This window comes from Ipomoea nil, unplaced genomic scaffold (assembly GCF_001879475.1).
Source record: "Ipomoea nil cultivar Tokyo-kokei standard unplaced genomic scaffold, Asagao_1.1 scaffold3321, whole genome shotgun sequence".
In the NCBI taxonomy this organism is placed as follows: Eukaryota; Viridiplantae; Streptophyta; class Magnoliopsida; order Solanales; family Convolvulaceae; genus Ipomoea; species Ipomoea nil.
In genome coordinates, this window is record NW_017619749.1 from 5248471 (window position 1) to 5320559 (window position 72089).

A 72089-nucleotide genomic window follows, 5' to 3' on the forward strand; every position below is an offset into this window, starting at 1 on the left:
CACTCAAGTTTAACTTAAAGTGGAAGTTGTCTATTAACTTTACCAAGTGCACACCGTTAGACAATAGTTACAAGTTTTCATGGTCACTAAAAAAATATTACTAATAATAGTTTTTATTACTAGTATATGGTACACAAATAACAATTTTAATTGTGTAATTTTCTTTATGAGTGAAAACAATAGCATCCGTAACTAACAAATTTCAAGTCACTTTTAGCACAAACGTTAGTCAAACAAAAAAATAATTCAAAAAAAAATCCACAATCTAATTGATTAACATAATAGTTGAAAATAAAATATTAAAGTAAGATTACAACTTTTATTTATTAATTAGTTATTAAAATATAATTTTCATTTTTTTAATTAATAACATAGGGTGTGTTTGATTCGCACATGGGAATCGGAATCGGAATCGGAATGAGAATCAAATACTTGGTAATGGTAATGGAATTTGGTGAAAGTATTTTGCATGTTTCGTAGTAGAGTAGAATTCGAATGATTACCAATATTTTGCATCCCTAAATCCACTCGAAGAACAAAATTTCATTAGAGATTAAGCAATTAAGTGAATATGATGTCCGAAGTCGCGTATTCAAAGAAGAAATACGAAGAATTATATATTAGGCAGATGAAATGACTACTTTACCATTTCATTTTAAATTCACTTTAATGTAATCTGACGAAAAGACCTCAATTGAAAAGAAATTGAAAGTCACAGAACGTAAAGTGTCCAAATTAAAAGTCGGGATCTAATTTTAAAAAATTAATATAGTCGAAGGACCATTGCTTGAATTAACTCACTAAATAATAACAATGACTTTGATTTTCATTTCGAATAACTAAACCCATGAACCAAACACACCCATACTTCACCCTAAATATCTGAAAATTGTAACGAATTGAACGTTGAAATATGGCACTGGCAACCAAAGGTGTAGTGCGGTCGTTATTTTTGACGGTATGTTTGTGATGGCGGTTGCTGAGATCAGAAGCAATAATGGCCATATTTTTAATTAAATTCACTTCGAATCATATTCAAATATTGTGTCTTTTACTCCGGAAAAAAAAAATTGATTCAAAATTTCTAACATGAAACATCATTTACAAGAGTCAAACATCCCACCTTAAATTTTGTGATATATGATAACTTTGGAATGAACTAATTTCAATTTTACACTTTAATTTTTTTTTTTTCAATTTTAGTTCTCAACTTCAAAATTGATTAAATATGGTTCTTAACTTTAAATTTTTGGTTACTCTTTTTTTTTTTCTTAAAAAAAAAAAAAAAAAAAAAAAGACACAAAGGAAGATAATAGTAAAAGAAATTATATGAATATAGATTAAGTCATACGCCGACAATATCAATAAGAATAAATTAATCATGTACTAATTCTGATACTAAATTAAGTCATCAAAAGATTAAGTTTTTAAAGAATTTGTGTCAAACTTTAGTTAATTTTGAAGCTAATAAAAAAATAATTTTTCCTTATCATCAAACAAATAGGATAGAAATTGAGTGGTTTAGAATAATGAAGTACAGTACATTATAAAGATACTTTTAAAAAGTCTTTTTTCTTGTTTTTTTTTTTTTCTTTTTTACATTAAATGTGATTTTTCAGCCTAACTGCTAATAATCTCAACTATCTTCGCACCCAAAAAAAAAAAAAACTCAACCGCCCACAACCTCATTTAATATATTGGACAGGGTGACCAATAATGCCTTATGGTTATGGAGGTAGGTGCATTTCTTATTTTCAAATGCACGTGAAAAAGTTCACTTATTTTTAATAATTTTTTATTCTAAAATCCACTTATTTATTGGCTTTTTTTTTGGTTAAAATTTAGTTTTATTTTGAATGTTTTGGCATGTGTTGGTTAATTGACAGTGTTATATGCTACAAGTACTAATATGCTAAATATATATCTATTCTTAATATATAATTTTCATTTATTTGTATTCAAGTATGTATGTAAAATGTCAATATTGAATATATATGTCGATAAACATTTATTCAAATGTGAAAAATATTATAAATTTATAATGTATTTTTTATTTTTTAAAGGAAAAGATGCATTTTATTAGGGAAAACATTATGGGCCATTGTGATTTGCTGCGAAGAAGTGAATTGGAGACGGCAAATTATATAATGGACTACGCCCTAAAATTTATTAGAGTAAATGTCCAAAATGGTCCCTCGACTATAGCTACATTCACAAATTGATCATCGACTTTCAATTTCAACCAATTAAGTCCTTAACTTTGCAATTTTGACACGATTTGGTCCTCCATCTATTTGACCGTTTGTTGACCGCGATCTTTGAGGATATATATGTAGTTTCACGTGCAAAGCTCAAGAGAACGCTCTTGGAGGTGACATTGTTGTTTCGGAGGGGGAAGTGCTTCTCCGCTTGCTGCTTGGGGATCACGAGCCGGTTCAGCTTAGAGAACGCTCTTGGAGGTGACAGCGCCGTTTCGGAGGGGGGAAGTGCTTCTCCGCTTGCTGCCTGGGGATCCCGAGCCGGTTCAGCTTTCCTACATCGCTTGGAGTCACGACTTTCTCGAAGAGCCACACCAAGGACTTCGGCGATTTATCTATCAAAAGCTATATTATCTCCGGCATGGGGTGCAGCGCCGACAGTGGATTCAAATGTAACAGTGCGGTCTAGAAATGCAACCAGAACCTTAAAAAACCGACGATGGACCATGAAATTACATATATATCCTAAAAAAGTGAAGTCAACAAACGGTCAAATAGACAAAGGACCAAATTGTGTTAAAATTGCAAAGTTAAGGACTTAATTGGTTGAAATTAAAAGTCGATGACCAATTTGTGAATTTAGCTATAGTCGAGGGACCATTTTGGGTATTTACTCAATTTATTAATATTGTAATTAGGGTTGTTAAAAATTGAGATGTATCCCTTATGAGTACATATTCATCATATCAATATTGTAGATTAATTAAAATGACATAAATGTTAATTATTACTTAAACATATAATTTTTTTTTTATTTTTATAAATAATAAGTTAAAAAAATATTGTTAAAATTATCACATTGAGATTTTAAATGACATTCATATCACTATATATATATATATATATATATATATATATATATATATATATATATATATATAATATTGTTTCAACAATTGCGTAATGAAGTTATAGTTGTGACTTAATGAATTTGTAGTCAGGATTTATAATAATATTTAATGAACAATTACTTAAAAATTAGGTGCATTAGAATTATGAAAATGAACCAACAGTATTTTGAAAATTAACTATTTGTTGTGTTCGCTAAATGAACCTATTTGATGTCCATTATACTAATGATGTACTTACATTAGTATTGTTAAAATAAACCTACAATATTTTAAAAATAAATATATATGTTAATTTAAAACATTGAAATCAATTGATATTTTTTTCATGATTTTTATACATTAATTTTAGTTATGGAAAAAGAAAAATAAAATAATAAATTAAAATTAAAAAAAAAAATTGAACTTGGGTTCACTGCAATGTGAACCAAGAACAAATGTTCATTTTTTAATATACTAAAAGTTCATTATTTGGTAATATACTAAATAATGAATTTTAAATATATAAATAGTGTATCTTAAAAAAATGCATTGAATGTGTTAAAATTTAAAAATAAAACTTTAATATATTAAAATATACCATATGTCAATGGTTTACCGTACAAGGTAGACCATAGTATAATGATTGTGGCAGAACAACTAGGCTAAATGTGTTGACATGGGCAAATTATTGTGTGGACCATGATCAATATAATGTTGTGTAAATTATATCAAAAAGTACATTATTTGTGTACTGAATGTACATTATTTGTGTACTGAATGTACATTATACAAAATAGTGTACTTTCAGTACTTAAATAATATATTTTTCTTGAATACAATGTACATTTTTAATATATTAAAAGTACATTATTTATGTACTGAATGTACATTATCTAATAGCATGGTCCACATAGCTATAATAAATCATGATCCACACAATAATGATTGGTTGACTTGGAGCCCGCATGGCAGCTCAGTTGGTCATAGGAGTAAAGTTTGGGAAGAATGATCGGGGATCGAGTCTCACCAACGACAGTGTGGGAACAACCTCTCAAAGTAAGGGGGGCTCATTGTGTGCAGTAAGCAAAGGTCTAGCCTATGTGGTCCCTTGGAGTTGAGGATTCAACCTTTTGGGAAGAATAATTGGTTGACTTGGAGAGTATTATCATCATGAGAATTATTGTGTGGACCATGGTCCACATAATACTGTGTGGAACAAAATAAAGTTACATTTTTTATGTACTAAAAATATATTATTCATGTAGTGAATATATATTATACAAAATAATGTACTTTTAGTACTCAAATAATCTACTTTTCCGGTATATAATTTTAATATACTTACATATTATTTATGTATTAAATGTATATTATTTGATAGTCTGATCCACACAGCTTTGTGGATGATCTATAGAATAATGATTGGGGCCATCTTAACTTGGGCTGCTTATGGGGAAATTTTAAATTAGATGGGCTACTTTGGGCTAATGTGAACTGCCCATCTAAAGGAAAAAATAAAATAAATTGGAAATGGTCTGGTTACTGCGAGTATTTAATTTAAGTTTACAGGAATTTTAATTCATACTTAGTGAGTTAGTGACTTAGTGAGATGTAAATCTGCATGGATTATGATCTATCTGTGAATCATGATTCAAAATAATATTCAAATTATATATCTATAATTAATGTATTATACATATTTAGTTAATAAATTATATGCATACTAAAATTAACATATTATGTACATTTAATTTATGTATAGATAGATAATCTGTTAATTGAATACATCAATTGGTATACGGTGGAACATGATATGCCATTATTTTTTAAATAAAAAGAAACGAAAACGATGACCGTTACTAATCATGTATTTATGATGTGCTCAGAATAAAATGAAACTGAATAATATGTCTCACATATTGAGTGCATATTGTCAAATGAAACTATAGTTGAATTAGAATGATACTATTGTTGATTTGCTTAAATCCATGGCAAAATATTATGTGGACTTGGGTCCAAAATTACACAATTTATATACTGAATGTTCACAATTTTTATATACTAAATGTTCACAATTTACATACTCGATATTCACAATTTACATATTGATGTCCATAATTTTATATACTAAATGTTTACAATTTGAATTATGAACATTTAGTATGTAAATTGCGTATTTTGACCCGGATCCACCTTGCAAGGTGGACTCGGGTCAATGGCATAACTGTCCTTGGATAGATGAGTCGTTATGCTGTGCACCGTGTGCACCATGCATGGTGCACACGGATGCAAAAACAACGTCGTTTTGACGTCGACTTAAAAAAAATTCAGAATTGCATAACTACACATCGATAATTTCATAACTATACATCCAGAATTGCATAACTATAAATCCAAAATTGCATAACTACACATCCATATAACTTCATAATTATAAATCCAGAATTGCATAACTTCATAACTATACATTCAGAATTGCATAACTACACATCCATAATTTCATAATTATAAATTCAGAATTGCATAACTATACATCCATAATTTCATAACTATAAATTCAAAAATTATGCACAACATAATGTTGTTGACGAGAATCGAATCTGTTTTTTTTTTTTTTTTTTTTTTTTGTAAGTTGGACGCTCGTTTTAATTGGTTCATTGCAATAATATTTAAGGCCCATTTCTAAATGCAAAAGACCATATGTAGTAGGCAAAATTAATAGCTGTTATATGTTAGATAGTTTGTTTGGAAATATGTAAAACATTTTTTGAAAAATAATTTAGTGTTTAGTTGAATATTAAAAAATTATTTTTTGTTGTTTGGTTGAAAGTTAAGATTTTTTTTTTTTTTTGTTTGAATGAAAATCAACATATTATTTGTTATATAATAATAACAACAACAATAATAATAAGTGGTGGTGGTTGTTGTGGTTGTGTAGTGGTAATATAATAATTTGAAAACTAGTTTGAAAAGATGTGAGAAATAAGAAAAATAAAGAATGTGGAAAGTGTATTTCGATTAAAATTTAAATATATATGAAACCATTTTTCATCAATTTTTTTTTTTCATTGACCATAATGAATATTTTCATTTAAATTTTTTTTCTTGAATACCTAGACAAGAAAAAAATCTGAAAAATGTCTTAATATTTCCAAATTTCAAAGGAACCCTTAATATTATTTTTAAATTTTTTTATGGAAAATACTTAATTAGATAAGCGAAGGAAAAAAAAAATGAGAGTCTAGATATGCAAATGAATTAAGAAAAAAAAGAGTAACTACCTTTTACCTCTCCGCAGTCTCCGAACTCGCAAGTCACCACACACCACATAAGATGTGAAGTTATATACTTACTCTATCCCATCGCCATATACTATGCTCCAAAATAATGTTATTTCAAAGTAATATAATTAATGGTCATTTGCATTCTTCATGGCACACTACAATCATGCATAATGCACGTATAGTGTAATGTTAATGTATACTAAATTTTGTTTCTTTTATGAACATACAGATCGATCAGAAGAAATAATATGAACTTACTACAAAGTTAATTAAAAAATATATATGTTATAAAACCATTGTTTAGTGCTTATGTTCATTAAGATTTAAATTTATTATCATATATAGAACAAATAATATAAACATAATATATTATAAATGTTGTTAAATATGATACATAAGTAGTGTAATACTGTAATGTTTAAGTATATTAAGTTTTATTTTTATGAATATACATGTAATTTAGTGTTTATGTAAATTAACATTTAAGTTTATGAAAATGCAGAATAAATATTATGAACATAATACAATATAATATTATTAAACATTATGCACTGGTGTATGTCGTTAGTGACTTAATGTAAAATGATACAATTTTGGAGTAGGGTTCATAATACAAAGTGAATATAATCCTTGTTCACGATATAATTTACGACTCTATTCACGGTAGATGACGTACTAGATGTAAATTCCAATTCATGACCTTCAAAACAAAATTACATTAAAAAAAAAAATCATAAAAACCTTTTTTTTTTTATAATTAAAAATCTAAAATTTTTAGAAATGAGAATTATGTTCCACCAACTTTATCAGATCACTCTTATTTTGAGGTGATTCAGATCGTTTTAATAGGTTATTATATGTTAGATATCTTTAAATAAGATTATATGTTTTTTTTTTGCGTCCCGGGCTCCGCCCTAGCTTCCTTTTGTTCCAAAACAAGATTTGATGAATTTTAATGTAAATGGAATGCTCGAAAAAAGTATTGTATTAGCTAGATTATCATTTTTAAATTACTTTGGTGGTACTAATTCATATGAAAAAGTCTGAACTCCTCGAGCTCGTCTTCTTTGTATTTGACAATAACCTAATAACCAAGCTTGCAGCTATGTTGACATGGTTTCTTGGATCATGTATTCATGTTCACCTAAGTCAGTTTATATTGAATTGCTGACTGCCAAAGTTGCACTGTGAATTCTATTACAAAAATTATGTAACTTCTGTTAACATATTCTATACCTAAGTTAATTGTTTTACACATAATATATAATATATATGATTGTTACATGTACAAAAACTATCACGACAGGTACATAATGTATCAACTACAGATACAAAATCTGACTTAATAATCCCTGACACATAGTATGATAAGTACATGTACAAAAACTATCAACTGCAGATACAAAATGTGTCATAGATGAGAATTTGAAGATTACTTTTGGACCAAAGTCTACAATATAAAGCAAAATAGACCCTAGTCCATGATATAATTTGTCCAAATTTGGATAACCAATCTCTATTGTTGAGCTTCATAAGTTTACGTTTTAAAAACAAATCGTTATAATAAAATGCTAAATAAGTTGAATTATATTGTGGTTAACTATATATCGACATCCCGCTAAAAATTACACAAAAATATTTCATCAATTAGTTCACATTTAATTCACTTATTTAATTTGTAGACCTTATCCAATCAAATTACCCATACCCATCAACTCAGAAAACACTTTATGAAATTCATTTCCAAAATAACATGTGAATTTAAGCCAAATTTTTTTGAGACATTTTATAAAACCAGATTATAAATAGAAGTTCAATTGATCATCATGCATGCACTCTACCATACTCACAAGTGGAAAAAAAAACAAATTGTCTTATGGATCTTTATTCATGAAACGAGTGAAGTTTTTGCATAAGTATTATACTTTCTCTGATAATATTATAATTTTTTTCATAAGTAACTTTTAAACCCCTAATATTACATTGTAATTTAAAACTTAATATTACATTTTTATCAAAAGTATCACTTTTTACCTAAATATTACACAAATAATAATTAATCAATTTATCTCTAATTAATATAATATTTTTTATGTGTAACTTTTCAACTCCTTAATATTACATTTTCTTTTATTAAGTAACAAATAATTTATTCATAATTAATATTATATTTTTGAAAAATATATATATATTTTTTTATCTTGACCAGTCCTAGTTCATGGTCTTACGTTAGACTCACCTGCAGGTGAAGTACTCACATGTGGCACCGTCCCAAATTTGGTCGGTGTTGATACAGCAAACACACGCGTATTATGGGCAATTGATAAGATAATGTTTTTTGGGTGAAATCATCAGTATTTATAATTTAATTTATTGGTCCAGGTGTGGGGGTAATTACAAAGAAAGTCGGGTCCCCTTTCAAGATTCTCTTCCACTTTCTATTTGGAAACTGCTTTTCTCGGCTGTCAAATTCCCCTATCTCCACCCCCCTTTGTTAAACCTTTCCCTTTCCACCTTGGGAATGGTCTTTGTTTAACCGGTTTGTACCTTTGATCCTCAACTCCAAACTCTGGGTTGTAGTGTTGTACTATAGATTTCTCGTAAGTGAGTAAGTCTTCTTCTGCTTGCCATTAACTTCACTTGTTTCCGTTTCTTTTCTTAAATACAAGTTCAATTGGTTTTAAAGTTGTGTTTTTGATAGCATTTTGTTTTAATATGTGGGTATAAGAAATATGGTTGCCTAATTTGCTTTGGAAATTGAGTTTAAGGTGTAATTCTTGGAAATTGCGGTCTGGAAGTTTTAATGTTTGCATTTGCGTGATCGAATTCTCTTAAAAGTTGTCTTTTTGGTTTATGGAAATTGACTTGAATGGTGGGTGGGATTTGGGAGGGAGCTGGTTTTGGATGTAATTCTTCAAAATTGCAACCTTTTTTTTTTGCTTACGTTTCTTCAATTATTCAAAATCCTCTTGAACTTATAATCTTTGTTTATTCACACATTTTTAATTATAATATCCTGAGTTCCCAACTTCAAGTCCAGGATGATTTATCAATCAAGTATTGAAATTTATGTAACATGATGGTTATGGATATCTGGACCCAAATATGTGGGGTTAATTGCATTTGAAAATTGAAATTAGTCTCTATTGTTTCTTATACACCACTAATATAGCATAATTTGCTCTGAAATTGCCATACATGTAATAAAGCATCTCCCGTTTTCAGGATAGTAGAATTGTGTATCATAAGTTAATGGGATAATCTTTTATTTAAGAGATTTCGCTTCTCTTTTTATTGGTAAAATGGCTGAGGCATTATGAATGCTGAACCTGATATATATGTGTTTGATACTGAGAGAAATTATGTTTGCATTCCAAGTTTTATAAGAGATTTATCAAGTGATTCTTGGAAAAGCTTATTTCCCTCTGAATACTATCAGGTGGGTGTTAACACCATAAAGAAACACTAATTCTGAGAGTATATTTCCTGCATTGCGTTGTGGTTTGTGGCTGATATCAGCAAGCGTTGGTGGTCCATGCTGATGACATCATGCAGCTCTATCATCATCCGTATTCGTTGGACAGCCTGAAGGTTAGACTTGCATTGGAAGAGAAAGGGATCGACTACACATCACATCATGTCAATCCCATCACTGGGAAGAACTTGGACACCTTTTTCTTCCGCATCAATCCAAGTGCTAAACTACCTGTTTTCCAGAATGGTTCCCACATCATATATGATACTATCGAGATAATTCAGTATGTCTTCCCTTCTTCTCTTGCTTGTCTAAATAAATACAAGTTTCTGAAATAATACATTGGACTGACCCTTGAATTGGTTTATTTATGCACTTACACACAAGTTTCTACTTTCTAGGCTGCTGATAGATAGCTACAAGTGACATGAGTGAATTGGTTTTAATGAACTTGTAATGTATTTATACATTCACAGATATATAGAAAGGATTGCGGAGAAAGTGTCTTCTGGTGGCTTTGACTTAAATGTTAGCAACCAACAAGTTGTGGAATGGATGCATAAGATTCAAGAGTGGGACCCCAAGTATTTTACCCTCTACCACGTGCCTGTGAAGTATCGCCTCTATGTGTCTAAATTCTTAAGACGTGTAATAATTGCTCGAATGGCTGAATGTCCTGACCTCGCAAGTTCTTATCACCGTAAGCTAAGAGAGGCATATGAAACAGAAGAAAAATTGGGGAATGCACAAGTAGTGAGACAGAGCGAAGAACATCTTGTAAAGCTTCTGGACGAGGTAGAAGGTAAACTAAGCGAAGCATCTTATCTAACCGGGGAGGAGTTCAGTTTGGCAGATGTGATGCTCATCCCTATTCTAGCTCGGTTACAAGTGTTAAACTTGGAGCTTGAGTTCATCAATACAAGACCTAATCTATTTGATTACTGGGCTTTGGTGAAACAGAGGCCAAGTTATAAGAAGGTGATTGGAAGATACTTTGATGGGTGGAAAAGGCAGAAAACACTACTCAAGACATGGTGCTTTGTCCAAGCCAGAAGCATGCTGCGACGATACTGAGGAAAAGCTGTAGCACTAAGGTCTAAGGATGAGATAAAACGACTATAAGCTCATTCTCATCACTGCCCAAAAAGCTTCAGGAAAAAAAAAAGATAGACAAATAGATGGTAAGGTTTTGGTGTTGTGGTATTTCCCAGATCAGTTTGTATAATTGTTTATATGTATGATATTCTATGTAATTGTCATAATAAAGATGATTTGAACAAGCCAAATTCTTCTCATATGAACTAATTTTGAATCCCAATAAGTGTAAGAATGAGGAACGTTTACATCCTCGAGGTATTTACGAAGATAACCATTTATGAGAAGAATAGTGTACCCTCTTCAAATTGAATTGAGTGTATATTATATATATATATATATATATATATATATATATATATATATATATAAGCAGTTCTCTTGTGACAAAAAATTACCAGAGTACAAAGGAGCACTAGATAAAAATTCAGAGGCTCCTCAGAAATCCGGTAGAAAAATGAAGCTAACTTTGTTCAGCTATGTGTAGGTGCCCTACCATTTCTCATTAGGAGCCAAGGTGGCCCTAGTTTTGGACCATTCCAGTTTTGTAGGATTAATCTTATCACAGGGATACGGAGGCAATGGAGTTTGAGTATCATCTCTCCTGTCACGGGGATAAGTAGGCAATGGGGGAAAAGGACGGAAGGGTATGCCTGGAGCAATAGCCCAGCTCTCTGAGCTTCGATTTAGAGGTACCCCAAACTGCTGTACTATGTTGAACGGAATTCCATATGAGACTGGCAACCGTGAGATGAATCTCCGCTGGCATTGTCCAATAACTCGTTGCTTTCCAGTACAATGTTCTTGGGTATTATTAATGAGGGGTGAAAACCCAGGAGGGGCACCATCATCTCTGTCCTGCAGACCATTGTCATCAATTTCTGGCACTTCATCCCAACGACTTTTACGTTTCCGGGTCTTCTTTGTCCCATTAGCTATACCAAGACCAGAAGATCCATCAGACATTCTAACATCTTGAGTAATGCAACCTGTTTCTGAAGGCCTTTTACAGCAATCAACCAAATGATTCTGTAAACTCAAAGACCTATCACAGCGTGAACCCGTGTGAAACTCCACCCTTTCATCATCCCTCTCCATGCAGCTATTTTTTCTGGGTGGCTTAGGTACCCACCTATCTCTAAAGTTTCTTGCAATTTGATGAACCTGGGCAAAACAAAAAGAATCATCTACCACTAATCTTCCCTAAAGATTAGGACATAACAATTATAAATCTTTTCCTCAAAACAAGGGTAAATTGGGAAAGTATTTTGCAGTCTATTAAGAAAACAAAATGGTGCTGCCAAAACCGTGCCACCATTTTCCCAAGATGCATACCTGTTTGTCTATGTGCTCTGTCAATGCCAAAATCGAGTCTCTAAAGCTGCAGAATATAAAAAGCACAGTTGTGGTATTGTAGTTAGCATCTGAAATTAATACTATGAACAAATAAAGAGAGTTAACAGTATAGTAGTATACCCTGTGTTCGTGGAGAATTTGAAAGGATGGGTAGTGTTAGGAATGGAAGAAAAAGAGAGGAAGAACATGCAGAAGTTAACAGAGAATAAAAAGGAGAGAGATATAGCAACAGATAAAAGAGGATTCCATACAAGTATATGTCATAATATTTGACTAGAGTATTCACCATCAAAACTTTTAAGTGACCGTAAAATAACCAATTAATGCAGATTAGGAATACAAGCATTAGAATAGAAATGTGAAGACAATTAAAAACTGGAAACTGGAATTGTTCAAACCAACCTCTCCACTCCAGGTCGAGAAGGAACTCCATTAATGTGGTCAATTGTAAGGATCTCTCTCAATGCCAGATATTCCAGTACCTGAACATCAGAACAACCAAAGTTATGTTGCTTAAGTTTGGTCTATTGATGATGGACACAAGCAACCTGCTTTCTATATTTCTTTGGTGTTGTAGCTTAAAAAGTTTATCAAGGACTTGAAGATGATCAGTGAAATAGTTAAGCAGCAACTAATGTAAAATTATCAACCCTAAATGAGTTTTATCAGATCAACTTTACTTTGAAATTGGACCCTGCATTTGGATCAAAGCCAAGATATATCAAGAAAAATATATCAGAGAATTACTCTGAAAAGAAGGATAATGTTTTCATCTATTATAAGATCAAACATCAGCATTTTATTACCTTGCCATGATAGAAATTGAAAACAAATGGAAGGGAAATTGAAATTTACGCATACATGTATTAGTCTGCCAACCAAAGATGCCCTGTTGGGGTTTTAGTAAATAAGTGAAGTGAGAATATTTGAGTCTAAACCTAGATTTTGTCACCTAATAGCTAGTGATGACAAATTTTAATCCATTAGTTGGACTAGAGAACTGATTAGAGCGTACCATACAAAAACCTAATGCCTTCCGGCTATATTACCTTAAGTAGCTTTCGAAGAATTGGTGTTTTATTGAATTCCCTTCTATATCGCTTCATTATGTTGTGCAACATCTGCAAACCTAGCAAGAACCCAGCAAAAACAATGTTGCACTTATCAAACACCATATACATTATTTGACTGGAAAAATAAGGGTAAACGGATGCAATACAGCCCATCACTTCCTACCATTCTTATTGATAATATCAACCAAAACTGCCCTTGATTTTGTCTTCAAGAGTGCACCAAGGATCATAGAGAGCTCTCGGTTGCTGCAAAAGATACATAATCAAATGACAATGACATTATCCATTCATGTAAGGAAGTGACCTACAGACTCAAGCATGATTATTTTACCCAAAGAGCAAATTAACATTTTTTCTTACCTCTGAATTGCTTCACTATTGCCACTATCCCCTGACGCAGCAGTCAAAAGTAGGAGCTTTAAGTAGGACCTTGATGCATCCTGTTTCAAATAAGATGGTGACCCTCAGAATGGAAAGCAAAAATCGATATTCGTCAGAGTACAAAGATAAGTTGCAATTCTGCTCTGACAGTATACGAAACTACTTACTTTGCTTTTGCTTATGCCACCATTTTGGTCTAGCAACTCATTGAGTTTTTCTTCCACTGCATACCAAGTTACAAAGTATCAATGCACCTATGAGCATCCAAGCTTACCTCAACAATGAAATATACAACAAAGAAAAAAGACAAACATCTACCTGCTTCAAATCGATCATTTAAGGAGCCCTCTGCTAGCTTCTTGGATTTATCTTGGAGCATGTTTGACTTGTCCATCTCTGCCGGAGCTTTGATGTTCACAACGCTGCTGGTAGATTTCTTCAGCGAAGAACGGGGAGTTTTTACAACAGGAACCTTGCACCCCACTCTTCCAGATTTTGACTTCCTCAATGGCTTGCTAAGGGTTCCAGTAGGAGAAGTCACCTCCAGCTCCCCTGGAGAGCACAAGGAACGCTCTAGATCTTTTTCGGCCCCATCTACTCTCAATGCAGATATATTTAGTAAGTCTCCACTCCCTTCAGTAGCCTTCAAGCACTCAGCAGAACAAATTTCTACTCTGTTTTCCTTAGTACTTCTCATTTCTGAACCTCTAAATGAACTTGCTGCGGATTTAATGTTGTTTAACTCATCACACATGTCATCCTCTTCACATGTAACAACAGGCTCTGGATATTCATCATCTGAATCATCCTGAACAATTACCTCAGCATTCTGAGGATCACCACCTATGTAACCCCGACACTGAGCTGAACCACACACACATTTTTTTGCAGCAGCACCAAAAACACGTACGTAATTATAATCAAATGTCAACTCTTCACCCTGATAACAAAACCCCCAAAACATAAGCACTTCTATTTGTAAACTAAAAATAAATAAATAAATGGAATTAAAAAATCTAAGAAGGTTGGCTCTGCTTCACTAACATATAAAATTGAAAATCAATCAGCCATAAAACGAAGGCAATAGGACTTCATTACACAAATTTAATAACGAGGATCCAGAGAGTGTACCTTCTTGATGTCCCTTATTGCAAAAAGCCCAATGCACACTTCTCCATTCGCCATCCACTGTTTCAGCACATGAAAAAAAAAAAAAAAAAAAAAAAAAAAAAAAAAAAAAAAAAAAAAACTGAATGACAATAGCCACACTATCATTGCAAGCAAATATATAGGTGAATAAAATTTATGTACCACCCATATAAAGTTCAATTGATACATGTAAGCAACTATCTAACTGCAGAAAGCAGCAGACATTTTCTGGAGAACAAAAACATTTTGCTCCTCCCATTGATTTTTCTTTTCGTTTTTCACTTTCTTTCCCCCCTTTTTGGCTGAAATAGGGAGTTTATGCGACAAATTCCAAACAAAAAGGAACTGAATACACACTATATTCATTGTTAGTGAAACTGCTCAACCAAGATTAACCATCTGAAAATTTTCTAGAGTTCCGCATTATGGTATCTAAGAACATTCCTCTAAAAGGCGTGCTGCATGTAAATCCCTTGATAGAGAGCTTAATATAACATTAACTACAGACATGCAACATGTTAGGATCAACCATTCAACCTTATGGGATATTCTTTATATAAAATGTGGAGGTATAAGCAGGTTTTAGACAAATGATTAACTAATGCTTTCTATTCCTCCCCATTAGAGGATATCTTGCCTCTCTCTTCATGTCTCATTAACGAAACTCCTCTTCTTTGCACGAGTAACAGTAAACATAAAGAATAACTTTTGTCCTATATCAAAATAATAGATTTAACACAAAAAATAATAGAACTAGTTGATGAGGTTGAGAAAGTTTGAACAATGTATATTGTGCAACTAGAGCATTCACCTTTTCTGTACGGCAGTTAGGATTGCAGCTGTGGTTTATGAAGCGTCCCAAATTCCCCTTAGCACATGCATCAATTACCTGAAATATGAGGCACCAAAAATGTTAGGCAAAATTTCAAAATACAAGTAGAAAAACAATAGAATCTGTTATTAATATAAAGAATCTGGAGACTTGCTATTCTATGTGCACCTGGCTCTCTACATAAGTACCATTCACTTAAGTCACTTACAGGTTATATAATTGAATTTGGTAATTGAAGAAGAAAATTTAAAACACAATACCTCACTACCATTAAGTGTCATAAAGTAGAAATGTTTATGGCCCTTCAAAGCATACTCTTTTTGCCGCCCCTCATAAGCACGCATATCAAGCACCTGTAAACCCATGAAGTATAGCACATCAGTGAGATCAATTCAAAGCAAGCAGTTAAAGAGGTTAATGAATATATCTGATTAAAAGCCATCCACATTGATTTGCAAACAGCAAAATCTTCCTAGTAGTTCAACTGTTCTCCTTCCATATGAATTATGATATGAAAGATATTTCCTGGAGTAGACAAATTTTTTTATAGCTTCAATGTAGGCCAGATTTGGACTCAACTTTTTATTGGACAGAAAATTCAGACCAAATTAACTATACAATGCAACATATGCAGAATATTTGAGACTTTTTTCACTTTGGTTTCCTTTTATTTATTTAATAATTGTTTTTTTTGTAAGAAACATTTGGTTTTAAAAAGTTCATATAAAATACCCAATGAAGTTCAATAGTAGCTGTTTAGTTCTACACTTCTACCAAAACATTATCCAGAATTGTAAGGAAAGTAGAGTGACCTCTCCAACATATTCAATGATAAAGCACCCTTTTGACACATCTTCAAGCAATTGCAGGCCATATCCCTTCTTACCACATTTAAACCACTTCAGTTTAGCATAATTCCGTCTCTGAAACTGCAACCGGAAGAAACAAAGATATTATCACTACCGGGAAAGTGATAGAATCACCTAAGATAGTACTCAACTCATTTTCTTTGAAATTTCATGAACCTGTTGATTTGAACATTGCTCGCCACATGGGCATGTGCCCTGAACACATTCAATGTTAAGCATCCGGTTCAAGCATTCATTTCCACAACCTATTCTACCATCTGAAGGTTTGCAATGGCAAATCATGATCTAGGAAGAAAGAAAGACATGAAGTCAAGAATCATTGGAGAATAAGTAGACAAACATGTACTGCTACTTAAAGCAAAAGACCTTCAATTAGCTTCGGTATTTTTGTCAGGAAAAGACAAAAATAACAATGCCAGAAACTGGAATTTAAATGTCAGGCCAAATTTGAAGAACATAAATTCCATGTTATGGGGATCACTAGTAATTTTTACATTCCAAATGTAAATCTCAATGATCAGAATGCCACAATGTTTGCTTTTCAGATTTGGAGTGCTACTTTTGACAAATACATTACTAGAAGTCTAGAACACTGAAAACCAGAGAGAAGAGGAAAAAGTAGACTGAAAGAAATTGATATTTTTTTGGTCTGTAAACTATAAGAACTGTTACATTCACTGTTCTTCCTATTGTTATGGCTGTGTTACTCATAAATCATGATAATTGACAAGAACCTTTTTAGAAGGCTATGAGCACCTCCATCATTCATCTGATAACTACTTTGAGGAGAACTTTAAGCACACTTTATGATTTTGATTCTTTGTATAAATAATATTAACCAGACCCTGATCTCAGTCAAAATTCTTATTGTGGCTAATACAGCATTGTTTTAAATCTTTCAAGTCATTTTTTAATCTCACTAGTGGTCAGGTTTGCCATAGAAATAGCTTTTCAATAAATACATAGAAATGAAGACCCCTAACATAAGAACTTTAGTCAAACAATTTAACAATCTACTCTAATGCAATTGAAATGATGTTTCATCTGGATCCTCTGAGCTTTTTTATCCTAATAAAACACACCTATATTTGCATTTTACCAATTAAAGTGTGCCTCAGCTGTTCATCCTTGCTCCTCCATGCAAAATCTCTTTTTTTTCCCACATGGCCAGAATAGGGTAATTAGGTAATAAACACTCAAGAGGTATTAGACATTTTTTTTTCAGTTTCCAGATGAACTTTTTAATGGCTGAATTTAAAACAAGAAGCCACAGAGATCTGGGGCTATGCCTCAGAAAATTGCAGTAGAGCAATAATGAAAACAAAAAGGACATAGTAACTCTAATCTAGACAAGGAATTAAGTCAATTAACATAGAGTTGTGAAGAAGCAAACACCAAAAGCAACACAGAACAATGTACACTTGATTAACAATTAACCTCATCAATAGTCTGAGACTTGCGGCTGCGATGCAGAAACAAGTTTGACTTGATCAGTGTCCAAGTTGAGCTCTGAGCAACTGTAACCCATATAATATATGTAAGAAAGGTAAGTTCCCCAATAAGCTATGTTTTCCATTCAAAACTATAATAATCAAATACCTGCAGACTTCTTTCCTGAGTTGTCACAATTGTGACGTGCATCATAAGCATCTTCCTCCTCAGACACATCAGATATTTCGAGCTCTACATTAATCGCTGCATTTGATTTCTCTTGAGGAATTGAGCAATCACCAAAGTCTTTATCCATGTTATCCTTGCAACTCCTTTAACATTGATAAGATAGAAACAAAAAATAAGTGAATTGCATGCAGACCTCATGCAGTATGTACATATATATATCAGCAGAACCAAAAAAAAAAAAGGCCTCACATACCCACAATGAGCACAAAGTCAAGGTGACCTGTAATATCAATCAGTAAATTCAAAATGATTGATCCCCTCCACCCCCCACCCCCCTAGGGAAAAAGAAAAAAGAAAAAGGACTAACTCATCTCCAAATGTGCTGTACTTTTAAATTTCACCACTGAACCAATTCATTTTTCTCCACAACAATAGATATATCAGCATCACGCCAGTGTTGATTAAGTACATAATGTAGTTACTTAATTGCAATGCAACATGAAGAAGGATCACTTCTAGTTGTATGCCCTAGGTTAGGACACCAAAAAAGCACTCAAGCATTCAAGCTTGAAAAAATATTGCTCTAATGGGGGTTTTCAATATTTCATCCGTGTCAACATGGCTACAGGCATAGGAAAAGGGAAACTACAATATTCCCTCTATACTTGAGATCTCATCTAAAGTTTTTTAGGTCAATAACCAGAAACAAAAAAGAAAATTAGTAAAAATTGCCTCACACCAAAGACTACACTAAACATAAGGAATTTTTTTTTTTTTTTAAAGCCCAAATGCCCAATGACAACCATGGCCTGAGACTGCACACAGTCTCATAAACATTATGCTGATTATAGGTCCATAGCAGGTGCCACATTAATTTAATTAGCATTTTTAACCAATCTGAAAAATCATATTATACGATAAATAGACACATTTGCCTTAAATTTACAATCATATTTCTGGCTGCAGAGTGAATAAGCATTGTAAACATATGTGAGTTTATTTGTTTATGCATCGAAAAAATATATTTGATGAAGGGGAAAACCGGAGCCTTATTAGACTATTAGTTCAATGAAATTCACAGAAAAAATGGCATTAACATTCATGATAAGTAATACAACCATGCTGAGTACAAAGTTATAATATAGCGATGGCATGAGCCTCATCACATACCATCTGCAGTTTGTTTCTTCAATTTTATCAGCAAGAGAAACTGATATACGTCTCCACTTGTGACAATCATCACATTGAACCCAAGCATTCCTTGGCAGCACATAATTTGTCCCTGTGTCGCTTTGGTTTGAAACACATACACCCATATTTCCATTTCTAGAGCCATTTTCTTTAAGGTGAGGTGGTGTTTGGTTTTCTACAACATCAATTCGCAGAAAATTACATATTTATAAAACATCATAAATAAAATGTATAACATTAAAGTTATATAATGGGAAGGCAAGTTGAGCAAGTGGTTCAGAGGAGTGAATGAATTGATCTAAAACTTGTCATACCTGTATTTTGATCGTTTTTTACTTCACTTAGACCTAGAGCCAGAGTCTTCTCCTTCTCTTCATGCTTCCCAACTATCATTTCTTTGTTTCCCTTCCGTTTAGAAGCACATTCTCTCCTTGTTGATGAATTGCAGATTCCAGGCTGGCTCTTACCAACTCCCTGATATCTTCTACTTTTTGGAAGTTTGAGCTTGTCAGGAGAAGAAATTGGTTTCTCTGTCATTTGTGACTCCGGTGACTCAGTATAAAGGTGACAACAAACATCAACCTTCTCTCCAAGTTCAAATTCTGAAATTGCAAAGGAGATTCCAAAGTCATCCAATCTTGATGAAGGTAACAGTCCCTCAGAATCCAACTCAGTACTAAACACATTACCATATGTATTTCCAATAGTGGTTAAAGCAGAAGAATCACCAAAATAAGAGCTATTAGGAACGAATTCAGTATTCATAATTTTTAGTCCAGGAAACATACCCTTTACACTGATATCTGACATCTTGTCTAGCCTATCTTTTTTATTTGGCCGATCTTTTTTCTTTGGCCGATCTTTTTTCTTTCCTTTTTTGAGGCCCTTTTCTTGTGCATCCAAACTCGAAACATCTCTAGAAGAAAAACAATCTTGGTTGGTAATTAAATCTGGCAAGTATTCTACACCTTTTAGACTAATTGAAGCATCAGGAGTGATGTTGATCACTTCTGAGTCAGGTGAAGTTCCAGGATCTAAGCACCTGCTATCAACTGGTGTTCCCAATTTCTCAAGATCCATTTGGGTAGGTAACTCAGGATGACACTCCAAAGATTCTTTAGCCAGGTTTTCAACAAGAGAGCTTCCAGCTGGGCATGTGTTTGAAGCAGAACCATCAGAAAGCATCAGAGAATTGCCCAACCTTCCATTGAGCCCATCAAGCTCCATAGTTCTAGTAAACTCTTCACTGATGTCATCAGCAGATTTGGATGGTTCTTTCTCAGTTGAAGAATATATTTCATTTCCATTTTCAATAAGAGGAAGAACATCCATCAGGCAACGATTACCAAATTTAACTTTCAAGGAAATGTGATTCTTTCCCATTGGCTTCTGTGAATGTTGACCTGTCTGATTATTTTCCTGCTTTTCACTTTTTTGACCCCCAGTGGCTCTTCTTGATTATCTGGGCTCCTGTTGAATTATCTCAACCCTATCACTCTGTTCAGAACCATTTAAAGAATTCCCCAACTCTGTATCCCCAGCAGTATCAAAATCATCAACGAATGTTCCCTTCAAATTTCCTAGCAGCTATCTGTAAATTGCAGGAAGTATTTAGAAAATAGAAACCTTCAACGCAATGAGAACCAGAGAATTAACACGCTGCCCTAGAAAAACAATATTGAAACGTATATAGCAGCTACGCATGCAACTAACTGACTAAGTGAACAAGAAAGAGTCCAACTCCAAAGGCTAGATTTTTATTGAAATACAGAAAAATCCAAAAACCCAGTCAGAGAAGGTAAAAGTCCAAGTAAACACCATTTGCTTATTCTACGCACCATAAAAACCCTAAACTCACTGCTCGAAAACCAATGCCGATACATACACAGACACGGAAATTGAGATTACATAAATACATACAAGCGCGCAATCACAGGGATAAAACAGAATGAAAATATTGAGAGGCAGAGATCATACCGGGTGAAACTTGAAAGTGAGAGAAGGCAAACGAAAGCATCAGCGGGGAATTATCTTAATTTTCATGAATTTGGGAATTTTCGAAATTTGGTGGGGATATGGAGATGTATTAATGGACTATTGGACTATGGAGGGAGAAGGAATCGCTTGGCGGTGTCAACGAACGGTTTTTAGAGAGGAGCCAAAGAGAAAGAAACAAAGAGGGCTCCACCGGAAATTGTATTAGTGTCTTTGATTCATAGGTTTATACACTAAACGTTTGGTTTGCAGAATAAATTTTGACATAATGGAAATGTTATTTCATGGGGTAATAGGAATGTTATTTCATAAAAAATGGAATAGGCAATGAATATAATAAGAATTGTATTCTATTGTTTAATTCGCGAAAGGAATAGACTTTAAGAATTATATTACCGTGTTTGGTTGGCTTAAGGAATATAAATAAGATATGTTTTAAAAGACATAAATACTCTTATAAAAATATGTGGTGGTGATGGCGACGGTTGTAGTGGGGTGGTGGTGTTGGCGATGGCGGTGGTGATGAAATATAAAATAAATTTAATTATGGGTAAAATAAAAAATAGAGTAAAAGACATTTTTGGTCCTAGACTTATAGTGGCTTGGACAATTTTAGTCCTTAATAAAAAAATTTGCCATTTTTTGGACAGACTTATTGTGACGAGGACAATTTTGGTCCTCCGTCTATTATATGGTTAGTTGACCGTTTAAATGAGGGGTATTTGTGTCAATTCAGCTTATTTTCCAGTCTTAGACTAAAATTGTCCAAGCCACTATAAGTCTAGGACCAAAAATGTCTTTTACTCCTTTATTATAATAACTATAATCATATAATTACTGATTATATTTTAAGTGAAATATGAATATATTCATTTCATTTTTCACTCATAGAAAGAGTTAATATTCATTTCCATTTCTTTTTCCCTCATAATTTTTTCTAATATTTCACGTGGTGGTTACTAATTTTTTCGTAGGGAAAGCGGTGTTATATTTTCAATAAATTTTTAATATTAAATCTTTTTTTTTTTCCATTTGGCCTAATTCCCGTGTGTATTAGTAACAGAATATTAATAATAGATTTTCGTGTCTAAATTTTATTTTTTTCCTTTCATATTCATTTCCTTTTTTTTTTCTTCATAAATAATTAATATAATTATAATAATATAATTACTGATTATATTTTAAGTGAAATATGGATATATTCATTTCCTTTTTTCATTCATAGAAAGAGTTAATATTTGTTTCTATTTCTTTTTTCTTCATAATTTTTTCATAATATTTCATTTGGTGGTTACTAATTTTTTCGTAGGGAAAACTGTGTTATATTTCCAATAAACTTTTAATATTAAATCCTTTTTTCATTTGGCATGATTCCCATGCCTATTGGTACGTTTGTAATATTCATTTTCAATCATAAAAACAATCTGGTACAATGTTTAATAATTATTTTCTTTTTCCTTTACCCTAAATTTCTGTCTAGCAAATTAGTTATTTACTTATTAAGAACATTTTTTTAATTCGAGTCCATTTTTAATATTAAATTCGTTTTTCTTTTGGTCTGATTTCTATGTCAATTAGTAACAAAATATTAATAACAAATTTCATTATTACAATTAATTCTTTAGTTTTTTGTTTTTTGAATTAGAATAATGATAATTGTAATTATATTAATTAATTAATTGTATGGATATTTTTTTGCAATGAGATACAGATCCACTAATATGCAATGTACCCAGATGTGTTCTTCTGCCTCAGAGCCTAATGAATCATACACATGTTGCATCTTAAATGCACATAGATATAGACATTCAATTTTTTTTTTTTTTTTTTTGAGAATGCTAATCGATTCACTGATAGTTGAAGGTAGATAACAATACTTATAATATGAAATTAAACCTTTTGGAAGAATAATATGAAATTAAACTCAAATCCAAGTTACTTTACATCTATTAACCCCTAATTGAGATTATATAAAAAGGAAACATAGATTTAAATGATTTCATCTAAGAGCTTGTAAATATGGTGACTGCTTTAGTGTTTTTAGAGAGACAACGTGCTTTACCAATTCGCCAGGAAGAACTAATCTCATGCCGGTCTGAATCTCGCGGGAAGTGATTATCGGCTTCTTGTTGTAGTGAGCCAAGCGAGTCACCTCTTGGGCGAGCTTCAAGAAGATATCGTTGATGAAGCTATTCATGATGTCCAAACTGCAAAACATATTGAAGTACGTGAGAATATAGTTAGAAAAATGTAGAAAATTCATACAAAAAGAAAGCAGAAAGATGAGTTTGAGATTCTTTGATTGAAGAAGCTCTTGTATTTATAGGTAGAAAATACTAATTCAAAAGAAAAGTATAATAATTTATTTATTTAAGGGAAAGTATAATAATTTATTTATTTAAGTTAATAACATTATTATTATTATTATTATTATTATTATTATTATTATTATTATTATTTATTTATTTATTTATTTATTTATTTATTTATTTAATTTCCATTTGACATTTACTTACCAAATAAGTTTTACTACAAAAGTTTTGGAGGGAAAATTTGTTAGGAGGATTTTACTTTTATATATATATAGATATAGATTTTAGAGTAAAAGACATTTTTGGTCCTAGACTTATAGTGGCTTGGACAATTTTAGTCTAAGACTGGAAAATAAGCTGAATTGACACAAATACCCCTCATTTAAACGGTCAACTAACCATATAATAGACGGAGGACCAAAATTGTCCTCGTCACAATAAGTCTGTCCAAAAAATGGCAAATTTTTTTATTAAGGACTAAAATTGTCCAAGCCACTATAAGTCTAGGACCAAAAATGTCTTTTACTCTAAAAAATATATAAATGTGCGCGTGTGGGCAATGGCGGACCTACAATGGGGGTAGTGGGGGCAGCTGCCCCCACTGACCCCTCCCTAATTTAAGCCTTTTATGCATTATAAATATAAGATTTACTAAAAGTTTTACTAGTCTAGTTGGTAAAAACCTAAGGTTGAATGTGGTAGGTCATGGGTTCAATTCCCATTAGTAGTGTATTTTAGTATTAATAGTTTGTTTGTTTTTGTTTTGTTTTTTTTTTTTTTAGATTTTATTTTAACCACTCCAATCCTATAGTATTTTTAGTTTCTTTTCTTTATTTTAACCCTTCCAATCCTTCAATAAATTAAATATTTTTAAGTCTACATTTTTGTGAATCATTTAGTTCATGTAGTCTGCAAGTTTATATTATACTTCATTGTATTCGAATTAATTTAGAAAAATTAAAAATTGATATAACTAAAAGAAAATTAAAATTAAAGTATTTAGCAATATACTATCTTTTCTATTCAAACTATTTTATCTAATCAATTATCAATTATGTTTTATATATTTTATAGCATTTCGAAGTGTTTTAAAATTTAACCCTACCCAAGTATAGTTTTGGCTACGCCCTTAATTAACTATCTTGTCGTCTATCATAAATATTATTGTATTATAATTTATAATGTATTTGAACCATATTATAGATGTTTGATATTTTTTTCATTGACAATTCTAAAGTCGTACAGCGAATTCTTCAGACAAAATTGTAGAAGATGCAACTTTTTCTTAGAAGTGAGATCTAGAGTTAAATATGCACCCACTCACATTATTTCCTGGGTCCGCCACTGCGTGTGGGTATATATATATATATATATATATATATATATATATATATATATATATATATATATATATATATATATATATATATATGTATATATAACCATGTATGTAAGGATATTTTTGGTATCTGTAATATAAAAGTTATTCCCATAAACATGGGAATAGCTAATACCAAGACGTCCCCTAAGAATGGTTATTCTTCTTGCAAAGGGAATAGGTCATTCCTGATAATGGTATTCCCATGACAAAGTGACGAACCAAACAATGAAATAGGTCTATTTCAATGAATGTCATCTCATTCTTGACATATTCCATGAACCAAACATGTCATAAAAATAATACGGAGTAATTAAAATTATAATAATTATTTGATTGACAATTTTTAAAAATATAATAATATTATTTGATTACTTCTTTAATTAAAAACATCATTTCTTAATTTGAAAGGGGTATTATTTTATTTTATATTGATAATTTGATTTTTTAAGTTTAGACTAGGACTTAAAAAAAAAAAAAAAAAAAAAGAAAAAAAGTTTAGACTAGGTGCTTTTAAATCTTTGTTTTGATTTTTTTTTTTTATATTGTTGTTTTAGATGTCATCATATCACTATCAATTGTTTTATTTTTTTGTTCTTATAATTTTTATTTACATTATAGGGTCATACACAACTAAACATCAACAATTTATTGTGTGAACCATGAATGCAATATACATTTTTAATATACTAAAAATATATTATTTGTGTATTGGATATACATTATTTGATAATAGGGAAAATGGCACTTTTACCCCCTGAGTTATATACTTATAGCACTTTTCCCCCCTAAATTATTTAAGTGGCTCTTTTCCCCCCTAAAATGTTAAATGGACATATTTACCCTTAAAATAAATATTTAAAATAAATATTTCATTTATTTTTCTTCTCCAACAAATTATTACTATAATTTGGTTCAAACCAAACAGATACTATAGAAACCAAACCAAAATATTCCAATTACAATTTAGAATCAAAACGCGATATTTAGAGTTTATTAAAATCGCAAATCGGAATGGCCGGTTCATGTTCCGAACTGAAAAAATAAAATACATTTATTGTTAAATTTAGACTATTTTAAAATAAAAAATAAAATAAAATTTTAAAATAAAGACGGTTCAAAATCGCGAACGGATCCGGAACCGCCGGTTCACGGTTCATGATCCAGTTTTTTTGGTTCATAAATTTAATAAATTGAAATCTAAATACTGGATTCTAAATCTAAATCATAACCGAAAACTTTTAATTCGATTGCTATAGTGTCCGGTTCACTTCGAACCGAACTGTGGTCATTGCTACATATACACAATAATTTGTTGGAGAAGTAAAATAAATAAAATGTTTACTTTAAGGGTAGAAATGTCAATTTAATATATCAGGGGAAAAACCACCACTTTTAAAATAATTGAGGGGGCTAATGTGCTTACATAAATAATTGAGGGGGAAAAAGTGCTATAAGTATATAACTTAGGGGGGAAAAGTGCCATTTTCCCTTGATAATATATACAAATCATGTACTTTTAAAACATGTATTTTATGTATACAAATAATGTACTTTTAGTATAATAAAAATGTAATTGCAGATAATTTTGATTTAGTACGCCACATGAAAAATAAAATATATTTTTCTTTAATTATTTAACAAATATAATATAATATTAATTTTTATTTTAAAAAATAGAGCCTCCTCCGTCCAAATAGACGGAGGAGTTGAGGAAGCGGCCTCCTCCGTCGACGTTGACGTAGGATGCGAACTCCTCCGCCGTCGACATTGACAAATGAGTTGTCCTCCTCCTTCTATGTAGATTGAGGAGGTAGCCTCCGATCCTCCTCCGTCTATGTAAAAGGATGCGACGCCTCCTTCGTCAACGGAGGAGAGGATTTTGAAAATAATAAATAAATAAATAAAAGTTAGGATTCAGGATGAAGAAGGGGCAGCCATGGACTCATGGCTGCCTCTCGGACGAAGAGGAAATAACTATGGTTGCCTCCTTCGTCTAATTGTCTTAAGTCTATTTTTTTAATAATAATTAAAATAAATTTTTATATATAACTTGACATTTTCGTACTACTACATAATCGTTCACCTAAGTATTAACATTTTAAAATTAATTAATGTCATATCATTAATTTAACAAGTTTTTTTTTTTTTGGAGTAACATGTAAAAAATGATAATTGCACATTTTTTGCATGTTTAATATTCTAATTATACATTTTTTTGTTCGATGGTCTAATTACACGAACTATACAAGTTCAAAGACTTATTTGACACTTTAATTTTGTCTTGATTATATAAAAGAAAAAAAATCTTAATTATTTTTTTAGAAACAATGATATGATGAAGTGAAATATTCGGTCAAATCTTTTCCAAATACAGTTTAAATCTCGTATGACTTGTTAAAAAAAACAACAACAAAATATAGGTATGTATGTATAGTAAAATTTATAATTATCATGAATTTAATGATTTTGCTACAAATTAATTATGTCAAATTATATTGCGTACGAAATAAAATATTTGGTGAAATTTATTACACACACAAAAAAAAAAAAATGTAAATTGATATACTCCGTAACAATTTCTAGCATAAAATGGGTTGGTGCAGATCCGTAATCTGCAATCAACCGAATAGGGGTGTTTGACTGGCTCCTAGCTGATGAGGCTGGCAGATGCTTAAGTCCATGGATGATTGTCTCAGTGAAGGCTCCTGAGGGACTATCATTCTATGGCTCTTTGAAATGATTGCAGAATGGAAAAGGAAAATTGATCTCTGGGAATTGAAGCAGTTGAGGGTGGTATAAGGAAGGTCAATGATTGATGAGGGAGGTAAAAGGAAGGGGAGAAACAAAGTGAGCTGCCTTCATACCAAAAAGGAGGTGGGGAAGTAGCAATCTAATGAATCTAATTAGAGGAAGATTGTTATGTTCCTGCATCTGTTTTAGAGAAGAACCAGAAGCTATTTATTTCCTTAGGGGAACTGACCAAGGAAACTGAAGTGGAGGACTGTTCTGTCTAAGGAAATAAGGGCAATAGAGAATACTAAGGGGTATATGGGGCTTGGAACATAGCCCAATGATGGGCACTTAATCCCAATGATGGCCTGATTTGTCTGGTCAGCCCTGAGGGGTATACAGATGCTGGGGAACTAATCCATGAGGCTGTTGCAGCTGAGATTGGTTCTGCCAGCTGAGATGCTTGAGCCCCTTGGGAGTGCTGGTCTATGAAACTATTTAGCTGAGGCTTGCTCTCCCCTTGGCCCAATGATGGGCTGCTAGCTGGGCAGTCTCTGAGGGCTTCAGCATGTGGTGGGAACTGGCAGTAGGAATATTGGGCAGATATTGTTTGGTGGATCTACATGCGTGTAGGGATGAAGCCATTTATTTGTTTTGCAGGTAGGGGGAAGCTTGAAGATGAAGACTCATTAGTTGTTTAGAAAGAGCTTCCAGCTCTAAGTACATGTGTTTATCTTGCTCGAAGGGCAAAAAGGCCGCCTTAGAAGGGATTCTGGGGTAGTTTTTAGCCTTAAGGGCTCATTCTAGACTGTGTTTGGAATGGGTGTCTTGGTAGGCTCCTAGTATAGCACACACCTGGAGTTGGGAGTGCCTTTTGCTTGGTGGATCCATTGGAATTGATAATTGAAAAAGGAAAGGAAAAAAGAGAAGAAAATGAATGATGGAAAAAGGAAAATGAGAGGGAGGAAGAGGGAGCAATAAGGGGATACCTTTGAAAAAAGAAAAGATTGGTTTTTGAAAGGGAATGGGGAGAGTTGGAGGAAACCATTGCTTAGGTCGGGGTCATAAAGACTCCCCGGACTTAAAACACGGTACGCCGTGCCGTGGGAGCTGACCTTGGGCCTAAGGGTGGTGGGGAGGGATCCATTGCTCATGTTGGGACCTCAAAAGCTCCCCCGAGTAAAACATAGTACGCTATGCCGTAGGGGTTGGTCTTGGGCATGAGGGTGGACGTGGTGAGAGTTATCGCTTAAGCCGGGACTCGTAAAGTTTTCCCGGGCTAAAACACGGTACGCCGTGCCGGTGGGGATGGATCTTTGACTTAAGGATAGCGGGTTTAGATTGGATCCTAGAGCTTAGGCATCGTTCCCATCACTTGTGTGGGACGGGGAGCCTATTTTAGACCAAGAAAGGGAAGGCTTGGAGAGGCTTGAGTCATTAAGGCTAGAATCTACCTGGTGATCCCTTTGATGAGGTAGCCTGCGGGCCTTTGAGGTTGATTTGCACTAGTTTGATGAGCTGGGAGTTTTTTTCCTTCTTATGGGGTGGTCACTTTTGGGCCACCCCATTGTATATATTTTTGTTGAGTTTGGCCAAAAAGGCCTAGACATCTTTGAGCCATAGTCCACTTTCGGGGCTATGGCGTATACTTGTAGACATTTGGTTTTGGATGAAATAAATGCACAATTTTAAAAAAAAATCATGAACCTCATAAAGTCATTTACATGTATATGAAAACATAAATCTATTGAGTTAATTAAAGTTTCAAAAATTAACACCAAACTATACAATAAATTATATATATCTTGAATTAGGGTCTAACTTAATCCAAGACGATGTCATTTTATATTAGGCATGTTTGGTTAATAAAAAATATTTTCCTTCAATTTGATGAAAATTATATTTTCCTTTGTTTGGTTCATGGATGAAAAACATTTTCTATAGTTCCCCCTTGATATTTTGTTTTCAATGAAAAACAAGCAATCGTTATATCGTGCACCAGGGTGATGTTATTATTATTATTATCATCGTCATCGTCATCGTCACCCGTTAGAAACTCTTGATCAAGACTTCGTGCGTGCGTCGTGCATTTTCCTCTTGGGACATGGTTGATGCAATCAGAATGAATATTTGCATGCGGCATGTTTTGGGGAATAATGCTCTGATGATGTTATTATTGTTCAAAAAAGGTTGAACCCCAACCCTAAGGGCCCACCCACACCCTGGTCCGACAGAGCATTTGGGAAGATGTAAATTATGGTGACTCAACTGAACATGAACCACAGAGGCTAGACCGGTGCTCACTGCGCACTGATGTTATTATTATTATTATTATTATTATTATTATTATTATTATTATTATTATTATTATTATTATTAATAGTTGTCTCGTGCGATGCACGGCATAAAATTTAAGTACCTTTATAAAATTAAACACTAATCATGAAAATTATTTTGAAACATATTTCTTTAGCAATACAAAATCGGATTTTATATTGAACATCACAACATACTATAACATATATTATAAAGTATTATGTTATTAGGTACCACATCGGATTTTAATATTTCATATAATTTGTATGAGTTAATGAATTTAAAATTAAATACGGAGTAGTATATTTGTTTGAGTCTCTTATGTATTGTATAATATATAATAAATACATCTAATACTTAATAATTATGGGCAAAAAAATAAAATTTAAAGTGAAAACACTCATCACTATTACACGAACCATGGTCTACACAATTGTGTGAATCATAAATAAAAAGTATATTTTTAATGTACTAAAAATAAATTATTTATGTATGTAAAATACATTTTTTTTAAATACATTATGTGAGTATTAAAAGTCCATTATTTTATATAATGTATCTTTAATACAAAAATAATATACTCACAATACAAAAGTAATGTACTTTTATTATATTAAAAAATATACCTAACATTCATGGTCCACACAACTATGTGGACTACGGTCCACACAATAATTTGCCCAGAAAACACATACAAATAAATTTTAGCTTAAAAATTATAATCCAAATGATACCAAGTCAATTTGTAAATATTTTAGTTGGGTCAAATCTAAACATTTAGCCTAATACCAAACCCAAAAGACCAATGTTCATCTTCTGCGTTCTACCATCCTCATTCTCCCGTAGCAGAGTTCATCTTCTATGTTGCTGCGATTCTTTCTGATCCCTTCCTTCATCTTCCGTTCTGCTACGATTCAATATTCCTCCTTCATCTTCTATTTTATTGGGTTCTCCGATTACAACTAACTTAGGAGGTATGACTGAACAAAACTCAGCTACTCCAAAAAAATAACTGGGTCTACAAAAAAGTTAAGTTTATTTCTCCCTTCCTTAGATTATGCAAAACGTTGATGTGTTTATTCTTTTTTTTTTTTTTTTTGACATACAAAGTTTTGCCTCAATTAGGGATTTGAGGATATCTTTAAAAAAAAATCAATTAGTCGTGGAATTAGTACTATATTTACCCAACTCAGTAATCATAATCATAATCAGTTTTGAGACATGTACATATTACTTTAAAAAATGCTATGAACAATTAAATTGTTGTTAATCATTTAAAAAAAAAAAAAGATGAGCTCACCGAACATTTTCCTATTGTATCCCAGATTTGGTAGAGTTTTTTTAAGTAATCTGGAAAATCAGTACATGTTTCAAATTGATTGTTTTCAACGAAAATGAGAGATACAACATATTTTGTCAATATTAATAATCAATTTCAGTAATTTGTTGTTTAAATATATATATATATATATATATATATATATATATATATATATTCATCAGTGCTATATTACTGTACATGCACAATCTTGAAATTTAGTAACTGATTTGATTTTTTTTTAAATTAGTAACTAATTTTTTTTCCTCTCAAAACTGTATTAGAATGATCAATTAAATTGTTGTCAATCATAAAAAAAAAAAAAAAAATTAGTCTCATTCTTAGAAAACCAATAATCAATTTTTTTTTTTTCAGTAAACAATAAACTAATTTATAAAATGAAATGTTTGTTTAATAATTAATTTTGGAATGTAAATGCTTTTAGGGGTGGACCATTCCAACATACATCCTGCTTCTAGGAGTGAGTTTTCTTAAGCACCATGGAAGAATTATAACATAAAATAAGCAACAAAACATACACACACCTCGAGAAAATATGGAAGCTAAATTAAACAAAAAACTGCCCCTGCTCACAATCTGTGTTAACTTCTTGCACGGTTGACTTCATCCCCTATTGATCCTATCTAAAATTATATTATATTATATTATATTATATTATATATATATATGTGTGTGTGTGTGTTTGTGTGTGTGTAAAGAGTTTTAGTTCAATAAACAAGCAAAATTAAACTCAAGAGAGAATGTTAGAAATAGAGTACAGTAATTTTGGTATTATCGCAAAGTCGTCATCTTCATCATCTTCAATGGGCTCAATGCAGCACAATAGGTAAACTCTATTTTCACAGCCTTTAACACAAATAATATACCTGATGGATATATTATACCCACGACCCGACCCGGGGTAGCAACGCGGACCCGAAGCACCACGGTGGAGCCCAGGAGCAACATGGACCCGGCCGGGGGCACCACATTGGAGCCCAGGAGCAACATGGACCCAGGGCACCACATTGGAGCCCAGGAGCAACATGGACCCGGGGCACCACATTGGAGCCTAGGAGCAACGCGGACCCGGCCGGGGCACCACATTGGAGCCCGAGAGCAACACGGACCCGGGGCACCACATTGGAGCTCCAAGCACCCGACCTACGGCACCACGGAGGTGCCCCGACCCGACCTGACCTACGTGGGGCTTGGGTCGGGGAGCTCGGTCCTACCCGAGCTTGGGACCCGACCCGACTGGTCCGCCCGGACCCGGTCAAAATGGTGATCCAACCACCCCCCGATTTAGGGGGAGGCGGTTGGGGGATTTGGTTTGTATAAAAACCCCCCTCCTTATCCTAACTCCTAACAAAGGGCATTCATTCTATATTCTACACTTATTACACACTTTGTCTTACCGAATCTCTGTAATAGCCAATTCTTACGGCAATTAATATAATATACGGTCTCACGGCCCTTTTGCTATATCGTTCTATATTATTTATTATTATTTATTATATCTATTCTTATCCGGATTTAGTGATTCGGGTATACCCCGGGTAATTAAATCCATCAATACCTTACAATTAAAAAATCATAAATAAGGTATGTTTACCTCATCATCATAAAACAGATGTTCATGTATTTTGAACTCTGAAATTCATGTATTTCAGATGTTCTTACTAAAAGAATTCCTATAGCTTTTCTGTTGTGGTGTTTGTATTGCAGTTGAAGGAAGAGTGAAAAGCCAAAAAACAATCATTATTTATAGCCAACTCATTGGGCCCATTGAACCTTATCTGATTTGATACGTTATTGGATTCCCAAAAATGGATTCATTAATACATTAAATTCGAGCTACAGTCTTTTCATTGTAAAGCGAACCGTCAGTCCGTCACATTAGGTATTTGCTATAAATAATTATATTACGCGTGTAACCGCCTTTTTGCTTTACCTCTTCACTGCATTAATGTGTTCAGATTCATTGTATTGTATATTGTAAATTGTCATCTAATATTAGATATTAGATATGAAGTATATTTATTATTTATTATTGAGTACACTATTCAATAAATGGGTACATTGGTAAATGGAAAAATTGATTATAACATCTGAAAACCTAACCCACTACTTTTTGTTGGAAACAGCTAACCCACTACGACACTGCTTAAAATGATTCGTTGTCCAAAAAATGAAAAAAAAAATTGCAATGGACAAAACGTTGTCGTTTCCAATGGGCGGGAAGTGAGCTATTCTTTTATTACCAAAATGTTTCTGCTTTATTATATATTTATTATTAAAATAAATATTTTTATTAATTACTTTATGTAACTCTTCGTTGTCCAATGTTTATTGGATTTGTAATTTTTTTTTAAAAAATATTTTGGTATTTGAAAGGTTATTATATACGTATCAAAATTTTTGTTATAATATATATAAAATTCAGGCCACAAAATTTTCTCTCCAAAATATTTTTATATTTTTTGTGAAGGTAAATCAAACATATTATTTTTAGGGAAAATTGTAAAAAATGCCCCTCTATAATTGACCAATTATCAATGTTACTCCTGAATTATGAGGGTTGTAAATGTTGCCCCTCAATTATTAAAACGGTGCACTTATAACCCCTCCGGCAAAGGATCTATGAATTCCCGTTAGTCAATCGCGTTATACGAGGGTAAATATGTAATTGACTTATTTTTCTTTTTTCTTTATATATTTTCCATTTCCCCTCCTCATTGAGACTGTCACCGATTGAAGACCTCGCACCTGCTACGACCGGCCTCTAATCTCCGTTTCTATTCTCCGGCCACCGACAACCAGGTTTGTCCTTCTTCTTAGTTTCTTCTTCTCTTCTCCTTAACAACCCTAATTAATAGAACATGGGATTTTGCTTAAAGACATGTCTGGGGTAAGCCAAAGCTTTTCATGTTCATCAATGGAGGAGATACGTTGTCATTGTGGTCTTCTTGCACCCGTCAAAATGTCTTGGAGCTATGCGAATCCAGGAAAGAGATATCGAGCATGTCAAAGATATGGTGTAAGTAATTGTGATTGCAAATGTTCATTTTTAAATAATTTTGAATAAACCCTAAATTTAGTGTGTTGGGATAATTGCAGGGGCATGGAAGTTGTCGTTTTTTCCAGTGGTTAGATTTTGATGTGAATGAGCGAGTAGCACAATTGATCAGAGGACTACTTAAACGATTGGATAAGCATCAGAATGAATTCCAGAAACTTGAAATTGAGATGGAAAAGAAGGAGCTTGAGGTGCAGCAACTGAGAGTAGAGATTACTAGGCTGGAATTTTCTTTGAATAACCAAAGAGGGAGAAATATGCTTTTTTTTTTTTTTGGGGGGGGGGGGGGGGGGGGAATTAAGTGTAGGATTAATACTTCCCTTAATTTGGAAAGGGCTGTGGAAATCTGTTATTGCAGGTGATGGTATATTACAGTTGAAATAAATCCACTTTGTATTTTGTATGAAGTGATTGGTGTTTGCTACAAATTAGAGACTAGATCAAAATGAAACTGTATAGGTGTCTAGGTGATGGTGTATATTATTTTGTATTTGAATGAAAAGTGAAGTGAAGTTGTTTATGGTGATTTTCATATTATTCTTTCTTGTTCATGTTGTTGTCTAATAATCTTGTTTAAAAAGCCTTGTTCTAAAGCACAATGTGCTGTTCAAAATCAAATAAGAGACAAAAGTGCAAAAGCCACAAAATATTGCCAAATAGCAAATAGTCAAAAAAAAAAACACAAAATACTGCAAAAAGTCACAAAGGATCATAAGAAGCTGTGCATAATTCATTAAAAGCACAAAATACATAAGTAGAGTTGATTCTGCCCAATTACAAAAGTACTCAATACTGCAAAAGTTTGGCAGAATTCATGCACAAAAAAAAACTGCCAAAGTTAAGCATTCATCTAATTTAATCACAAAAAACTGTCAAAGTTAGGTATAATTCACCAAAAGATGTGCATTCATCTACTTTCACCACAAAAACAAAACTACTTGGACACCTTTATCTAATTTAAGACTGCTTTTTGTTGTTATGCTTGGACACCTTGATCTTCTTCTTCTGTAGAGTTGACAAAGTAACAAATTCTTTTCCCCTTGTAATGGAACATTACTTTCAGATTCTACCCATAACTCATCTGAAATGTACCCATCTGCATGTACCTCATAGTCCCACTGGTCATCTTCTAGATGTTCTACATACATTTCAACCTCTTTATTTTTGGGAATTTCATACATGACACTCAACAGTTCAACATCAGTTTTAATCTGTCTCACTTTAGGATAACTCTTAGAACCACATTTAAACCAAAACTTCACCTTCTTATCACAAAACTTAAAACTTTTTACCAGTTTTCTTAATTTTAAAATACTACCTTCTTCACCGGAGAATTTGTCAAAATACTCAATTCTACCATTCTTATATTCAACTCTAGGTTTTAGCACTAGATCTCCACCATAATACAGTTTGAGAGTGTACATACCAACCTCATCATCTGACAGTAAAGAAATAGCATATATGTACATTAATTTCAAGTCAAACTACTGGGGACCACAAAAACAAAGCTCAATTTCACTAAATCGACATGTTTATTGGCAACACACAGTATTGGGGACCACAAAAACAGCACTAATCTGGGTAGAATAAAAAATTGCTTAATTCACACAATGTTGGGACCTACACACATGGGAGAATCCAGATAACCATCACACATGTTCAGTAAATGATAATACAAACCAGAGAACAACAAACTATTAAGGGGTCCCTACTATTATAGTACAACCATTTATGACAAGTCAGACAACAATCTTCGAATTCCTATTAAAGTATTACTATTCAATTTAATACTTACATCTGGGTGTAGCAGTTAGTCCAGATAGCCTTCGACTAGTCATTATCGCATACTCCAAGCTTCGATTTCCTACCAATTTACTCTGTACTAAATGAGAATTTAAGATAGGGTTAGGGTTTTTAACAATTTCACGAAGAAGAGAAGAAGACAGTAAGAAGAAGTTTTATACTTGTTATCGGCGAACGAACACACGAACGGAAGAAAAGCTTAATGTCGGCGACGGCTTCGGCTTCGTGTCCTTCAATCGTCGAATGGGTTAAAGGAAATAATGTAATCTGTTTGTCTGTATCCTTTTGTCGAATGGGTTAAAGGAAAAGGTTAAAAGCTTTTGTTAAAAAGGTTAAAAGAAACAAATGAAAATTATAAAAAGAAAAAAAGGAAAAATAATGCAATTACATATTTACCCTCATATAACGCCATTGACTAACGGGAATTCACAGATCCGTTACCGGAGGGGTTATAAGTGCACCGTTTTAATAATTGAGGGGCAACATTTACAACCCTCATAATTCAGGAGTAACATTGATAATTGGTCAATTATAGAGGGGCATTTTTTACAATTTTCCCTTATTTTTATGACCAATTATTGTCACAATTATTATCTTTTATGTTTCCGTGGGTGGATTATGGAGTGTGTTGAAACCACATTATTCTTTATTCCAAAAGGCTGAACCCCAACTCTAAGGGCCCCCCACACCCCGGCCCGACAAGGTCTTTGGGAGGAAACCACATTATTCTTTGTTTCTATTAGTGGTGCACTTCATGGTTAGGCCAGGGTAAGAGGGGTTGAGATAGGGGCAAATTATGCCCTGAAAACGTGTTCACCATGAATGGTGAACACGGGTTCAAACGGTGCCGTTTTTACGGGATTTTTTTTTTTTTTTTTTTTTTTTGCTAATGTGGTGTTAACGGCGCGCGTTTGATCAGATTATGAATTTTCTGTTATGAGATTATGAATGTACTGTAAATTCATAATCTCATAATAGAAAAACATTTATTAAATTATGAATTTTCTGTTATGAGATTATGAATTTACTGTAAATTCATAATCTCATAACAAAAAATTAATAATCTCATAACAGAAAATTCATAATTTCATAACAGAAAATTCATAATTTCATAACTGCACATTCATAAATACATGCAATTATGAATGTGCAGACATTAATTTATGAATGTGAAGTTATGAAATTATGAATTTTCTTTTTTATGAGATTATGTTGAAGAAGCTTGCGCGAAGAGGAAGTAAAATCGCAAAATGTGAAACTAAAGAAGAAAAATCACGTGGTTAATTAAGAGAAAAAAAATACAAAAAATAACGGTGCACTGTTACCGTTGAGACCGTGTTCACCGTCCATAGTGAACACGGTTCTATGGCATAACGATCCTGAGACAGGGCGACCCATGCTGTTCACTGGAATATTTGGCCCGCCGAATGCTTATTGTTAAAACTAGGGACGCCAAATTTTCATTCCACCCACAAGCTAGAAATGACTCTGCTTTAATTTTGATGAAAAGCCTAGCTTACCCGTATTAGGGAGTTGGTGATCGAGAAATGTGGTTTTGAATCATTAGACCAAAATTAAAGCTCAAAATTTAATTTGCCATGTTTTCTAGGTTAATTGCATGTTTTAATACGGATCGGAGTATCTATTTTACGTTAACTGCGTCCTTAATCCTGCAATATACATGAATATTGTTGTTTCTAGGCAAAAAAAAAAAAAAAAGGCATGGATTCATCCTTGTTGTGGGTACTAATGAACAAACATTTAGGGGGCGTTTGGTTCAGGTTATATTACATAACCAAGGGAATATAATATTCCAGAGCTTACATTCCTATGTTTGGTTTATATTATCTGAGGGAATATAACATTCTCAGGGAATGAAACATTCCCTCCACATAGGATTTTGAAGGGAATGTGATTCCCTTCATTTTCTTAGGTAATGTAAGATAACCTTGGATATTTATAAATTTTGCCATTTTAATTTTAATTATTTAAAAATATATATTGTAATTATATATTTTTTATTTTTATTACGTTATGTTAGCATATAAAATAATTTTGTTGATTATATTACATACTTCAATTTTAACCAAACACAGGAATCTAACATTCCCTAAGGTAATCTAACATTCCTAGTAATCTAACATTCCCAGCAATCTAACATTCCCTAAGGTAATCTAACATTCCGTGAACCAAACGGCCCCTTAGGGACATGTCCAAGATTTTCTCCCTCCACTAGTATCTAGCGCATGAATAGTCGATGAGCCTTAAATTTAGAGTTCAAACTTATATTCACAATTTTGTTAGCCATGTTTATGCCACAATTATACATATTTATTGTAAAGCAAGTATACCGTGTATTCAAAAAAAAAAAATTTAATGCATGTTTTAATTTCAATAGCTAATTAGTTGAGCTCCCGCGCGTTTTCTACGAAACATTATTTCTTTATTCAATATGATCTTCAAGGTTATTCATGTAAAGTTTGATTTTTTATTCAACAAGATCCTTGTTTTGAAAGAAAAATTAAAGACAAAAAAAAAAACACACACACACACAGAGTATGATAGTTTTATTTTGGAACTTTTGTAGGGTGGGCTGTGATAAGGATTGAATTAATTAGTATTAGTAATTGTTTTTTTTTTTGGGTGGTAAATTAGTATTTAGTACCTAATACATTGTTGAATTGACCATGCATGAAAGTATTACATGGAATGTCCTTGACAAATGAGAATAGTTACGGTTCATTTTGAGCTTCTTCGTATAAAGATATATGGTTAAAATGAGTAAATGTTAAAAATTAATATGATCTTGTTTCTCTTATCTAACAAAAAAATCTATATTGCTTCAAAATTTCCATCTTATCCCCTACTTAAAGGATGAGGGAGGTGATTCATAAGGCTCAAATATATACCAGAGTATAGATTTATTACTAACAAACTAAAATTAACCCAACATGTAGTTCAAGTTGCAAATAAGCTCTATTTGTAGAATAGAATTTTAGGATAATCCGGGTTCAATTTCCATAAATGACAATTCTCTTTGGACCAACTTCTCGGACTAAACTGAGTGAACTTGGACAGAGAAAGACCCGGACTACATTGTGGTTTACACCAAAAAAATAAACTAAAATTTAATTTAGTGAAAAATTATGACCTTATTTAATAAACAAATTTTTGGATTAGTTTTTAGCTGCTTGACACACATTACTTGTTTGACTAAGTCAAGCAGCTAACGTACATGCATGTTTGGTAATTAGTTTTGTTGGTTCAAATAGATGAAAAAACACTAATTTGAATAAGGTTTGCAATTACCGATTTTTTTTTTTAAAAAAGAATATAAATTTTTCCAAAATGCTCTTATACATAACAAATTAAAATTTTTAAAAATTTTAACTGACTATTGGGGATGTTTTGATTTTGATTTTTTTTTTTTTTGAAAGGAGGAGGTTTTGAATTTAAAACCTCCCCATTTAAAATTTTTAAATGATTTATCTCATTAATTTTGTTTTATATTTTTCATTAATTTTAATTTTGATATTTAGTTATTATTGGTTTATTATTATAAAGAAGATTTATTAATTATTATTATTATTGTACATATCAAGTGGCTTGTAGTTCATTGGTATCTGATTGGCCCCTTGTGTGGGATGTTTTAGGTTCGAGCCTTTAGTGAAGGCGTAGATAGTATATATGGGTGTCTCCCTTCCTTTGTAATAAAAATTATTATTGTACATACACATATCCTTATAAATTGTTGAATGTTAATATTAAACAATTAATTTTATTAAACATCTTCTTCTATTATAATAAAGCAGAAACCATAGTTCCCGCCAATTCCAGTCAACACGTGCATGTTCATTCCCAAGCAAAAAAACTGAAATAATTATTATTGGGAATCCGCACAGCCACAACATTTATTTATCATAAAAACATTAATAACATTTATTTAAACATTAATACAATGATTACAACACCTAGAAATTAAAGACGGATAGTTCACTCTCCAATAACAATTAATAATTAATAACTCACAATTATTAGTTTAACTATAAATACAAACATTTGACAGCCAATTCCTCAAACTTAAAGTTCTGCCAAAATCCTCCAAATTGTTGTCGAAATGGACAGAATGAGAAGAGCTCCAAAGTTTCATCCAGATGCATAACCCACAATCCAAGATCTACAAAATCCAAAGCCCAGAATTCAAAGGACTTCTATGGAAACTACGTCCATTTCCTCCTTGAACAAATGATGAGTTCCTTGAGTTTGAACTAGTACTAGAAGAAAAAGCACTTTGATAAACAGGCATTCCTTTAAGATCACAGCAGATAAATCAGGAGATTAGGAACTGCATCAGCCATGAAGAAATTAACAAGTTTTACAGTTACTGGCAAAAAGAGGAGACATCTACCTGATAACAAAGGTTAGTACACAATGTATCTTTTTTCTTTTTCTTTTTTTTTAATTATTATAAATGCACTTAGAATAACTTATTAGTACAAGAAATAAATAAATAAACAGATTAAATTAGTAGAATAACAGAAAACAGATTAGTGAGGATGGAGATCACCGCAACATACATAAATTTGAAAACTGCGATGACATGACCTATAACATGGTAAAACATTTTAAAAAATCACGAACTGAGATGTGCTGATCAGAATTGAAGTCTCCAAACAACAGTCCAACAACATATAACGGAAATGTGGACAACAAAGGTAAGTAAATTCATATTTTTGTTCAGAAATTTTTACAATACTAAGAAAAAAGTTGACAGATGCAATATATGAAAAGCAGTACAGAGTATTTTACAATACTAAGAAAAAAGTTGACAGATGCAATATATGAAAACGAGTAGAGATTAGTGTATTGAATAATAAACTTATCTTTTTTGAAGCATAGTCGAATATCTTAGAAAACTGCATGCAATAGAAAAAAACAAGTTAGTAGGGTATAATCTGAAATTCGAAATACATAGGAAGAAATTGGATGAATTTTGAACTACAAAAAGAAAATGAAGCTTAGACGTAAATTATATATTGACATTCATCAGTCTTTTCAAATCATTTTTTTTTTTTTTTGCATTTGTTGTATTAATTAATAATAATAACAAATCTGTGTTTACAAATATAGTTAAAGTTGATTATAAACAATAAATAGTTAACAACAAATTATTTGAATGTTATTCGATCATCTAAAACACAGAAAACAACACATGCACTAGAAGATCTGACAACCAATTAACATAGTCAACTAAAAATCGGAATCATTTTAGGATTATTTAAAAACCATGGTTAATAAAAATTATTTCAATGGTATTTGTTCATCTAAAACTACGAAAACAACACATGGAATAGAGGATGCCAACTAACAAACATAGTCCAAAAAAACATCTGATCGGAGTAGTATGAAAGATCAAAGAACCATCGGAGTATTATGAAAGATCAAAGAACCCCTAACATCCTACAAGTTCAGTTCAAATAAGTGGCATATTCAGGAACAAGTAAAAAAAAAAAAAAAAAAAAAACAAAAAAAAAAAACAAAAAAAAAAAAAACAAAACAAAGACCAAATCAACAACCCAAGCATACACTAAAAAGAATACAATTAGAAAAAATCAAGAAAAAACAGAATCATGGGCAAAAACAAAACCTTGATGAAAATCGAGTCCAATCATGGGCAAAAACCAAACCTTGACGACAATCGAGTCCATAACGAGAGTCAACAACCTTCAGATTGCTCCACTAAACTCCACTCTGCTTAGATAACGTTCCAGGTGAACTGGAAAACAACAAATATGTAAATAAATAAATAAATAAATAAATAAATAAAATAAAATAAAATACGGGATGCAAAGAAACGTAAACCTAGATTTACAAAAATTCTTCAACGAGCAAAGTGATAGGAACGGAAAAGTTCAAACAGAAACTGAAAGATTTTACCGCAAACTGGCGATTCCATTGAAACCCCAAGTTGTCCGAACCAGCTTAGCTAGGAGATTTTGTCTAAGGCCATGTTTGGTTATCGGCGGATCCGAATATGTTTGGTTAGCAGCGGTTCGCAAACGCTGCAAAATACAGCGTTTGCGGTTAGCATTTTGGGGAAAATTAAATTTTTCCCAAAACGCCCCTGTTTATTAAAAAAAGGAAAAAAAAAACTTTAAACTTGTATATGAGGAGCCGAAATGGCTCCTCAATGTTGCCCATTTGGGATGGGCAACGAATGAATTCATGGAGCCTTGAGGCTCCTTAAATAGGAGTCTCAAGGCTCCATTCCCACTTTTCCCACCGATGTGGGACGGTGGGAAAAGTGGGAATTCAAGGGCCAAGAGGGGAGCAGCAAGCTGCTCCCTTCTTTCTTTCTTTTTTTTTTTTTTTTTTTTTTTTTTTAAAATTATTTATTTATTTATTTAAATTATTATTATTATTATTATTAATTATTAATTATTAATTATTAATTATTAATTATTATAAGGGTATATATGTCATTTTACATGTTAACCGCTAATTTTACCAAACACTTTTTTATAAATCGCTAATACAATCTGCTGGTCAAACACGCTAATACAATCCGCTATTTGATAACCGCTACCGCTAATCACTAACCGCTGATAACCAAACAAGCCCTAAGTAATCTAGAGGGGAGGAGATGAATCGTCTGCAGAAATGGTGTAGGGTTTCTTATTGGGTAGTTATAGTTGGGGTATTGGGCTCGGGTTTTGGGCTAAAAATTTAGTGAATCATCAATAGAATTTTGGTTTGGGCTCAGCATTGAATAATATACTTAGGGGGGTGTATTCAATCAAGATTTTTAAAGAGTTTCAAAGACTTTTAAAGTGATGGATTTTAAATGACTTTTGTAGAGATTTTGTAGACTTTCATAGAATCTTTTAAACTTTCATCAACTTCGTAAGAGTCTTTAAAAATTCATAGGACAAACATTTATAGACTTTTAAAAACTTTTTCATATTAAAAAGTCTACAAAAGTCATTAAAACTCTAAATTGAATACACCCTTACAAACATTTCATAACTTTTATTAATATACTATTTATAATTTTTTTACAAAAATATATTTTTATAAACCATTAAATACTCTCCTCAGGTGCCCACAATGCATAATTTCCATTAAATTTATTTTTACCTTTACTCTTTTCTTGATCCCCCATTACTATAAAACAAATAAGAATCTCTCAAAAAATTCAACTTAACACAAATACATATATTAATAATTAATGAACAATAATAACATAAAATTATGTTAATTATATAAAACGAATTTGTAAAAATTTGAGTATATTAATTCTACTGGTTGCTTTCAAAAAAAAATCTACTGATTGTAACAAAAATTTATAGAAGATTTCTGTTGCGAACAGCAGCATAACACCAGATTTAAGCAGATTTAAAATATGCTGCGAACAGTAGCAAGCTGCTGCTATTCGCAGCATGTTCGCTGCTGCGAACAGAATTAAGAAAAGCAAAACAAAATTGCATAAATAAAAAAAAATTATAAAGTATAGTATTGTGAAAAGTTTGAAACGTACCGTAAAATTTGGTAGAAATTGATGAAGAATTTGTCTGGTTTAGATAGAGAAAAAAGTCTGTAGAGAAAATTGAAAAGTTTGGGGTTGGAGGGTCGGATTTCATCTATTTATATTAATGAAGAAAAAGTCTACAGAAATCCTATTCTGATAGAGTCTATGAAAGTTGATAAATATTTGAATACCAGTAGACTTTTAAAGACTCTATAAAAGTCTGAAATGAATACCAGTATACTTTTAAAGACTTCTGAAAAGTCTGAATCGAATACCGGTAAACTTTTAGAGAGTCTTTAAAAGTCTAAATTGAATACCCCCAAACTTTGAAAGTCAGTAAAATTCTTTAAAACTCTTTAAAAGTCTGGATTGAATACACCCCCCTTAATTATATCAATATGAATTCAGGGCCTAATCTAATTACATTTATAGTAGAGAAAATGACACTTTCCCCCCCTGAGTGATATACTTATAACATTTTTCCTCCCTGAATTATTTTAGTGGCTCTTTTTCCCCCCTAAAATGTTAAATGGACATATTTACCCTTAAAATAAATATATCATTTATTTTTCTTCTCCAACAAATTATTACTATAATTTGGTTCAAACCAAACAGATATTATAGCAACCAAACCAAAATATTCTAATTACAATTTAGAATCAAAACGCGATATTTAGAGTTTATTAAAATCGCAAATTGGAATGACCGGTTCATGTTCCGAACTGAAAAAATAAATTAAATTTATTGTTGAATTTAGACCATTTTAAAATAAAAAATAAAATAAAATTTTAAAATAAAGATGGTTCAAAATCACGAACCAGATTCGGAACCGCTGGTTCACGGTTCATGATCCAGTTTTTTTGGTTCATAAATTTAATAAATTGAAATCTAAATATTGGATTCTAGATCTGAATCATAATCGAAAACTTTTAATTCGATTGCTATAGTGTCCGATTCAGTTCGAACCGAACCGTGGTCATTGCTACATATACACAATAATTTGTTGAAGAAGTAAAATAAATAAAATGTTTACTTTAAGGATAGAAATGTCAATTTAATATATCAGGGGGGAAAATCACCACTTTTAAAATAATTGAGGGGCTAATGTGCTTACATAAATAATTGAGGGGGGAAAAGTGCTATAAATATATAACTTAGGGGGAAAAAGTGTCATTTTACATAGATAAACTTTTTAAAATGATAATATTATTGGAAACCTATATTACATAAAAAAAAAAATACCAAGACTATGTGGTCTAATGGTACCTGAGTTGGACTTCTATTTGGAAGGTTGTGAGTTCGAGCCTTAGTGGAAGCATTATTGGTTCTTTGTGTTTTAGTAGGTTGAGAAAGTATGGACAATTACTACATTGTAATAGAGCCAGTAGCATTAAAAAAAAATATTACATAAAAAATAATTAAAATATTTATAAAATTATGTCTCATGCTTCACCCGGGTATCAATTGGTTAAATTATTTGTAGAGTTTTTAAATTAAAATTAGATCGTTAGTATCACAATTTTTTTTTTTTCTTTACATGTAAAAAACTTCCACAATCAATATCTTTTATAAAATATGCTTTATGTTGATGTTAAAATTACTTAACTTATTTTATATTATTATTATTGGTTTTATTGTTATTATTTTATTATTAGTATTAGTATTCATATTATTATTTTTATTATTACTGTTAGTAGTAATTGTATTCTTAAAAGTTTTTAATTACTGTTATTATTATTTTAATGAAATATTCTAAAAATATTTTATATACCGTGCATTGCATGTGTAAAATACTATCTTTTTGTCTTATAAAATGAAAATTCACAACCGAGTGCAACTATTAGTTCAAAGGATTGTCAACCAATGATTAACTGTGAACACGCCAAAAATTCAATTGACTCGTGGTACTTTTGTAGATGCTTATGTTATTTATTTTTTATTATATAATAATTCCGAGGGTTTTAAGTTTTAATTTGTGACGAACGTGGAGGATTTTTATACATTACTAAATAGGTTATTTACAAAGAAATTTGTAATAATATGTAATTTTAGTTATGTGCAATGTTATAAAATATTTTTACTTTTATTTGCTATTATCTGAGCCTTTACTATTTTTAATTGTAACTCTAACAATATGATCGTGCATCGCACGAGTGATATACTAGTCTCTTATAAAGACAAATTTGTATTTTCAAAGAAGCAAAATAACACCAAGACTATGTGATCTAATGGTACCCGGGTTGAACTTTCATTTAGAAGGTTATGAGTTCGAGCCTCAGTGGAGGTGTTATTGGTTCTTTGTGTTTTAGTAGGTTGAAAAAGTATATTAATAGATACTACAATGTAATAGAACTAGTATCATTCAAAAAAAAAAAAAAATGACAACCCTTTTAGCCTAAATCAGAATCCTATATATAATAAAGCCATATGGTCTTGTGAAAATTAAATGTTGCATTTAATTTTCAAAGACCATATGGCATAGGGCTTTATTATATATAGGATAGGATAATAATAATAATAATAATAATAATAATAATAATAATAATAATAATAATAATAATAATAATAATAATAATAATAATAATAATAATAATTCCTCCTTAAAAAATTTTGCATTTAATTTTCACAAGACCATATGGCTTTAAGAAGCATGCATGCAACCCCAAAGTCCATAAGTTTGAAATTAATATATAGCATAGCTAGGTGGCCTAATATTTAAGATCGTTGATGTGCATATTGAGGACTACGGAGACAAAGATGCGTTATTCGTGGATTCATCGGATACTATCCAACAACACTCTCCAACTTAATTGACGTGAAGTGGGCTTAATAACATTAAGATTATATTCTCGAATTATTAGTTCTCATCTTTTATTGATTACACACTTAATTCGATAGTATTTGGAAGAAAAAAAATCAATGTTCGAACTAAGATTGTGATTTTGGTCTTTAAAGGTCAATTGTATGTTGCTACATCTAGAGTTAGAAATCTCAAAGGTCTAAAAAATTTTGATCCGTGGTGACTCTAAAATTGTAATTCAATTAGTATTGTAGTTTACTAAGTTCTTAAAAATTTGTAATATTAAATACTATGTACTAAATTTTTAATATAGTTTAAGATTTGTAGTAATCACCCACCTTAAATATTATTTTAATTGTAAATATATTTATGTTCATAATTTTATCATAGTAATTCACACATAATAATTATTAAATAACAAAAATTTATATATGAATGAACCTCATATAGAGTATATTTTTATAATATATTTTTTGTGCATTGCACGGACAAATACTAGTTATATATAATAGAGGAAATTTTAATTTTGGTCACATGACTATAGGGTCTTGTTAATTTCAATCATTTGCTTTTAAAAGTCTTAATTTAGTACCTTAACTATGCAATTTTTGTCAATTTTGGTCACTCCGGCCAATTTGCCGGCCAAATTTCACCGGACAATTTTAATTGTTAAAATAATGAGGGTATTTTGATCATTTCACGCCTTTTTTTTTTCTTCACAGGCGAGTCCATTCCTTCCTCCCCCGTTCCCGGTGAATGCAATGAACTAAGATGATGGGGAAATGAGACTTGATGATATTAAAGATAGGGTTTAGAGGGAGAAAGACAACCTTACCAAAAAGGACTAAGGGGGCGTTTAGTTCACGAAATCTTTGATTACCACATGTAATCCTATTACATGTGGGTAAGTATGTGAGATTTTATGAATGTAAGATTACCTGATGTGTTTGGTTAAAGTTGTAGGAATGTAACATTAACTTATTTGGTTGAAGGTTATATTTTAGATTACATTACATCAATTACTTAAATGCCCTCATAGAAATTGAAAGGTGTAAATTGCAATTTTTTTTTAATAATTCAAAATTTAACAAGTTGCTTCTAATAATAATAATAATAATAATAATAATAATAATAATAATAATAATAATAATAATAATAATAATAATAATAATAATAATGCAATGTGTAATTCAATAATAATAATAATAATAATAATAATAATAATAGAATGCGTACAATTAAGATGCAATTCAATAAAAGAGAAATAAATGAGGGCAGTTTTGGAATATTGAAAAGTAATTTCACATTACCTAATCAAAACTTGGTAACCAGATTACCTCAAATATACTCTCATATCCTACGTGGCGGTAATCTTGTATTATTTACCCTCTCAGATTACCTAAACCAAACACGGTAATCTAAGATTACCTTACTCAGCTTACCAAGGTAATCTGAGATACCTTGAACCAAACGCCCCTAAGGGTGTTCGTTCGGTTAGCCGAATTGTTTTAATCAAAATTTTAAACCTTTAACCGTGAATTGAACCGAAGTGTGTGTTACCGAATTAATCGAATCGGATTTTTTTTGATTAATCGATTAACCAAACTTTTTTAAACTAAAATTTAAAATCTTCAAAATAAAACCTATAATAATACGTATAATAATAAATTCAATTAAAATAACGTATACTAATAATTTTGATTTCTAATTTCAGTGAGAGACGATAGCAGTAGGGTTACATACTTATATTTAACATAATATTATATATATATATATATATATATATATATATATATATATATATATATATAACTTCGGTTAACCGATACTTTCAAATCGAATTAACCGTTAACTGAAGTTTTAAAAATTCATAAAACCATTAAATGAATTGAAAAAGTTCGGTTAAAAACGGTTAATGCAAAATTATCCAAAGGTTACACACTTCTAAAAGGAACCTGTATAAATTCTTGGAGATTAGTTTAGAGGAAGAGGAAGCCAATATTGCCAACACAATCAGAAAACATGCATACCTATTCTATTTATGGTACACTGAGGGGCGCAACAATGCTGCAAGGCCGATCGAGGACCAATATCGTGCATTAAAAATTGAACTTTGACAATGAAATTAAATTAATTATGAAGAGCTAAAACCTATATTCATATATAGTAAGCAATCAGTTAACAATAGAAATCACATATATTGTCCAACACCAAAAATTTTCATGACAATCAATATTTCTTCCAATGTCATTAATAGTCACAGGTTTGAATGTCATAAGACTATTAACATGGCCTTTGGTTGGAAACAAGGAATTATGAGGGAAAGAAATTAAATTGTAGTTCGATAGGGAAAATTAAGGTGGGGAACTAAAAAAAAATGATAGGGATTAAAATTACGTAGTTTGGTAGGGAGAAATATAATTATTAGAATTGAAAAGTGAAAAAGTGATATAAAGACTAAAATACTCATGTGTAATAATAATAGTAAGGAAAAACGGCACTTTTGACCCCTCAATTGTTTAACTTTTAGAAATTTAGCCCCTGTCAATTAATTTGAATAAATCTAGTCCTTTAATTGTTAATAATGTACCACATTTGGTCCCTCGGGGTTGCTTTGACTATTGCTCAGCCGGGCACAACATGGAATCCAGGCAGGCACTTAAGAGCTTGATGAATTATAAATCTATTTGCAGTCATGATCTTTAAATTGTGAACTCTATTCACAAATTTGGTGAATTTTAGAACTGAATACTCAACTAATAATTATTTTTTTATTTTTTTTTAAAAAAGTTATTGAAAACAACTCAAGAGTAAATATTCAGTTCTGACGTTCTGTAATTGTAAATATATATTTCTTTAATTGTGAATATAGAGTTATACAGCTCGGTAATTTTTTGTATCGAGATTTAAAATTATGAATATTCAATTCTAATATTGTGAGTATAGAATTTAAAAATTGTGAATATAGAATTCAAAAATTGTAAATATAACTCAAATTCACTTTGCAAAGTGGACGCAGGTCTACAACCTATGCCACCGACTCTCATGTTGAGCTCATTTAGAGCAGAGGAATTGAACCGGACCATTATTTTTGTTTTTGTTTTTTTAATTGAATTCAATTTTATTTTTGTTTTTTATTGAAGACAAATGTTTTTTTTTTTTTTTTAATTTTATTTTTTACAACTGATCCTTTGTTCTGTGTTAGGGGTATGTTGGGGCGAGAAAGCCAAGTCTCAATTTGGATGATAGACTTTTTTTTTTTAAATACTATTGGCTCTATTACAATGTAGTATCTGTTCATATACTTTTTGAATGATAGACTTATTGCATTGGAAAGAATAACTATATATATATATATATATATATATATATATATATATATATATATATATATATATATTAACCTTTTGAGCATAATTTTCAAATTAGTCAGCTATTATTAATTTTAAACAATTAAGTTCTCAACTATTAAATTCATACACAATTGGTCTTTTGTGAGTTACCCTTGTTAAATGCAAGGATATTTAATATTTTCATCAAATTGGTTACAAATTTAATAATAGAGAACTTAATTTGAAAAATTGATAATTGATGACTAATTTGGAATTAATGCATGTACATACATTCCGTAAAGTGCGGATTTTATCCGCCAGTGAAGACGAAAAGTGATTTTAACTTTTGAGTTCCTACTTTTCGGATTGTACTTCACATGCATAAATTATATTTTTGCTTCTTACTTTGCGTTTTAACTTTCAATAAATATTTTGTAAATAAAGTTAAGTTAGGAGATTTATCTCTCCGCAATTTTTTTCCTAAAGTTAATTCATGTGATTTTTCTCTCTCATCATTTTTAATCAAACCTTAAAATAATATTTAACTTCACAATTCACAAATATATTATTTAATAACCTTAATAACATGTTTGAAATACTCAAATACACCTTTACTATATAAATCTTCAACATATATCATCATTTAATCCTTCAAAAATAAGAGCAATTTTAAATTTTAAAACAAAAATCTTTTCTTAGAATTGGTGAAAAAATTAAACTTTTATGTATAAACGACATATGTATACAACCAAATACGATCATAAACGACAAGACAAAGTATACGGGGTGATAAATCTAAGACTAAATAATTAAAATCTAAAATTAAACAAACATCCAATTAAGAATCAATTATCAAAGTCATTACAAATTGTAGACCAACTTCAATACCCTATAGCCTAATTTTCTTAAATTTGTAAACTACTAATACTATTTAATTCAATAGATGCGACAAACGAGTTACAGATCATGACGATATACATACACAAACGCAGAATTCCAAAGTAAAAAAGTGACAGTGCAAATCACGACCATAGGCACCACAGGCACTAGGATTGGTTCACCTTTTATATATTTCTCAATGAGGGTACCAACGGCAATGATTAAGCATACATTCATAAGAAATGTTAAAAGTATGTGACGGAACCAACGCCTAAACGGATCGGACACAAGAGGGTCGTCGACCTGATATTTGAATATAACAATTAGCTTACAATGAAATAAAAGAACACAAATTCAAAAAAGTTTACTTCTAGTCTAGGCAATAATAATAATAATAATTTTATGAGATCGTCTCCTAGATTTTAACATGTAAGACGTGTTGAAGCTAAGATAGTTGTCTCCTACTTATGATATAAATTATACGGAGTAATACTTATTATAGAAAATTCAATACCAATTTCAAATCAAATAAAATATGCATGCATTGTATTATTTATTGTAATATTTACCGTGTCATCCGTTAGTGTGTCATCCATTAGTGACTCAGGATCCACATCTATTAGAGGATATTCAACCCCCTGAAATGAAAATACACAAATTAATAATATTAATCTTTTCAAAAAAAATAATATTAATAAAAAATAATATTAATAAATTAAAAAAAAAAAAAGTACTAACATCTTGTGTAGCTTCCTGGTCAGAGGCATCCGAGAGTTCCTTGATTTCCTGAACCCAAAATATTTATAACAAATTTTTATTTATTAAAATTCATAGTGATTTGTACTTGATGGGATAATTGGATGAATTATACAAGTTTAAGGTTCAACTTGGGATGATTGAGGACTTGAGGCAGCATAAGGCTGGAAGTCAACCAAAGCAATTAATGCAAGGTCCATTGTGTTAGTTGTCAACCCAACCAATTAGTACAACAACTATATATCATGAGCGTCACTCTGACAACTAACACGGACGATCGGCGATCATCGAATGGTCAGCAATCATCTTTAAAAAAGGTGGCTAATGTTACTAAACTAATGCACTAAATGTAATATTAGTAGATGCAAACTGTGTGTTGCATCAAGTACAGTTCCTAAAGATAATATATTTTTTTTTTTAATAAATGCATGTCATCTGTGTTTCTTGTTACGATGATTAATACATATAATTTACATAAATAAAGCTAAGGAAGAGCCAAGATTCTAAATTTTAGCTATGGAAGTGGATATGAAGTTCTAGTCCTACAGAGAACAATAAACAAAATAGAGGCACAAATTAATGAAGAAACAAAAAGCTAAGGAAAAGCTACACTGTTGTCTAAAGAAGGTGGTCACGCTTTCACTAAGCTAGAAGAGGTTATGCTATGTTTAAAGAAGAAGAGGTCACGCTTTGATTCAAGAAAGAAGAGGTCATGCTACGCAAGAAAAAGAAGAGGAGGTCACACTTCCACTAGCGAAGAAGAGGTCGCACTTCTACAAGAAAGAGAAGGCCACACTTGTACAAGAAAGAAGAGGTAATGTTTTATGAAGAAGAAAATGTCATGTTTTCTTAAGGGAGGAAAAGTCACAGTTTTGCATGACAAAGAAAGGCCACGGTTTGCATGACAAGAAAATTTAAGGCCGGTTTTAATTACTTAAGCCAAGATTTTTATTATAAAACCAAGATCTAATTAATGAGGTTAGCCTCTAATTAATCTTAAGTCACCGTCCAAAAGAAGTAACAATTATTTTTCAAGAAGCTCAAACATCATCTAAGCAAGTCAGATGAAGAAACTATAAACTGAAATATGAAGAGACACTCTAAAAGAACGAAGTTGAACATTTAAGAATTTTTAGTGGCCCGTTGGAGGCAACAATAACTCACTTCTAAGGCTATACTCAACTACACTAATTTATGCACACTTCACAATTTTCAAGGAAGATAACTTGACATACAAGGAAAAATCTTATAAAATCAAAAAGATTATCCTAACATCTTATCAAATCAAGTAGCAGAAGCAAAATTTCAACACATCAAATCACTGAAATCATATCAAGTTCAAATTTGATTTTGAAATTATTTATCTCCAACACATAATTTCAAAACTTAAACTATAAATAGAGATGAAGGCTTGAAGAAGAAGGACACAAGTAATACACAACCAAGAGTTGATATCCAAAAAGAGCAATGCATAGAAATTCTCCAAATTTCATTTAGAAAAAGAGACTTTGTAATTTCAAAAGATTCATTCTTTTCAAAGTCTTTAAGAGTTGGAGAGAAAAGAAAATTTTATTTTTTATTGTAAACACTTTCTTTATTGAATGTAGATAGGGGAATGAGTAACAAAGGGGTTTGTGAAAACCTTAAGAAGTGCAAGCTTGGTGCAAAGTCACTCAAAGTTGTTTTATTGTTGACTTAGTGTTCAAGGCCACACTAAAAGAGAAGTTGTAATTAGATAAGTAATTAAAATAAAATAAAAAAGTGTGTAATACTTAAAGACTTCTATTGATGCTAGCAAAGGCTCCTCAATCTCTATAGCAATCAATAATGCTTATTATGTAATAGTTTCTTTAAAAAAAAGTGCAACTTACAAATGTAAGTGAGGCAATCTCTGTATGATGCCTATGTGACGCCTCATGACTTGAGGCACTTGCGAGATCCACCAACTCCTAAAAATAAAATATTTCAATCAGTTGTTTTTTGTAGAGAGTTGCAGAGAAGAGTGAAGAATAAACTATAATTTCATCCATTCCATTCCATAAATCTGCCAATACATTCAACTCAACCTATATTAACAAACTCATATAAATAAGGAAGGTAAATATGGAATCAGTGTTATAAAGTCACCCATGTGCGCTAGGTGACGCCTGGCCGAGTTGAGGAAGGCCGGAATCGGCCTCCTCCCCGGCCGGCTGAACTGTCTCAAATTTTATTTTATTTTTTTTTCGCGAAGAATAGCGAAGTTCATATTCAGCCGTCCGCCCCACGCGACCACGCCTCCGCCGGTCGCCTCCGCCTCTGCTTCCAAGATTGGTAGATGGCAGACCACGGATGGTGTACAGAGATGGAGATGGAGAGATAAAGGTTGAAGGTTCATACAAATATTGATGAAGTTTGAAGGTTGATAGTTGAGAGTTGAGACAAGTAAAATAAAATAGAAATAGTATAATACTTACAAACTCTGATGAATGGATGGAACTCAAAGTCTCCCCTGCAGCCTCCTCCTGAAACCAAAATAAGTACTTAGGAAATGGTTTGACTTAATTACTTTTGTAAGCTATTAAGTCAAGATTTTTGTTATAAAGTTAAGATCTTAATTAATGAGCTTAGCCTCTAATTAATTTTAATTCACGGTCCAAAAGAAGTAACAATTATTTTCCAAGAAGCTCAAGTGTGATGCAAGCAAGTCAGATGAAAAAAAAAACTTTAAATTGAAATCTGAAGAGACACTCTAAGAAGACAAAGTTGATTAGCTTAGAATTTTTAGTTTCTCTTTGGAAGCAGCCATAACTCACCTCTAAGCTACACTAATTTATGCACTCTTCACAATTTTCAAGGAAGATAACTTGCCATATCAAAAAAATTTACAAAGTCAAAAAGATTATCCTGATATCTTATCGAGTAGCAAAATCAAAATTTCAACACATCTTATCAGATCAAGTTCAAATTTGAATTTGAAATTATTTATCTCCAACAGATAATTTCAAAATTTCAACTATAAATAGAGATGAAGGCTTGAAGATGAAGGACACAAGTAATACGCAACCTAGAGTTGATATCCAAAAAGAGCAATGCATAGAAATTCTCCAAAGTTTCATTTAGAAAAAGAGACTTTGAAATTTCAAAAGATTCATTCTTTTCAAAGTCTTTAAGTGTTGTAGAGAAAAGAAAATTTTATTTTTTATTGTAAACACTTTCCTTATTGAATGTAGATAGAGGAATGAGTAACAAAGGGGTTTGTGAAAAACTTAAGAAGTGCAAGCTTGGTGCAAAGTCACTCAAAGTTGTTTTATTGTTGACTTAATGTTCAAGGCCACACTAAAAGAGAAGTTGTAATTAGATAAGTAATTAAAATAAAATAAAAAAGTGTGTAATACTTAAAGACTTCTATTGATGCTTGCAAAGGCCCCTCAATCTCTATAGCAATCAATAATGCTTATTATGTAATAGTTTCTTTAAAAAAAAAAAGTGCAACTTACAAATGTAAGTGAGGCAATCTCTGTTTGATGCCTATGTGACGCCTCATGACTTGAGGCACTTGCGAGATCCACCGTCTCCTAAACATAAAATATTTCAATAAGTTGTTTTTTGTAGAGAGTTGAAGAGAAGAGTGAAGAATAAACTATAATTTCATCCATTCCATTCCATAAATCTGCCAATACATTCAACTCAACCTATATTAACAAACTCCTATAAATAAGGAAGATAAAGATGGAATCAGTGTTGTAAAAATTACGCATGTGCGCTAGGTGGCGCATGGCCGAGTTGAGGAAGGCCGGAATCGGCCTCCACCCCGGCCGGCTGAACTGTCTCAAATTTTATTTTATTTTTTTTCGCGAAGAATAGCAAATTTCATATTCAGCAGTCCACCCCACGCCCCGGTCTCCTCCGCCTCTCCTTCTAAGATTGGTAGATGGCAGACCGCGGATGGAGTACAGAGATGGAGAGATAAAGGTTGAAGGTTCATACAAATATTGATGAAGTTTGAAGTTTGATAGTTGAGACAAGTAAAATAAAATAGAAATAATATAATACTTACAAACTCTGATGAATGGATGGAACTCAAAGTCTCCCCTGCAGCCTCCTCCTGAAACCAAAATAAGTACTTATGAAATGGTTTGACTTAATTACTTTTATAAGCTATCAAGTCAAGATTTTTGTTATAAAGTTGAGATCTTAATTAATGAGCTTAGACTCTAATTAATTTAAATTTACGGTCCAAAAGAAGTAACAATTATTTTCCAAGAAGCTCAAACGTATCTAAGCAAGTCAGATGAAGAAACTATAAAGTGAAATATGAAGAGATACTCTAAAAGGACGAAGTTGAACATCTAAAAATTTTTAGTCGCCCGTTGGAGGCAACAATAAGTCACTTCTAAGCTATACTCAACTACACTAATTTATGTACACTTCACAATTTTCAAGGAAGATAACTTGCCATATTAGGAAAAATCTTACAAAATCAAAAAGATTATCCTAACATTTTATCAAATCAAGTAGCAGAAGCAAAATTTCAACACATCAAATCACTGAAATCATATCAAGTTCAAATTTGATATTGAAATTATTTATCTCTAACACATAATTTCAAAACTTAAACTATAAATAGAGATGAAGGCTTGAAGAAGAAGGACACAAGTAATACGCAACCAAGAATTGATATCCAAAAAGAGCAATGCATAGAAATTCTCCAAAGTTTCATTTAGAAAAAGAGACTTTGTAATTTCAAAAGATTCATTCTTTCAAAGTCTTTAAAAGTTGGGGAGAAAAGAAAATTTTATGTTTTTATTGTAAAAACTTTCCTTATTGTATGTAGGTAGAGGACTGAGTAATAAAGGGGTTTGTGAAAACCTTAAGAAGTGCAAGCTTGGTGCAAAGTCACTCAAAGTTGTTTTATTGTTGACTTAGTGTTCAAGGCCACACTAAAAGAGAAGTTGTAATTAGATAAGTAATTAAAATAAAATAAAAAAGAGTGTAATACTTAAAGACTTCTATTGATACTAGCAAAGGCTCCTCAATCTCTATAGCAATCAATAATGCTTATTATGAAATAGTTTCTTTTTTTTTTTTTAAAAGTGCAACTTACAAATGTAAGTGAGGCAATCTCTGTATGATACATATGTGACGCCTCATGACTTGAGGCACTTGCGAGATCCACCGTCTCCTAAAAATAAAATATTTCAATCAGTTATTTTTTTTTTTTTGTAGAGAGTTGCAGAGAAGAGTGAAGAACAAACTATAATTTCATCCATTCCATTCCATAAATCTGCCAATACATTCAACTCAACCTATATTAACAAACTCCTATAAATAAGGAAGATAAAGATGGAATCAGTGTTGTAAAAATCACGCATGTGCGCTAGGTGGCGCCTGGCCGAGTTGAGGAAGGCCAGAATCGGCCTCCACCCCGGCCAGCTGAACTGTCTCAAATTTTATTTTATTTTTTTTCGCGAAGAATAGCAAATTTCATATTCAGTCGTCCGCCCCACGCCCCGGTCTCCTCCGCCTCTCCTTCTAAGATTGGTAGATGGCAGACCGCGGATGGAGTACAGAGATGGAGAGATAAAGGTTGAAGGTTCATACAAATATTGATGAAGTTTGAAGTTTGATAGTTGAGACAAGTAAAATAAAATAGAAATAATATAATACTTACAAACTCTGATGAATGTATGGAACTCAAAGTCTCCCCTGCATCCTCCTCCTGAAACCAAAATAAGTACTTATGAGTTATGAAATGGTTTAACTTAATTACTTTTATAAGCTATCAAGTCAAGATTTTTGTTATAAAGTTGAGATCTTAATTAATGAGCTTAGACTCTAATTAATTTAAATTTACGGTCCAAAAGAAGTAACAATTATTTTCCAAGAAGCTCAAGTGTGATGCAACAAGTCAGATGAAAAAAAAAAAAAACAATAAATTGAAATCTGAAGAGACACTCTAAGAAGACAAAGTTGATTAGCTTAGAATTTTTAGTTTCTCTATGGAGGCAGCCATAACTCACCTCTAAGCTACACTACTTTATGCACTCTTTACAATTATCAAGGAAGATAACTTGCCATATCAAAAAAACTTTACAAAGTCAAAAAGATTATCCTGATATCTTATCGAGTAGCAAAATCAAAATTTCAACACATCTTATCAGATCAAGTTCAAATTTGAATTTGAAATTATTTATTTCGAACAGATAATTTCAAAACTTCAACTATAAATAGAAATGAAGGCTTGAAGAAGAAGGACACAAGTAATATGCAATAAAGAGCTGATATCCAAAATGAGCAGCGCATAGAAATTCTCTAAAGTTTCATCGAGAAAAAGAGACTTTGCAATTTCAAAAGATTCATTTTTCTGAAAGTCTCTAAGAGTTGGAGAGAACAGAAAGATCTATTTTTTATTGTAAACACTTTTCTTACTGAATGTAGGTAGATGACTGAGTAAAAAAAGGGTTTGTGAAAATCCTAAGGAGTGCAAGCTTGGTGCAAAGGCACTCAAAGTTGTTTATTTAGTGCTGACCTAGTGTTCAAGGCTGCACTAAAAGAGAAGTTGTAGAAGTGCTAATAAGTTGGTTAACTAGCACGTGTTACTTCACTATTGTATCTAAGTGATTGAAATAATGAATTTCTATAGGAGACAGGGGTAGATAGAATGAATGTAGGTTAGGTTTGGCCGAACCACTTAAAAATTTTATGTTTCTTTACTTTACTGCCTTACTTATTGCATGCTCATAATCCTTACAATCATCTAAATCTTTCACACACAACACTCTAGATACATTTATTCCGTTGTGCATCTAAATTATAATTCTTTAAGTATTGAGTATTATCATTCTTATTATCTTTTCTTAGTGCTAATCTTTAAAATGTAAAAATTTTAATAGCTTGAAAAGTCTATTTATTCCCCTTTAGATTTTTCACCATCCAATCGTGACTAATAAAATTAAATTCAACAATTATATACAAAAAAAAAATTAAAGAAAATAAGAAGAAAAGAGAGTTTGTTTGACCATTTAATAGACTTATGTACTATTTTCAAAAAAATAAAAAAAAAATAGTACTTATGTAATAATTTGACTGTTTGACTTTAAAAAAAAAATTAGTAAACTTACAATAATGACGGATATAACCGAGACATTTTTTGTCTCCTCCCTATCCCTATCAGGTAATGCCTCATCGGTGGTAGGGGCACTTGAGAGATCCAAATTCTCCTAAATGCAAAATATTTCAGCATTTTAGAAATCAATGTTTTTTTTTTGTTTTTAAATTTCTACTTAACTTTATAGATAAATTTACCTAAAAAAAAAAAGTAAAAAATTGAAATTAGTATTATTATTATTAGTAAAAGAGTAAAATATTGAAAGGTGTCAGCTATCCAGGTAAGGTTCTGCTCTTTCTCAATTTTTTTTTTTTTTTTTTTTTTTTTTTGAAGTCTCACAAGATCAAATAAGGGCTATTGAGAATTGTCCGGAAAAATTATTGAAGCCTCAGTCAACTCGGGTCAAAATGTCGAGAAATCACAAATTTTCTTCCCCAGCTACTCTTAATATACTATTTTGCTTATGATACTCTTAATCTACTATTTCAAATAGTTATCTCTTTCCCGGCTCTCGACAACATCTTCTTCCATCCATGGATATGGTTTTGTATGTTGTGCACCCTAAGTTATAACTTTTAAGTATTGAATATTATCATTCTTATTATTTTTTCCTAGAGCTAATCTTTATAGGGTTAGAATTTTTAATAATTTGAAAAGTCTATTCACCCCTCTAGACTTTTCACAACTCAATGGGACCAACAAAATTAAATTCAAAAATTATAAAGAAAATATGAACAAAAACGAGTTTTGTTTGACTATTTAATACGGAGTAGTAAAATAAAATAGAAATAGTATAATACTTACAAACTCTGATGCATCGATGGAACTCAAAGGCTCCCCAACCTCGTCCTGAAATCAAAAGATGGCAATCAATAATACTTATATGTAATAGTTCGACTTTTAAAAAAAAATAGTAAACTTACAATAATGGCGGATATAACCGAGACATTTTCTGTCTCCTGCCTATCCCTATCAGGTAATGCCTCATCGGTGGTAGGGGCACTTGAGAGATCCAAATTCTCCTAAATGCAAAATATTTCAACATTTTAGAAATCAATGTTTTTTTTGTTTTTAAATTTTTACTTTTAAAATTTACCTAAAAAGGAGTAAAAAATTAAAATTAGTAGTATTATTATTGAAAGGGGTCAAGCTATCCAGGTATGGTCCTACTCTTTGAGAAAGAAAAAAAAAATTATAGTGATAAAACTTTAGTATAATAATACTTCGTTGTCTTTGGTAGCTGATCGGGCGGTGGAGAAACAGTTGACTCCACCGGAAGATGGAGCGGCGAGGACGATGATGGCTCTACCGATGCTCCAAATGTAAGTGAGGCAATCTCTGTATGATGCCTATGTGACGCCTCATGACTTGAGGCACTTGTGAGATTCACAGTCTCCTAAAAATAAAATATTTCAATCAATTGTTTTTTTTAGAGAGTTGCAGAGAGGAGTGAAGAACAAACTATAATTTCATCTATTCCATTCCATAAAACTGCCAATACATTCAACTCAACCTATATTAACAAACTCCTATAAATAAGGAAGATAAAGATGGAATCAGTGTTGAGGCGCCTGGCCGAGTTGAGGAAGGCAAGAATCGGCCTCCTCCGCGGCCGGCTGAACCGTCTCAAATTTTATTTTATTTTTTTTCGCGAAGAATAGCGAAGTTCATATTTAGCCGTCCGCCCCACGCGACCACGCCCTCTGCTGGTCGCCTCCGCCTCTCCTTCCAAGTTTGGTAGATGGCAGTCCGCGGATGGAGTACAGAGATGGAGATGGAGAGATAAAGGTTGAAGGTTCATACAAATATTGATGAAGTTTGAAGGTTGATAGTTGAGAGTTGAGACAAGTAAAATAAAATAGAAATAGTATAATACTTACAAACTCTGATGAATGGATGGAACTCAAAGTCTCCCCTGCAGCCTCCTCCTGAAACCAAAATAAGTACTTATGAAATGGTTTGACTTAATTACTTTTATAAGCTATTGAGTCAAGATTTTTGTTATAAAGTCAAGATCTTAATTAATGAGCATAGCCTCTAATTAATTTTAATTCACGGTCCAAATGAAGTAACAATTATTTTCCAAGAAGCTCAAACGTATCTAAGCAAGTCAGATGAAGAAACTATAAAGTGAAATATGAAGAGATACTCTAAAAGGACGAAGTTGAACATCTAAGAATTTTTAGTCGCCCGTTGGAGGCAACAATAAGTCACTTCTAAGCTATACTCAACTACACTAATTTATGTACACTTCACAATTTTCAAGGAAGATAACTTGCCATATTAGGAAAAATCTTACAAAATCAAAAAAATTATCCTAACATTTTATCAAATCAAGTAACAGAAGCAAAATTTCAACACATCAAATCACTGAAATCATATCAAGTTCAAATTTGATTTTGAAATTATTTATCTCTAGCACATAATTTCAAAACTTAAACTATAAATAGAGATGAAGGCTTGAAGAAGAAGGACACAAGTAATATGCAACCAAGAATTGATATCCAAAAAGAGCAATGCATAGAAATTCTCCAAAGTTTAATTTAGAAAAAGAGACTTTGTAATTTCAAAAGATTCATTCTTTTCAAAGTCTTTAAGAGTTGGAGAGAAAAGAAAATTTTATTTTTTTATTGTAAAAACTTTCCTTATTGTATGTAGGTAGAGGACTGAGTAATAAAAGGGTTTGTGAAAACCTTAAGAAGTGCAAGCTTGGTGCAAAGTCACTCAAAGTTGTTTTATTGTTGACTTAGTGTTCAAGGCCACACTAAAAGAGAAGTTGTAATTAGATAAGTAATTAGAATAAAATAAAAAAGAGTGTAATACTTAAAGACTTCTATTGATGCTAGCAAAGGCTCCTCAATCTCTATAGCAATCAATAATGCTTATTATGAAATAGTTTCTTTTTTAAAAAAAAAGTGCAACTTACAAATGTAAGTGAGGCAATCTCTGTATGATACATATGTGACGCCTCATGACTTGAGGCACTTGCGAGATCCACCGTCTCCTAAAAATAAAATATTTCAATCAGTTGTTTTTTTTTTTGTAGAGAGTTGTAGAGAAGAGTGAAGAACAAACTATAATTTCATCCATTCCATTCCATAAATCTGCCAATACATTCAACTCAACCTATATTAACAAACTCCTATAAATAAGGAAGATAAAGATGGAATCAGTGTTGTAAAAATCACGCATGTGCGCTAGGTGGCGCCTGGCCGAGTTGAGGAAGGCCGGAATCGGCCTCCACCCCGGGCGGCTGAACTGTCTCAAATTTTATTTTATTTTTTTTTGCGAAGAATAGCAAACTTCATATTCAGCAGTCTGCCCCACGCGCCGGTCTCCTCCGCCTCTCCTTCCAAGATTGGTAGATGGCAGACCGCGGATGGAGTACAGAGATGGAGAGATAAAGGTTGAAGGTTCATACAAATATTGATGAAGTTTGAAGTTTGATAGTTGAGACAAGTAAAATAAAATAGAAATAATATAATACTTACAAACTCTGATGAATGGATGGAACTCAAAGTCTCCCCTGCAGCCTCCTCCTGAAACCAAAATAAGTACTTATGAAATGGTTTGACTTAATTACTTTTATAAGCTATCAAGTCAAGATTTTTCTTATAAAGTTGAGATCTTAATTAATGAGCTTATACTCTAATTAATTTAAATTTACGGTCCAAAAGAAGTAACAATTATTGCTATTGAGAATTGTCTGGAAAAATTATTGAAGCCTCAGCTCGGGTCAAAAGGTCAAGAAATCACAAATTTTCTTCCCCAGCTACTCTTAATATTCTATTTTGCTTATGATACTCTTAATCTACTATTTCAAATAGTTATCTCTTTCCCGGCTCTCGACAACATCTTCTTCCATCCATGGATATGGTTTTGTATGTTGTGCACTCTAAGTTATAACTTTTAAGTATTGAATATTATCATTCTTATTAGTTTTTCTTAGAGCTAATCTTTATAGGGTTAGAATTTTTAATAATTTGAAAAGTCTATTCACCCCTCTAGACTTTTCACAACTCAATGGGACCAACAAAATTAAATTCAAAAATTATAAAGAAAATATGAACAAAAACGAGTTTTGTTTGACTATTTAATACGGAGTAGTAAAATAAAATAGAAATAGTATAATACTTACAAACTCTGATGCATCGATGGAACTCAAAGGCTCCTTACTGAATGTAGGTAGATGACTGAGTAAAAAAAGGGTTTGTGAAAATCCTAAGGAGTACAAGCTTGGTGCAAAGGCACTCAAAGTTGTTTATTTAGTGCTGACCTAGTGTTCAAGGCTGCACTAAAAGAGAAGTTGTAGAAGTGCTAATAAGTTGGTTAACTAGCACGTGTTACTTCACTATTGTATCTAAGTGATTGAAATAATGAATTTCTATAGGAGATAGGGGTAGATAGAATGAATGTAGGTTAGGTTTGGCCGAACCACCTAAAAATTTTATGTTTCTTTACTTTACTGCCTTACTTGTTGCATGCTCATAATCCTTACAATCATCTAAATCTTTCACACACAACACTCTAGATACATTTATTCCGTTGTGCATCTAAATTATAATTTTTTAAGTATTTAATATTATCATTCTTTGTGCTAATCTTTAAAATGTAAAAATTTTAATAGCTTGAAAAGTCTATTTATTCCCCTCTAGACTTTTCACCATCCAATCGTGACTAATAAAATTAAATTCAACAATTATATACAAAAAAAATAAAGAAAATAAGAAGAAAAGAGAGTTTGTTTGACCATTTAATAGACTTATGTACTATTTTCAAAAAAAAAAAAAAAAAAATAGTACTTATGTAATAATTTGACTGTTTGACTTTTAAAAAAAAATTAGTAAACTTACAATAATGACGGATATAACCGAGACATTTTCTGTCTCCTGCCTATCCCTATCAAGTAATGCCTCATCAGTGGTAGGGGCACTTGAGAGATCCAAATTCTACTAAATGCAAAATATTTCAGCATTTTAGAAATCAATGTTTTTTTGTTTTTAAACTTCTACTTTTAAATTTACCTAAAAAGGAGTAAAAAATTGAAATTAGTAGTATTATTATTGAAAGGGGTCAAGCTATCCAGGTATGGTCCTACTCTTTGAGAAAGAAAAAAAAAAATTCTTATAGTGATAAAACTTTAGTATAATAATACTTACGGTTTCGGGTGACACTAGCTCTGAATAGATGGAACTCTCCCCAACCTCCTCCTGAAACCAAATGCTTAGACAGGTTGAGAAAGAAAAAAAAAATTCTTATATAGTGATAAAACTTTATTATAATAATACTTACTGTTGTCTTTGGTAGCTGATCGGGCGGTGGAGAAACAGTTGACTCTACCGGAAGATGGAGCGGCGAGGACGATGATGCCTCTACCGATGTTCCAATCTGTGAATCTTCAGCCATCTTTTCTGATGACGGAATCTTCTTAGCCTATGCACTGAATTAGGGAGGGAAAACGAAGGAGGGTGATTCTCATTATGAAAGAGATGAAAGTAAAGTTGTTGTGTATATATGATTTGACACAACAAAAAAAACCGAAATAGGAAAAGAAAATTTCAAGATATCAGGCACAAGCAACATTGTATATAGGGTAGTTAGTTGAAAATGCAAGTACTGGTAGAGTATAACACAATAAATAATGCATGCCATTCTCAACTCTTTCCCCATCTTTGTACTAGGTAATTTGACCCTGTGGACCCTACCCTAGATCCCATGTCATCCTCTCTCTCTTCACACAATGCAAATATTCTACTTATTTTATCATAATTTGTCACTAACTCTTTTTAAGGTGATCATTTATAGCATAACAAATTAAAATGATAAACTAATTCTTTTTTGGATAATGAGAAAAAATTGACAGTACGTCATTACTCCATAATGTGTATTATGTAAACCTCATCATAGGTAATAACAACAAATTAATTGATTATAATATAATATAAATCCGCAATAATTATGCACAATTTTTAAAACTATAAATAATTTATTACTTTAGGTTAGTTTAAGTTAATACCTCTAATTGATTTTAGTATTATCAATAAATTAAATGTCCTTCAAGTATCAAAAATTGACCTCATACATATGATTTTGCGTTAGCAAAAACATTTTGTAGGGTAAAAGTGTCATTTCATACACATCTCTCCTTTTTAACCCTAGTACACTACATATATGCAAATAACCAACTAATTGTAAAGTTTTCAAAAAAAAGAAAAAGGTCAAATATGAAGTCGAACTACACATGTGCAAAATTATAATTATAATTACTGTATTTCAAATTTATTTTTTCAGTTTATTTTAATACTTGTTAATAAAAATATTTTTAAAAAATCAAAAACCCAAATGACCTTAGCTTTCCCTTTTGACACTGCGGAAGACGACGAATCTTCTTCATTTTGGATCAGAGACGAAGGAATCTCTTCCCCTCTAGATTAGAAATGGAAAAAATGATTTTAACTTTTGTTTTTAGTCACTTAATTTGAATTGTAGATATTATTTGGTGCCAATTAATGAATAATCCTTGTGAACATGATACCTCTATTGACTATTGAGGGCCCATAATGTCATATTATATTAATTAAAGTCGTTGTCTACTATTAAAGGGTTGGGAAGAGAGTATAAGTTATGGGGACATGGAACAACCTAGTACAAAACAAACTAAAAAGAATGTTATTTAGCGGCTGTGCTTTTTCAACGATGTTTCATTGGACGTGTAGGTAAATGACCAAATAAAACCAATGGGGTACGGTTGAGTATAACTTATATATAAATAATAATAATAATAATAATAATAATAATAACATTCAAAAAAAATAATAATAATAATAATTTTATTTTATATGGTTCCTTCGGGCATTTCATGATAAAAATGGATAAAGAATTTTTGAGAGAAGGTCGCCTCCCTGGGCAACGTGGACGCGGGAGGAGTCCTCCTCCCCGTCAACGTCGACGGAGGAGGAGGCGGCCTTCTCTTACAAAAAAAAAAAAAAAAAAGATCGAAAAATGAAATAAAAAATACCTGCTGGTGCTTGGAAACGTTGAGAGCAGCTGGAAGGGACGGCCTTAGCTTGCAATAGAATAGAAAGAGAGAAGAAGGAGGAGGATCTATCTGAGGAATATATGGTAGAAAGAGAGAGCTGAGGGGGTGGGGGGTCTGTGAAGGAGGAGCTGAGGAGGCCGGCCAGGTATGAAAAATGGAATGGCTTTCACTTTGGTCTCGTCTTAGCTCACTGCCTTCTTTGTTCATCAATAAACCTGCAGGATGGTTTCAGTTTCCCAGTGGGTTTAGTAAAATCTTCAAAGCTTTTTATTCAAAAACAAAAATTCTTCAAGGTTTTTAACTCTACTAATTTTATTGTCTGCTTTAATCTTTAATTTTCACATGCCTATGCTTATGGCTCTAGCTTTATAGGCTGCCAAAAAAATTAATGATGAATATGACATGCAGTGTTAATGAATTTTGCTTCAATGGCCCTATTTTGTGTTTATTAACGTAAAGAGAAAATGTGTGTAATGCTGCAAAAACAAACAAAAAACCCAAAGAAGAAAAAACGTGTGATAGGTATGTAGATTTGACTTCCAATGCCCCATATTATATTATATTATTACTAATATGATTTTATTTTTGAGTCTTTCTTAAATGAAAATAAAAATGAGATGATCGTTTCCAAAAAAATTAAAAATTAAAAATAAAAATTGAAGTGAAGATTGGCTGATGGTATTAATTATAAGCCGATGGAACAAATATATATATATATATATATATATATATATATATATATATATATATATATATATATATATATAGTGTATTCTGTAAAACAAAACAATTCCAATGAGCTGAGGTTTGTAGCTGGGGTGATGCAATAGTGCAATTAATACTAATCATTATTACATGAATCATAAAAAAAATACATTTTTTAAAATATATTAAAGTATACGTAAAGTACATTATTTTATATATACTATCAAATAATATAATGTATATTTAGTACGCAAATAATGTATTTTTAATATATTAAAAATGTACATGATATTCATAGTTCACACAGTTATATGAACCATGATTCACACAATAATATTTACCATGCAATACAATGTGTCCTTTGTTTTATTAAGAGAGAGAATGGCATGAAATTAATGTTGGGTAGCTACGGTCCATGCTGTGATACAAATGGGGTATTGAGTAGTGTAATACTCAATTACACTTAGCTTAATGTTGGGTAGCTAATTAAGAGCTGAGATTAACATGCAATTATACTTATATTCACCAATGGGTATGCTGTGTTCCACAAAATTATACCTATTTTTTGTTAATACTTCAAATCTCATGTAACTTTACATTAACTCATCATATGCAAGTCTTACTATATTGTATACCTAGTTTTGATAATATAAACACCCTCTCTCTCTCTATATACATGATTGTCCTATAAAAAATGAGGGCAATCCTTACTCACCCATCAATAGTTGGAAATTTTAATTTAGTTTTATAAAAAAAGGCATGGTCAATTTTATAATTATTACAAAAATTTAAAAGCAAGATGTACATAAGATCACCCATATAAAATTATAATAGATTTGTCATCCTACAACATAGTAAGTTGGCAAAATGCATAATTTACTACACACAAAAGTTATTATATTGTTGTGATAGATATAACAGAGTCACCAAATTTAGTCATATATTTAATCCATTTTTCTCTATCATTTTTAATAAGATTTATATGAATTGTGTAATTGTAAAATAATAAATTACGGTGTAGCATAATATATGCACGCATAATCCTAAACCACATGCTAAATACTTTTTTAAAAAATAAAAATTAAATTAGCCGTTTATTCAATTTTGGTGGCTGAGTTGAGTTAACCTTTCTTATTATTATTATTATTATTATTATTATTATTATTATAATTATTATTATTATTATTTGGATTGATTATAAACTCTCTCTTTTTTCTTTTTTTTTTTTTTTAAAATTATGATCTCCACTACGAGTGACATTTATAATATTTGGAAGAATTTGAATTCAATGCTAATAATTTTTAATTTTTTTTTTAATGTACAATGCTAATAATTTCATCTGCTAATACACCTAGAAGCTAAGCTAAGATATGGTGCGGTATGAAGAATAATGTAGGTTAGCCCTAGCATGTTATTGTCATACTAAGATACCTTGTACAGAAATAGGGTGTTGTATTTATGAAGAGCTGAGAATGCATGTGATGCTGAGCGATATATATCATATCATTATTATGTGGACCCAATTCAATTGCAACAGTCTTTAGCTCAGTATTTTTTAATCAAAATATTTTGGTTCAGGTAATGGTTAAGAATTTTGGTTAATGATTAATTCGATTAAAAAATCGGTTAATCAAATTATCTGATTGGTTAATTGAATTACGTGTGTATATATATATATATATATATGTGTGTGTGTGTATGTGTGTGTTAATTTTTTATAATTCATACATAATATTTGACGATTAGTTTTTCAATTTTTATCATTTATGTGGTTAATGTAGTAACTACTTTTTGATGTGCAACTATGGATTTACAAAATTTATTTAAAAAGAGTTAATATCACAAATGGTTCGATCCTTTGACTATAGGGGTAGTACTCCTTTAGTCCTTTTAGTCATCGACTTTCAATTCGACCAAAAACATACCTTGTTATTCTTTTTTTTACCACAAATAGTCTTCCGTTATAATTTATGTTAAATGAATGTTAAATCTAATGTTAATATCATCAAATTTAAAAACATTAAATGTTCCTCAGCTGATGAATGAAACCAAATACCCTTCATTGAGTCTATTTTTTCCCCAATTCTCCTCTACAGCTTCAACATCCAGAATTTGGAGCGAAAAAATGCTAACAGCTTCAACACCCAGAATTTGGAGCGAAAAAATGCTAACAGCTCCAACACCCAGAATTTGAAGCGAAAAAATGCTAACAGCTTCAACACCCAGAATTTGGAGCAAAAAAATGCTAACAACTTCAACACCCAGAATTTGGAGCGAAAAAATGCTAACAGCTCCAACACCCAGAATTTGAAGCGAAAAAATGCTAACAGCTTCAACACCCAGAATTTGGAGCAAAAAATGCTAACAGCTTCAACACCCGGAATTTGGAGCCAAAAAAATGCCATGTTCAACTTTTTATTGGTTGGTGCTGATAGATTTTGTGGTTGGTTTTAACTTGAAGTGTTTATAGATTTTAATATTTATTCAGAATTTTAACTTTAATATTAATAGATCAATATTATTTTTTATTTTTGTACAAATAAAATTAACATATAAGCAAAATATAGTATCTGTTCATATCACACACAAAGAGTTAATAGTGCCTCCACTAAGGCTTGAACTTACAATCTCCCATATAGGAATTCAACCCGAGTGCCATTAGACCACACAGTCGTGTCATCATATTGAGAGACTCTAAATTTAAAATATATATATATATATATATATATATATATATATATATATATATATATACACTCATATTTGTACTTTATTTAAAAAAAATTGAAATTCATTTTATATAATATATAGTTGAAAATAATTTTTTTGTTTAAATCATGATAACATTAGTTCAATATTTTGATTTGGATTGATTATAAACTCAAATCATTTTTATTTTTGAATCTTTCATTTTAAGAAGTGAGATGGATGATAGGCTGATAGGATCCGGATTAAAAGAGAAAATGGATTGAAATGTTGGGTGGGGTGTACAGTGTCATAAAACCTAGCATAAAATTGGGGTGGTTAGTAGTGTACCATGATTTTCTATCTCAAGAGAGCTGAAAGCTGAGAATGGCATGCAACTAACCCACACTTATTATACTTTTTTTTCTAATGCTGCTGGGAGATATGGAGTATATAAGATGTCAGCTCTCTCTGATCAGAAATCATAATTACACTACTTGTCTACTCTTGTATGACCCTACCCAAGATTTCATGTCATTCTCTCTCATCATTAAACCAACTATAGATTGCTGTATTTACACTATCTGCTTAATGCTATCACTATATCATCATTGCACCTTTAATTTGTTTTTTATTTTTAAATTTCAACAATAAAGTGAATAAACTAAGGTGGTGTATCTGTGTAATAAACTCAACAAGTTTAATTTGTACGTATTCAATTCAAATGAATTTTTTTTTTTTTTTTGAAATTGGGAAGTATTAAAGTTTTTAAAATGAAGTTATATTCGATTAAGACTTTTAAAGGGTATTTAAAAGTCTGACCCTATTCACAAAGTTATAAACTTTTATCGTTTAAAAAAAAAAATTATTTTTAGAACTTTTGTAGTTTTTTTTCTTATCAAATATAAATAGTTGAAATTCATCTATCACCTCCAAAATTTTTAAACTTTCTTTCTACCAACTTTGAATGCTTTCTCTCCTTATTGAAACTCTATTTATTTATCTTTTCTTTCTATTTAAACTCTACAAACCTTATACCTAAATCCAATAATTATTTTTATATTATCAATAAACGTGGTCGTATATATTCAGTAATAAATAATGGCAAATTACCCTATGATAAAATAAGTTCAATATTTAATTTGCATTTTATGAAGAGAGAATGACATGGGATATAGGGTAGGGTCCACAGGGTCACACTACCTAGTACAAAAATGGGGTGGTCAAGGGTATTATGATTTATGATCTCCATGGAAGAGAGAGCTGGAAATGGCATGCATGCAATTATACCTAGTGTTAATGTAAATAAAATATCAACTTTTTTTATTTTTTTTGTAATGAATATTTAATTATTACTGAAATATTGTTTGGGTTTTTACTTTACGTGCGTATCTTGGTTAACTTTTTTTTTTTTTTTAAATGCTCTAATTGAATTATGTGTAGGTATTTTCAAAAAAAAAAAAAAAAGAATTATGTGTAGGTAATTTAGTTATTATATTTAAATATTTTTATTATTTTATGTTTTATATAGCTAATGAATTTTATTATTTTATTATGTGTAGGTAATTTAAATATTATTTTTTGAAAAAAAAAAAAAAGAAAGATTATAAGCGGTGGGTACTCGTAGTGGACACCCGCACCCAGTGGGGGTGGGAGTGGATTTTGAAAAGTTCACCCGATGCGGGTTAGGGGTGAGGATGGGTGAAAAAAATATAAAGTGAGTCGGGTGATGGATGTAGCCTCCCTGACCCACACCCGACTCATTGCCATCCCTATTCCTACCTAATACAAAAACGCTCCCATTTCCTCTTTTCCTTTCGCCTGATAAGTCCCAACATCATTATCCAGACCATTAAGCCCTTTCTCTGAGCCCACCTTTAGGAACACGTAGCGTTATGCTGTGCAATGTATGGTGCACACAGTTGCAAAATGACGTCATTTTATTTTTATTTTTTATTTTTTTAAAAAAAAAAAAGAAATTTCGTGCGAATTGTAATTAACGGCGTTAGGCAGTTTCCTTTTGTATTCAAACAGTATGATACATTCATAAATTCATAACTATATATCCACAAATTCATAACTATATATATCCACAGAATTACATAACTATATATTCATAATTTGACAATAGTACATTCAGAAATAATAACTACACATTCATAATTTCATATCCATATATTTATAATTTATAATTTCACAATTAGACATTTATAATTACATAACTCCATATTTAAAATTCAAAGTGCTTGTTCACAGAGAAATATATCCATAATTTCAAAACTATATATCCGCAACTTCATAACTATATATCCATAACCTCATAACTATATATCTACAACTTCATAACTATATATCAACAACTTCATAACTATATATTTAGAACTGCATAAGTATATATTCATAATTACACGTCGATTAGAGTTTTTGAAAAAAAAAAATTGATTGGTGGAGTTAAACGGTGCCACTAATGGCACCATTACTTCATTATATTAAAACGGTATCGTTTTGTAACCGTGTGCATCATGCACGGCATAATTTGTGTAATTTGTGGAGGAAATGGGATGAATAGTGGGCCTGGTCTAGGAATGGAGAAATGTGAAGAAAATAAATTGCTTTAGTCACCCCCCTGAGCTCCAAGTGTTAGCACCCATCTTAATTGTACTAGTATAGTTGTTACCTTTGACACCATATATACTTGGCACAAATGACGCAGGACCAAAGGCTTTTCTTCTCCTTTAGTGTTCTCAGCTCCATCCTAACTTTGCAAGGAATGAATTGAAGATAAGGCCATATTCATTTGTTTAGAGCTTCTAATCCCCAGCCTCCGTTCTCTTTAGGTTGTGTGACCATATTTCACCCCACAAGTCGATCTGTGATTTATTTTATCCAACTGAAGAGATTATTTGTGTGGTTCGCCCATGTATGAAA

At 31.5% G+C, this 72089-nt stretch overlaps 3 protein-coding genes and 1 long non-coding RNA gene across 11 annotated transcripts; 3 read left to right on the top strand and 1 right to left on the bottom strand.

Moving 5' to 3' along the window:
- The first annotated feature begins 8733 nt into the window (after window positions 1-8733).
- On the top strand, window positions 8734-11133 carry LOC109170522 (glutathione S-transferase TCHQD). Of its 5 annotated transcripts, XM_019319680.1 has the most exons (4): window positions 8734-8980; window positions 9812-10130; window positions 10324-10927; window positions 10960-11133. In XM_019319680.1, exons 2-3 carry the CDS (start codon window positions 9922-9924, stop codon window positions 10919-10921), a joined length of 807 nt encoding a protein of 268 aa, XP_019175225.1. In that variant the 5' UTR covers window positions 8734-8980; window positions 9812-9921; the 3' UTR covers window positions 10922-10927; window positions 10960-11133. The 5 variants fall into 5 exon arrangements, with proteins under 5 accessions (XP_019175225.1, XP_019175223.1, XP_019175227.1 ...); XM_019319678.1 differs by having other exon boundaries at window positions 10324-11133; XM_019319682.1 differs by having other exon boundaries at window positions 8814-8980; window positions 9892-10130; window positions 10324-11133.
- Window positions 11134-11312: 179 nt separating this feature from the next.
- LOC109170521 (histone-lysine N-methyltransferase ASHH2-like) lies at window positions 11313-21586 on the bottom strand. 4 transcript variants are annotated; one of them, XM_019319675.1, is made up of 19 exons: window positions 21391-21586; window positions 20270-21004; window positions 19728-20233; window positions 19393-19588; window positions 18202-18365; window positions 18040-18119; window positions 16759-16887; window positions 16546-16662; window positions 15994-16086; window positions 15713-15790; window positions 14884-14940; window positions 14071-14692; window positions 13920-13975; window positions 13732-13811; window positions 13535-13617; window positions 13348-13427; window positions 12701-12780; window positions 12278-12323; window positions 11313-12106 (listed from the first exon to the last, which is right to left on the bottom strand). In XM_019319675.1, the coding sequence occupies exons 2-19, from the start codon at window positions 20794-20796 to the stop codon at window positions 11435-11437; spliced, it is 3666 nt and encodes a 1221-aa protein (XP_019175220.1). In that variant the 5' UTR covers window positions 20797-21004; window positions 21391-21586; the 3' UTR covers window positions 11313-11434. The 4 variants fall into 4 exon arrangements, with proteins under 4 accessions (XP_019175220.1, XP_019175221.1, XP_019175219.1 ...); XM_019319676.1 differs by having other exon boundaries at window positions 19728-20015; window positions 20202-21004; XM_019319674.1 differs by having other exon boundaries at window positions 19728-21004.
- A 12766-nt stretch (window positions 21587-34352) lies between these two features.
- On the top strand, window positions 34353-34906 carry LOC109169835. Its single transcript, XM_019318724.1, has 3 exons — window positions 34353-34505; window positions 34586-34764; window positions 34903-34906. The coding sequence occupies exons 1-3, from the start codon at window positions 34368-34370 to the stop codon at window positions 34904-34906; spliced, it is 321 nt and encodes a 106-aa protein (XP_019174269.1). The 5' UTR covers window positions 34353-34367.
- A 3077-nt stretch (window positions 34907-37983) lies between these two features.
- LOC109169932 lies at window positions 37984-46932 on the top strand. The gene is made up of 3 exons (XR_002052300.1): window positions 37984-38037; window positions 45192-45199; window positions 46922-46932. It is a non-coding gene; the product is annotated as an uncharacterized LOC109169932 (long non-coding RNA).
- Window positions 46933-72089: the final 25157 nt, after the last annotated feature.

Bases quoted from the DNA above. Each gene is read 5' to 3' on its own strand.
- LOC109170522 (XM_019319678.1), top strand. From the start codon at position 9,922: ATGCAGCTCTATCATCATCCGTATTCGTTGGACAGCCTGAAGGTTAGA. The intron at 10,131-10,323 runs GTATGTCTTCCC...ATACATTCACAG, and splicing joins GATACTATCGAGATAATTCA to ATATATAGAAAGGATTGCGG.
- LOC109170521 (XM_019319674.1), bottom strand. From the start codon at position 20,796: ATGGGAAAGAATCACATTTCCTTGAAAGTTAAATTTGGTAATCGTTGC. The intron at 15,791-15,993 runs GTATTGTGTTTT...CTCATATTTCAG, and splicing joins TGACACTTAATGGTAGTGAG to GTAATTGATGCATGTGCTAA. The intron at 12,107-12,277 runs GTATGCATCTTG...TGTTTTGCCCAG, and splicing joins CAGAGCACATAGACAAACAG to GTTCATCAAATTGCAAGAAA.
- LOC109169835 (XM_019318724.1), top strand. From the start codon at position 34,368: ATGTCTGGGGTAAGCCAAAGCTTTTCATGTTCATCAATGGAGGAGATA. The intron at 34,506-34,585 runs GTAAGTAATTGT...GGATAATTGCAG, and splicing joins GAGCATGTCAAAGATATGGT to GGGCATGGAAGTTGTCGTTT.